Genomic DNA, 57,506 nt, shown 5'->3' on the forward strand with positions numbered 1-57,506 from the left:
AAGACACCATGTTTTATATCAAGCTAGATGTACCATCGTGGTTGCCTGTACATACGTCGGCACGTCAAAACACTGTGGCATCTTATGAGAAGTTAATGTGGCTGTACACGCATTTCAAGCACTAGGTACTTCCATAGCTGGGCACCGTTAATCAAATAGTTAACTTCGTTAATCGTTAAACCGTTAATAAAAAAATTAACTTCGTTAAACGTTAAAACGTTACATTTCGCAAGATTTAACGCAAGTTAACGTTAATCGTTAATCCGTTAACACATGATAATAAAACAAAAAAAATAATTGTATGCAAGGTTCAAATAATTTCGAAAGCTTGTATCGCGCATGGAATTTATTCTTCTTTTATGTTTGCGCTACAAGCTTTCGAAATTATTTGAACCTTGCATAAGTACCTATCTACAATTATTTTTTTTGTTTTAGTACAACTGCATTTCGGAATAAAAGCTTGTTTTTAAAAAGTTTTATAATAGGCTAGATGACAAAATTTCAATTATTTGTCCGTCAGACAGATAATTAGAAAATATTAGACTCATATTTTTTACTAGCGGCCGCCCGCGACTTCGTACGCGTGGATCTCGTTTTACCCCCCCTTCATCTATCTTACGCGGTTCAGATTTTTTCATACAAATGTTTTTTCCCGCTAACTCCCGTTCCCGTGGGAATTTTGCAATATCCTGTTGTAACTAAGCTTTAAGTTTACTAAGGTCCCGGAAAGCCAAATTTCAAGCGTCTATCTTACGCGGTTTAGATTTTTCATACAAATGTTTTTTCCCGCTAACTCCCGTTCCCATGGGAATTTTGCAATATCCTGTTGTAACTAAGCTTTAAGTTTACTAAGGTACCTGCATGCCAAAATTCAAGCGTCTAACTTAAGCGGTTTAGATTTTTCATACAAATGTTTTTTCCCGCTAACTCCCGTTCCCGTAGGAATTTTACAATATCCTGTTGTAACTAAGCTTTAAGTTTACTGAGGTACCTGCATGCCAAATTTCAAGCGTCTAACTTAAGCGGTTTAGATTTTTCATACAAAAGGATTTTCCCGCTGATTCCCGTTCCCGTGGGAATTCCTAAGTATCCTATAACCTGCCCAGGAGTATGAAGAATAATTGTACCAAGTTTCGTTAAAATCCGTCGAATAGTTTTTGTTTCTATAGGGAACATACAGACAGACAGACAGACAGACAAAAATTTTATTGATTGCATTTTTGGCATCAGTATCGATCACTAATCACCCCCTGATAGTTATTTTGAAAATATATTTTATGTACAGAATTGACCTCTCTACAGATTTATTATAAGTATACATATTATAGATTTTCTTTCATAATTAATTAATAACAGTGCTACATCGAGTTGAAATGCCGCGATTAGGGTTGCCAGGTCCAAAATCACATAAGCCGGACTTTGTGCTTCATTTGGCCGGACATTTTACCCTAAAAGCCGGACATGTGACGGGGGGGGTGCAATTATTGTCAGCTCATGAGTGAGTACTATCACTATCGGTTGCTAACCAACATCCTGATGTGTGCGCTTCATATGATTCTGTGGCTCGACTTTCACCTGGCGCGGGAATCAAATAAAAAGCTGGACAAGGCAATATTTGGCCGGACAAGTCCCTAAAAAAGCCAAACATGTCCGGCTAAAGCCGGACGCCTGGCAACCCTAGGCGCGATACGTCACGCTTGAGTAGAATTTTTACTCAAAAGTGACGTCACGCGACATTTCAACTCGATATAATACTGTAATTAATGGATTATGGAAAAAATTAAAAAAATGTGAGTCTAATATTTTCTAATTTATCTGTCTGACGGACTAAATAGAATTTTGATTTAATTACCCAGTCATCATCCCTATTATTATAATTTTATTTTACACTTTTTAGTAGTATCTCAATCTCAGAGACTTGGTTCAATTACAATCATCAGCTCAATCGGTTGAGGAAAACTGGTCTTAAATTCAATTGCAAGAGTTGTCCCACACATACTAACAAGTGTCGTTAGTGATCTGGTCACAAAAACTGTTGTTTTGGGTTCTGGAAGTTCTGGAAGCCCGAACGTAGGTACTTGTTAGAACGTAACGAATCTTTTTAGTAAATAGTAGGTACTGGATTAACGATTAACGGACTTAGGATAATTTAACGGAAGTTAACGAGTCCGTTAACATTTTTTAAAGTTAACTTAAAAGTTAATCCGTTAATAGAAATGTTAACTTCGTTAATTAACGATTAACGGATTAACGAGTTAATGCCCAGCTATGGGTACTTCTAATATTTCTCCGTTCACATTCCCTGAACTTTTGACATCCCCTCCATCTTTGCCCATTGTCCAAATATTTCATCTCCAGTGTATGAGCGAATTGACGTTGATACATTTGATTCCAGTGGAAGTTGGCAAGGTTGCTTAAAGAAACCCAGGTGAAGTTGAAAAATGGTGGGAATTATTTTTTAACTGTTCTTTTGAAACCGAAAAGTTTTTTAAATACGAATGAGTTAAGATTTCTGTTTCTATTTTTTTAAATGAATTTAAAGATTTAAAAAGAAGTGTTTAGATAACATAAACACAGTCTCAATCAATGGTGCAAAGAGGTGGACCACCGATTGAGTGAAGGTGCAGGAAGCACCTGGATGCAGCAGGTCTGGTCGTTGTTTTAATCCTTGGGAGAGGAGGCCTTCGTCCACATAATCTTTTGGTAGAAACAATAACAATACGACGTTCACTTTGGAGTACCCATTTTACTCGTATCTTTTCAATTGCATGCTCCTTTATAAATGTGCATCGCTAATTTATGCTTCTAATTAGGGTTTATGAGTGGTCGAATGAATTCGCGAGCGATACAAGCGCATTCCCTCTGACTGCGTGATTACGCGCGGTAAATCCGCAACGTTTTAGAGCCACAGTACACATGCTTTTCTTTTTTCGATTCGGCGATTAATCGCATTTTAGAAACTGAATGCAGGGACCACACATTCTACACCGCACACTTTAAAAACGCCAAACTCAGCGATTGAGTCGCTTTTCGGAAGCTCGACGCGGCAACAGCTGGCTTACTATGAGTTTACATTAGGTATGCTCGCTAGCGACTGCTTAAAAAAATGACATTAAATGTATGGCGGATTGTACAGCGTCCCTAGCGGGTACTTTCAAGGACTAAAATCTTCATATAATTTTTTGATGTACTCGCTATCGAGCACACTTAACGTTAACTCATAAGAGTGTAGTCGCTAAAACGCGCGATTCCAACACCGCATCCGAATGTATGAAGTCGCGAAATCGCGGCTCTGCATTGATATAGTCGCAAAATTGCCGATCGTCAATGCTAAAAGTAGCATGTCTGGTGTGGCCGTTAGTTAAATTTTGGACGAAGCGTTGCTTATAATCTTGTTATAATAATATGTCTGGTTTATGTATACAGTGTGCTTACCATGAGTTTACGTTAGGTGAGCTCGCTAGCGACTGCGTAAAAAAATGACATTTAAATGTATGACATATTGTGCAGCGCCCCTAGCGGCTACTTTGAAGAAATAAAATCTTCATAGAATTTTTTGACGTATTCGCTAGCGAGCTCACCTAACGTAAACTCATGGTAAGCACACAGGATGTTTCTTTGATAGGTACTCAAGCGTAAAGGTTTATTTTACCAGTTTTCTTGGGACAAGATCAAAATCTTTATCGGAGACTAAGTTACTTTGAGCTGAGCCATCAGTGTAATTAAGGTCATCAACAAGTAGGTAATAATTATATCAGTGGTGGAAACTTAAAATATTGCGTAAATATAAACATCATCATTAATGGAGCAAACCTCCAAAGCGCAATTTTAAAACTCGCTACAACCACTCATGCTCGAGCACTAATAAATTAGACGTCGAGCAGCTTGAAGCATCGCTGTAAACTGCAGACTACCATAACTTTGATCAGGATGTTGTAGTTACCGCAAATTTTAAAAAATTGTGCTTATTTACTTGTTTAATTAGGACAACCAACAAGACAGACACAAATAAGCAAAGGGGTTTACAGTCTTAGGACTAGGTGCTATCTTAATTACAGGCTGCCACGGCATGCAAAAGTTGGAAGTACAGCTGATTTTGACATAATTTCTATTTTTATTCAAAATTATACGGGCTTACTCGTATGTCCGTTGTATTTTATAGGTCTTAAATACCTAAATAAAGTTTAAGGACGGATATTTGCTATTCTTTTACTAAATACCACTAGACGTATTTATTTTCTATAGTACCTACCTACCTATTTCTATGGTGTTCGAGGCGCGTGGAAAACGTAAAACGTTGCGAATTAATCACAAAAATTCCCGCTTGCCAAGCAATTTTTGCAGCAATTTGATGGTCACCGATCAAACATAAACGAGAACAATCATTTAAGGAAAATAGAATTGATGGCGTCCGGGAAATTGAGGATAAACGGCCATTATCTGAGAAAAAAATATGAAAAATAAATGTTTGGCGATTATTTAATTTTACCATAAATACATTCAACAATTGACAATAAAGAAGCCAAGCTCTTTACCAACTTTATTGAATTGTGGTAACTGTATGCAGTTATTTTGCTTATATTTATAGACCGCATTACTACAAAAATGCGTACAATTTCATATTTTGTGCTCATGACAAATGGCAATGCCAGATTTTGTATGGAAGGTGGCGTCTTTTTTTTTTCGCGCGGCCATCGACCAAACCATGTTAAACTGTGGTTAAACTCAGTCTGAACTGAGTTACGAGCATTAGAAGTTTGATGATTTTCATACTAGATTTGCTTTTTGCGCGCAAGTTTTGTAAGAAATTGCAACAAAATATTGCTCTATTTTTTATTGCGCTGATTCTGCTGCAAACTGATGTCTGGAGCCTTTAATGGATGGTATTGTTTGTTTACACATACAATTACCACTATTTNTTGCTCTATTTTTTATTGCGCTGATTCTGCTGCAAACTGATGTCTGGAGCCTTTAATGGATGGTATTGTTTGTTTACACATACAATTACCACTATTTTGTTGCAATTTCTTACAAAACTTGCGCGCAAAAAGCAAATCTAGTATGTAAAATCATCAAACTTCTAATGCTCGTAACTCAGTTCAGACTAAGTTTAGACGTACTCTATACATGTCATAGTAAGTTTGGTTTATTACACTATTTTGCAATCAAAAAACAAGGTTTGGTCGATGGCCGCGGGAAAAAAAAAAGACGCCAATTTCCGGCATTGTCTTTTTTATATAGTTAAGTATTCCATATTGAGTTTGTGGAGGAACACAATATGTGGTCGCGATCCTCATCAGCGAGGGACCGAGGAAGAAGAAGAAGAATCCGTAATTTGTATCAGCGTCAAATAATTTGTGACACAGCCAAAAAGTTCACAACACGTCTACAACATGCTACAATTGGAATAAAGTTGTGTAGGCAAATAAAGTCTGCCATTAGCTTTTTAAAATTTGTATTTTATTCCTAAGTATTATGTAGATCTCATTATCTTGACGAACCACACTAACAAGTCGCATTATGCTTTCAGTACGCACCAACACGCCCGAACTGAAGCGGGAATTGCGCGGATTTCGCGCGTATTTGTGACGGCGCAGCGCCACAAATTGAATTGTCGTGGGGGGTGAGGAGGGGGATGTGTCCACTCGCGTGCTTTCGACAGCCACCATCGCTTTTGATTCCTCACTAATTTGTAATGCCATAGCTCACGGATTTACAGTAGGCTGCATTAAGACTAATACGAATTCTCAGAAAATTGGCGACTTATTCAATTGACAATTCTGATGACTAAATTTTATTAACACAAATTTAGACGGATGCGTTGCATTAACATTTTGCTTTTGATTTATAAGATACACGTTAGTCATTATGGGCTCACGTCAGCTAGTATAGGTAAAAGGGAAAAGTAGAACTCACACTACGCCTTATAATCGAAAAAACGGACGTGTGCATCCCCTATCCCATGCCTTTTCATGAATGCTTTATGCTCTGTGAGCTCCATGCTGCCCAAAGAAAGACAAGTGATTAACTGATGACAAGACAAGTGATGTGAACACAATCTTACTTAACACCAGGTGCGATTGCGGTCAAATACCTGCATTGTGTTGCATAAAAAAACAAATGAAATTGCAAGCATTTTTGTAGTAACACAGTGAGTGTTAAAAAAATGCATGAAATAAAACAAAAGAACGGCTTAAAATTCACAAAAGTGACATGTCGATTAACACCTGACAGTGTTAAACCATGTTTAATACTTAACAACGTGAAATAAAGTCTGCCGGCCGATCACGGACGAATAATCGTACATTTCAGATAAATTGTAAAATAAATTGCATACAAGTTGATATTTCAATCATTGCCTCATAATAGTATTCAGGATTTATGTTTCGCTTCCACGGGCAATGTCCAGTGCTACCAAACATATTGACAGTACGTGTTGCGCCTCGATTATTTACAGGTAACATAAATAATCAACAACGAATGAACATAATTTTCTAAAGTCTCTACAATGCTCGTATTTTAACATCGTTCGTTCGTTCGTTCGTTCGTTTCAGCCAAATGACGTCCACTGCTGGACAAAGGCCTCCTACTAGGTGGACCAACGATCTGGTAAAGGTCGCGGGAAGAGACTGGATTTTAACATGCTCAAAAAATATTAATAATTTCTTAATCTTTTTGTATGGAAAAAATCTTGTTCAGATTAGACCTACTAGTATATTAATTCCGCCATAACAATTATCAGATACGAGTAAATCAGATATCATAAAAGAATGACTTACATAATGTGATAATTTAAATATCACATTATGTAAGTGTTTATTGAACTTACATAATGTGATAATTTAAATTGTTCATAAAACCACAGTTTCTCCGTCTATCTATACCATAGATTCTATGGTAATCGGCTACATGACTACTTGGCGCTAATAATAACAGGTTATGGGGTAGGTACACGGTTTCAATAACCGCCCTCGCATTGGCATCAGGTAAATTTGTTTGGGTACCTTATTGGGATAGTCTGATGGGTTTCCCGATTTTAGCCCATGTTCTTCCTGTTCTTTTATGTGTGTATAATTTCTTCCATTAAAAAACTAATATGATTTTATAGACCCAAACACATCGTGAAATTCAAGTTTTTACTTTCGGTTATTGATTTGTGATTCTACGAAAAACTGAGTGGGAAGAATATTATTCATTATAATACGGAATCCACGATTGTTTCACTAATAAGCATAATGCTAAATGACGCTAACAAGCCGAGCTAATTAGCACAAAGTTTTGTGCCATTTTTAGTTACATGAACTCCAAGTTTGCTTTGTCCGTACAATTTTCCGATTCCCGCTGTGTGGGCACAATCTTATAATCCCCGCCTGGAGCGTTTCATACATAATGTAAAACAAGACAGATGGTCCCTTTGATTATTTTGTGTCATTTGCGAAGAACAATACAACTGTTGGCTTGTACACAACTTGTGAAGAACAACACAGCGATTAGGCTTGTAGGTACCTACCTACACTGCTGTTAGCACAGCAGTTACTTCTGCACTCATTGCATACACGTAAAGCTAAAATGTTTGCTATCTGTGGTACTAAACGAATAGATATTTAATACGAAAGGTAACAAGTCACTTTTTTGTGTAGCTGTAATAATTAAAATTGGGTAAATACCAAAATGTGTTCTAGTGTACTTACGTAACTTGCAGAAAGTGAGCAGAATAGACAACGTTATGTTTCGTAAAAATGGTCCGAAAGCTGAAGACGTCAGAAGCACTACGCTTGACACGCTGCCGCGTGTCAGGATTTAATTTCACTGCAATGAAAAATATGTAATGACTTCTGTCTGAGCGCCGTTTTTAACTTGATTTGGGCATTGATTAACGACCTAAAATAGATATCGCCAAACTCTTTCACTAGCAATTCAATATACCTATCCTGTAAAGTGAGTCTACTGCCTTTACCAATAAGCGTCTGTGTTGAAATATCTGATTGTCCATTGCAAAATTAAGTCAAATAAAGAATCTAATCCCGCAGCTTAAGACCAACGCAAATAGTATAGATTGAATTAAATATTTTCTTTGAAGCGACTGTTTTATATTGTAGTTAGGTACTCGTATTCATTTACTGATTCTGAATCGTTTCATTTTGTTTGCTTTCTATTATCTTGGGTTCTTTTGGTTTGATTTACAAGACTAAGGTTCTTGTTTACTCTAGGAAAGTTCCGAAAATTCTGAATTATTATTGTATTATACAGCATCTTTTTGTACTGATTGTTCTGCGTATTTGCCTAGAGCTTGCTCTGATATTGTGTTTTACCTAAATCTTACATAATATTTTCTTTTCCTTTTGTAATTATTTTTTGTTGTCACAGTGATCTGATTTGAAAAAGCATTAAATAATAGTCACTAGATCGGTCTCCAATCAGGTAACTATCTAACACTAACTACAACAGCCTTTGTAACAGAAGCCGCCGGATAATTTGAGTGGTTGCAGTAAATTGGGTTGGAATGACATTAATTTATCCAGCTCAAAGCTGATAGAGATTAGGGATTGTCTGAAGTGGTCTATGAAGACAAATTCAGTTGAATTTCTAAACTGGAATGCATTAGCATCGATCAGTTTTATTTGAACAATATCGAAAGACTAAAACATTTCAGTTGAAAAAAGTGACTGCCAAGGTAAGACAAATCACATTGCTAACTCTCACGGCTCGGCTCTTGGGTTAAAATCATAAGTAGGTAGAAGTGTTGTCCAAATACGCTTAATGGAGGCGACTACGAGTACTTTAATGTGAGTAGGTACTTGAGACCCAGCGTTAGAGAAATTACCTATTACATATCTCGATTTACAATAAAATGATCCCAATATTGTATTCAGTGAGAAAGCGTTCAGTTACAACAAAGATATAAAGAAAATAATCGAGTCACTATAATCATACTAGCGTGGCACTAAACAAAACTCGACTAGGTATGTCATTTTAAACATCTAAAAGCTTTCTTTTCTTCTTTCTGAATTTACAATAACGCAACTAGCACTCCAAATTCGTCAATGTCAATAAACAGCCAGTTGCACAAAGTTCTATATCGTCCAGCGCTTAGGTACCTGAAATCATTTACAGCATGTCAAGTTTTTCCCGAATATTCCGCCTGACATAAAACAACGAGGGATGGTGTTTATTTAATATAACGATCGCCCAACAATTTCCAGTGCGATGGAATTCGAAACACATTTTGTTTCGTATCGTATGACGGTGTCCGGGTAATATACAGGGTGAATAAGCAATCAAATGTCCAAATTTTTAGGAGCGATTCAGAATTTGTAACATAATCTATTTACGTAAAGGAAACTTTTTTTTCATATTTAGTTATGTTTATCTGCTGCGCGCGGTTTCAAAATTGGCACACGTGGATATTACTTCGTTCATAGAATAATACCAGGCCTCCGTCACTCGCCTATGCCGGCCGAGATAATTACCTACAGCGCGCGACAACTTCAAGTTGCAAATCAGTCCGGGCCGCCACGCGCCTGTTTGGACACGCGTATCTATACACGCTCGGTCGATCATAGTCGCAATCAAGGTTTATTGTTCCAACAGCACTGTTATTCTTCTTTAATGAAAAATTGTAATATTTAGGAATAATAATTAACTGTAGTGATTTAAATAATAAATAAAAAAACTACACTTTTTAAATAATAAATTATTTTGAAATACTTATGACAAAAAACTATAGCAAAACAATTATTTTAGCTAATAAAAACATTAACTTTACTTCACCGTGTCTATTTTCCGACACTACACCTTTTAAAACTGTTTGTTTAATTTCGAATTATCGCAACACTGAAGTTTATTAATAGGTACTTTAGAGATGGTACGATTATACAAACTCCACTACATTAAAGTTTTCTAATCGTAAATACAATAAATGCTTCTTAAAATTAAGTTTTTATTTATTTTACTTTGCTCATACAACCCTGACGCTTGAGCGGTGACGTAGATCAATTCTAAACACAAAAAAAATGCGCTCTTGTGAGCGTAGTAGTAAGGTGCGATTTCGAATGCACCATGTGCGTTGGATATTTTGCATTATTATTATTACCGTTAAAATGTCGGCATCTGATCCTACACAAAGGAGTGCAATTTCTGTTGCTACTATTATGTATTCTGTGATAATACGTACACGCAAGTAACTGCAAAGCTTAATAGACATAATGGTGCGCGAAATGGCACCCATAATAATATTATTTATTTATTTTCTTTTTGCGAAAAATACCACGATTACAATTTTTTAAGATAAAGTACCTAGTATTGTTAAATTGTTTTATAGAGCTTATTAAAAAAATTTAATACTGATTCCAAAGTCACCCTATATTATACGTCAGGGTACGACTCGTACGGGTATTATACATAGATGTGGTTTGCTGAATAATTGATGACGTGGCCATGTCTCTAATAACGTTGTATCTCGTTCTCTATGTGGTGGTATAGGGTTTGTTAGCGGGTTTGCTTTGTTAACTAACCCTTGACTATAAAGAAACTAAAAGTAAATTCATGTAATAGGTATGTCGTCATCATTATCATCATCATCATTTACCTAAGTCATTTATGCCCGTTTTCACCATCAATCCCCAATTTTTAAGTGACCCTATGAAAACAAAATTCCTGTTATGTGTTACCATAGGGGTCACTTAAGAATTAGGGATTGATGGTGAAAACGGGCATTAGTCTCCAATGCAAGAGCAGGAACTTCTCAAATTCGCCAGAGTGTGAGGCAGTTGCTAGAAAGTAGCAACAAAAAATATTAAAAAATATAAGCAAAAAATTAAAGTCTCTTATGGTTATATTAACATCTATAAGGACGTGTGGGATCTCCATTAAATTAATCCCATATTTTGACGTCCCGTTAAACTCAGGGGAAACAAAAGCCAATCATGAAACTCGATACAGGCATTTATAAGCCTATAGTTATGTTATGATAGGCAATAATTTACACACAAACATACAATGTTAATTCACTTACCGCACCAAGACAGCACTATCGTTATTTGCGCATCCATCGCCGTGCGTATAGATTGATTAATTGCGTCCGTCCGCAACGCGCGTTTGATTGCCGCAAACATTTGTCGCTAATGGGAGAATCGGTTATTCCTCTTGTCGGGACACGTTGTAGCCAGACTGTCGCATTTGCATGAGTGAAGATGGCAGCGTTGTAACCGAGGAGACTAGGGTTTTAATCGTACAGACAAAAATACACTTTGGCATCTTAAATATTACTAGCGGCCGCCCGCGACTTCGTACGCGTGGATCCCGTTTTACCCCCTTAGGGGTGGAGTTTCGTAAGATCCTTTCTTAGCGTATGCCTACTTCATGACATCTGCCTGCATGCCAAATTAAAATTTCAGCCCGATCCGTCCAGTGGTTTAGGCTAGAGATGAAACGGATATCCGGCAACTATCCGGTAGGCCGGATATCCGGCCTTAATTTACTATCCGGCCGGATACCGGATAGTAACTCACTATCCGGCCGGATACCGGATATTTAAAAAAAAACGGATATTTAATAAAATGAAATACATTAATCTTTGAGGTAAATATCAATAAAATGGCTTACAATAATGACGGCTTTTATTTAAAGTCCAAAAAGTTACAAAAAAGCCATATTAAGGCCATTCAAAACTAATTTATTTTTCTGGGCTATTCACTCTAATGACGAATACATAGATAAATAGTAAATATCTGTTAATATCGAAATATTGCCAAATAAAAAAGGCGATTTTTTTTCACTGATGGTCTGATGACATGATGCAACTACACTGGTCATCACAAAGATCGACCCTCCCGCGACAAGCACTTTCAAACGTATGCATCCCCACTTCCCACCAATATTGGCACCATTTAAAAGCCTTGTTCTAAACTTCATTTCATTAAAGGAAAGGATTTTACCCCAAAAATGTGTCTGTAGAAGAATCCAGAGTCACTTCTTAAAAAAATAGGTAGTTACGCTTGAGCCGACTTTTATGGCTATAAAACTGTTAAGTTGTGATTAATCGCTATCCATCTGTTAAAGAGGACACGTGAGATCATTATTTGGTTTTATAACTATAAAAATTGGTCTAATTGATCCCAGAGGTGAGCCCAAAGTGAGGTCTTTTTTCAAGTCACATTTATTGTATATCACGTTTATGTTAATCGTTTATTAAGAAATTAAATGTGTTTTTCTTTAAGGATATTTATTGGGCTTTCAAATAACACCAATATTGTTGGGGCACCATGACTGTGTCAGTAGAAACGAGTTTTCCTGTAAAACGTAGGTGGGCCAATTTTTGTGATGACCAGTATAGTTAAATTTTCGCTATTCAATCACACACTTTTTCATTTTCATTTTCATTTCATTTTAACTCACGATTGCAGCCGAAATTGAATTGATCTGCCCCCTAAACAAGTGGCAAAATCTGACATTCTATTCGGACGGATTCGATTTTTCAAAAGTGTGACTAGTCTATTCTACTAATAGACCCACTGATCGCGTTCGAAGCACCTGTGCGGCGCTATACTCGTCACGACATGCAACGAGACAATGGGCCAACTATCCGGCCGCCGGATATCCGGCTATCCGGCCTAGCAGCTGGCCGGATATCCGATATCCGGTATCCGGCCAAACAACTATCCGTTTCATCTCTAGTTTAGGCTGTGCGTTGATAGATCACTATGTCAGTCAGTCAGTCTTTCATCAGACCTTCTCATTGGATTTGTCTCATATTTGGAGAATGTACTATATATCATGAGTAGAGCCTTATTTTAAAAGGATGCCAACGATTTTTCAAAGTCACCCTGTAGTTGCCATGGTTGCTATTTTGCAACAAAAACGTGTCTGATATGCTGTCTTCTAAAATTTTGTCTACGCCGTCATGTTAATCGCATTTAATGAGACATTGACACTATTTTGTCCCATGACGTCTACCTACAACGAGTTCTTGTTGGGACACGTTGTAGCCAGACTGTCCCATAATAGCATGCGTGAAGATGGCAGTGTTGTAACTGTACCTCTAGCATGAACAACTTTCGTCTTCGAATCGTTTGCATATTCGACAAAATTCGATACTCAACCTTCGAATTAAACGATAACATGACAATTTTGATTGTCACGAAACGATTCGAAGTTGAAAGTTTTTCGTGCTAGAGGTACTGTACCACGGGAAAGGTTACGGGAAAAGTTTGAAATTGATGACTTACCTTTTGAAGAGAACTATCATAATAACTTACCATCAACTTTATAGGTATCGCGTTTTACTTTTACCCATTACACTCACATTTGATTCTCCTTTATTCAGCTAATATCTCCATTAAAGTAGCTAACATTTCGTCCATCTCCATTAAAATTTCAGATGCGAGTCACTTTTAGCCTTAAGGTAGAGATCTAGCTCAAAACGTATCACTGCCCACGGCTATTCGGGTGGCCCAGTGACCTAGGCACAGTCGACAGTACATCAAACTATACTTTTTTGTAGCAAAATGGACTTTATTAACAACAGAATAAGATGCCACAGTGTTTATCTTGATGTGCTTTGGTATCAAGTGACAACTCGGCTTAAATCGAGATGAGGGTACAAGTAGGTAACTGACCTTCATAACTCGCAGGTCATTGTATCCACAAAAAAGGTAACAATTTTTCCAGTCCATTCAGCGCAATATGAAATCGTGTATTCCTGGAATTGGGAAACATAAATTTTCAGTATGGAATTCAGCGATAAAATCTCGAACAATTTTGTATGTCGTTACACACATTCAGATACGTATATTGTCAGTATTAAATGAAGCAATACTTTTGGTATATTAATACACCTCTGCCTGTAGTGAAATTATTCAGTTCTTTATTGTAATAGTAGGTTTCGTTTTCTGTGAATTGTATGTACGTTACTTCAATTCAGACAGAAATAAAAGCCTATCTACACAACAAGAACTATGGCGTAGGTACTAAGTACTCGTTTTAATTTAAATAAACTTAATTACCTAAAGTTAGTTAAGCAGTTGTAAGACTTTTTGATTAATTGATTTCACCTTTAACTAGGTCACAAAATATAGAACAATCCATTTCAATTATTCTATTAGATTGTCTTTAGTTTCACCCTGACATTATCCATTTGCAAAATCTTAGGTAAAAACCTTCGAAAACATTTTTCTGGTTACTTACCTAATCTGTTTCTAAAGAACATATACATATTTCATGTACTTACTTGTTTTAAAATAATTACCTACCTGGCAGACCCAAACTAAACGCTCGGGGCTAACGCTTCCCAACCTTCCCGGTCGAGTTAACTGCTGCACACCTGGAGGCCGTGACGTCATATCGACGCTCTGGTACTGACAGGGCGAACGCATGCTTTTCTCTCTAGAGTTTTCTTGCCTTGTCTCCTAAATAGTTTTATATCTGGCACTTAGCCAGAAGGATATCTTAGACTTGTCATGCTCACTAAAATGTCTCTGGGGTAGTGGCGTGTGAGGCGGGTCGTTACATTCCCTATAATATGGTCGAGTGAAGCGATGGCTGGTTCACACGTCATGTCTGTGAACAGGCGCTGCCTTCGGGGACTGGTCAAGGAATGATATACCTGACATAAAATATATGTATCAAAACGCAACAATTAACCTAGAAATTAGCACGGCACTAAAGAAATATATTCAAAACTGCCACGCGGTCTTGTGCTAGATGGGCGTCTTAAAGGCCACCTTCTATCAACGGGAGCGCGTGGTAAGTAACTTGCTTCTGAATGTATGTAACTTCCTACTTTTTTATATTTTTTCATATTTTTAAACCGGCAGACAGTGGTGACTGAGTTTGTTGCGGCGCTTCTTCTCAGCACTTGCCAAATGTTTGTCTCGAAGCGCTGGTAGGGCAAAAAAAGAATGAGACATGTATAGGCTCCTTAAGAGCATTTGACGATTTGCAAGAACTAATTTAATTAGTCTAAACAAATAAAGATAATTTTGATTTTGATTTTGATTTTTAACGCGGGGAGGTGTAAGGGGAGTGGAAGGGAGAGTCGCATTCCAGCGAGGTGCGCAGTTAGCTCAATCGGGTTAACTTAAAATACTCTATGCAGTCATGATCATGATGGTTTCATTTACCACGATGAGTTCTACATCAGAGAGTTGAACTGAACCTTCTACTCCAAAGATCTTGGAATCGATTTGAATCAAGATTCAAAGTGGTTAAAAATTAAAATCACTGTGTAGAAAAGTCATTTTTTTATCCACAGCGAGGAAGCTCTTGGCCTGTATCTCACTTGATCGTAAGTCAAGTCAGATCAGGCCGAAAGTGGAAGCGAGCTTCACCCGGAATCCTCAATCACGGAGGAACTGGCTATCTTACCTCTAACTGCCGGAAAACAACAATACTGTTAACATTGTTGTTATGGCGACAGACTTAAGTAAGATGGTGGCAGCTAGCCAGGCGGACTTAGAACAAGCCCTACCACCAACCAAACCGAACAGAAAAATCTGCCCCCACTTGGAATCGAACCCGGGACCTCTGCGTCAGATTGAAAATAATGATTAATAATGTGAGTAACACGAAATTCAAAAAAAACACTCTTTATTCAATCGAATCTACAAGAGTTAATTCAGTCAAGTTAAAAAATTGACTTCTATAAAAATGCTCTATAATTGAAATTCTTTTCAAATGCTTTACCTTGGCCTGGACTATTTCGACCTTCCAGACTATTCTAAAGAAGCCAGATAAAGTGCGCAATGGCTGATGTAATCCGAGTGATTTTTTAAAATTCGAAAGAGATCCTCTGTGATAAATGAACTAGATAATTCGCTGCGCTTCAGTATTATACCAACTTCTTTCTACCTCTTGTAGTTTTTCTTGTACATTATTTTATCTATTAGGTATACTTTTACTTACTTATAAAGTAGTTTGTTTGTTGTTAATTAGATGCGCTAATCCTATAAACAACTGGTCTGAATTGAAAAAATATGTTTTTTTTTTGTAAGTAAGTGCTATTGGAATGCACTTGCAATTGGAGCTAGTGGAGTACTCCAATTGCAAGGCAATGATTGATATTAGAACTGTATGATTGTTTAAGTTTTGTTAAAATCTTTTAGACTGCTAACAATGTATGATACGTAGACTTTAAAGCTTTTTGTTGTGTCTTCTTTACTGGTAATTTCTTCGAGATTATAGGGGTTTATTCTTAACAAGCGGGAAGTGGTTTCGTGTGCGAATCTTTGTGTGGTGAATCTAGGGCACTGAGTAAGTAATTCCCAGGTTTGCGGGGTTTGGTCGTCGCAGGGACAGCGGTCATCTGCGACGATATGGAAACGGTTTAGGTATGCCTTGTGGTAACCATATGTTTGTGTTGGATATGTCGCAGGCAAATTGTATGATTCCGCATTTTACAAACGGCGTCGTCATTTTACAAACGCTCGCTGTTCTGTGAAATGCCGAAGGCAAATTGGCGACTCGTTCAATTGATAAAATTTCGACTATGATTGTTGCAATAGGGTGACCATCATAAAACACATGTTGGATAAATCGGACCTTATTTCAGTAATTCAAATTCTATTCAAATAGGAAAAATTCGATCTTTAATTTGGTATTGAATTTTGTCTCGACTACCATGTCCACAGTCCCTATGAATATCTAACAATATTTATTTATTTGATCACCAACAAGGTTACATTTTAGCGTTCACATATCATAATAGTCTTTCATAGGTATGTCTTCCGTTGGGCTCTCAGGGCTGTCTTTTTTTTTTTCAGAATAAGATAGACCACATCGCCAAAACTCATTACATCATATTTTTTATACCATAAAATATTCCGCAGCAGTCCTCCGAGCGCCAGATTCCATTGTCACCTTAGCGTTTTTTACATGCCTGATAACCTCAAAAACTTTTTCATTTGTCCACGGCTTTTCACTGCTCCTATTTGTGAATCGTAAAATAAATGTCTTTAAAACAATAGATTTTTGTGAAAAGTCCTTTGAATACGTAGAATTTGCACTGTTTTCAATATTTTTCTGAATCACAACATCACTACTCGACGCCATTTTTCTTGTTTTGATTGGCAGCGCCTCGCGTGGTAAGAAAAAGAAATAAATACTTCAATTTGCCGCGGCATTTTGTAAACGGCGATTGAATTGGCTATTAAATTTTGTGGCATATTATAAAGTGCCAAGGCAATTTACATTTTGCCTTCGGCATTTTATAGAACAGCGAGCGTTTGTGAACTGACGACGCCGTTTGTAAAATGCGGAATCATACAATTTGCCTGCGACAGATACATATTAAGGACCAAGGATACGAGTATACCATCACGCTATGACCAATAGGAGCGGAGCATTCATGAAAATTATGCAAAAACAGGATAAAATTAAATATTCATTGGAAAGTGTAATTTTATTTAATAAACTAATTATAAATGTAATAAACTATTGAATAGGTAATGAGATTATCTACTTAAATTAATCGGATCATTACGTTTATTTAATTTAAATGATTCAAATTTTAATTTTAATGTTATTCATAGGACCACGGTTTTAAACCGCTACTACATATTTATTATTTCCAAAATTATTTCTTCATTTGATTCATAACTGCAAAGCCTTTGTACGTCCAGTTCATTACCTGTAAGAATAATTGTTGATTATTATTTTGTTAACGAACCACATAAAATCATATTTAAACACAATAATTATTATAATAAATTGGTCTCGTTCTTTTGTCATTACTTTGGGGTAGTTAGTATTCAAAACATACAGATATCTACATAAAATTAAATTGTAACTTTACCTTTTCTTCTAACGTTATTAAGTACTAACTAACGTAATTAAACTTTGTTCTTTAAAAGTTTGTTGCAAAGTTATTTATCTCTGTTTCTGCGAACCATTAATTGAAATATTCTTATAATAATTATATTACATTATTATTTGATTTTAATATTACTAAAAAATTAAAAGGGGTTTACAAAGGTAATAAGGAAATTGTATAAGAGATTTATAGAGAGATAAGTAAGAGGTTTTCATAATTTTAATGAATTTTAGTCAAATTAGACCCCACTTAACCATCTCATTTCTCTAACAAAATACAATTTGAACGAATTAGTGGTAATTCGTTTAAGCCTCATACAGACAAAAGCCTGAGAGACTGCTTACAGTTCGAGGATGCCACACAGTAGGGGATTGTTACAGAATACACACAGCATGATACGGGACTATTCCCACCTCTCGTTGCCACCGCTGCAACTCCTGTGTAGCCAGGATATACAGCTTGAGTGTCAATAAAAGCCCACCGCCGCGGCGCCGTTCGACTATTGTGGTGAGCCCACTCGTTACACAAGCATATTTAGCTTACTACGAGGGGCTAAAGGAAGAAAAATCTTAAAAAAAATATACTTTGACACTAAGATCTGACTACTTCCCCCATCACGTCTTCAAGTGTGCCTAAAACTTCGTATATTGAAACAAGAGTGAGTCCACTGCTACTCCTCCTATTACGTCGCTCTTCTAATTCACTCTGGAGATAATAAAATTAGCCACTGTCATTTTATTTTGCTTAGACCACTCCACAGCATTATCTCCGTTTCATCTAAATGTTTTAATTTGTCTTTGCGTCTCGGGACCGGTTTGTTTGTTTTGAATAAAACAAGTTTCAAAATTTCGGTCTTCAGAAATTGAATAATTATGTTATTTATACACATTTTCGAGTAAGAAGTCAGCTAAATAGAAACATGAACGTAGGTATGATGTAAATTTTAATTAATATACTGTTAATTTAAACATCTTTGCAAGGTTAGAAGTTTTAATTATTTTATTTTAATAACACTTGTATCAGGCAAGTATAGAAATGTTTATTCACGACACGTATAGGTAAAATTAAACAATATACGAAACTAAGTTATTGGGCCAAATTAGAGGTGTACTTATTACGTCACGACGCGTGGAAACCATACGATAGAAAAACTTAATTAAATATTATTTCTGACTCTATTTGTCACAATCTATCTATACTACGAGTATATACTATTATAAGGCTGAAGAATTTGTATGTTTGCTTGAATGCGCTAACCTCAGGAAAACATATTTTTAGTTGAATAGCCCATTTATCGGGGAAGGCTTTAAGCTATATGTAGTATAACATATAGCCAATAGAGGCGGAGCAGTAAAGAAAAATTATGCACAAATGGAAAGAAATATTTAAACGCTTACAATGTCACGGGAACAAGTTGGCGATAAAAAAGAAGAAGCCTATAGTAGCTTAAAGACTAAAAAAAACAAGTATTTCATTTTCTAAAGATCCACGCTGTTTTGCGTCTCAAATAACTTGCTTACAATGTGGCGCTTTCTCGCCGTTATTAGACGAGCTCTGAGAAATGGCGACTAAAGTGTTATTAATATTAAACTCGACGCCACTAGCGAGCAGGCTGGTGTCAGCGCTTAATTGGCTAGGATTAATCTGTACAGCGACTCCCGAGGCTGAAGATCAACTTGGATGATCAAGCTGAATGCTGGTATTAGTGCTAGAAGTTACGCATGCCGCGTCTGTTTCTAGTTACATTGTTTTATGTTGACTTGTTGCTGGGGAGGCTAGTGTCAACTTGATTGGCGTTCAAAAGTTTAGAAACACTATTTCGTTGTTGTATTCCGGTTCAATAAACGTTTTCGAACTTTTAACAACTAAACCGCGGAAGCCAAGAAAAAACAAGAATCTATGTAGGTAGGTAATTAATGTTTGAAGTTGGTTTGTCGTTGATATGCCGGATATCGCTATTTTTTCGTCTTCAACTGTTTTTATGCTGCTCCCATTGGTGAAAGATTTACTTCTTGTTTTTTTTTGTGAAAATACTCAATACTTATTTAAACGTAACCTACTGAAAGATGAAAGGGAAAGAGAAAGACGTTGGTACCTATTCATACTGAAAAATGTTACTGTACAACAAAGAAAAAACTGGCTCATGGCCTTATTTTGGAGAATATATTAGGTATATATAGAATATGAAAGTCTCATAATATAATTCGGCTGTCTATTGACTGTCTCAGTGTAGGGGAACCTGTTGTACTTGGGCCAGTTTTTCGAATTTTGATTTTTTGAAAAATAATGGTGATAGTTAAACTTGTCTAGTGCAGTTATATTTAAAGATCATTTAATTAACTACATAATTCATTCATAAAATTGTGTATAATTTAAAAAATTGGACATACTAGCTGTTAGAAAAAAAAAGGGAAAACTGTCCTAGGTACAACAAACCAGGTGTACCTTGGACCGTGTACGTTGTACCTATTTAAATTTAAATAAATGCTTATATTCGCTTCAATTTGTTAATTTTCTGTTAAATTATTATTTGAAATACCAATTATTACAGTTATTAGCAACAATATCTAAGTAAAAGTATTTTTTTAAAAAGATCCTCATCCATATTTTTTGTACTAATTATTTTTCACAATTTTTTGGCAACAAATCACTTAAGTTTAAGCCGGCTCTCCAGTCCATGTTCAGCCTTACACAATCAACTAAAATATGACAATATTCAACATTTTTTCTAGAAAATTTTGTTGAATGTTGATATAAATAAATGCTTATATTCGCTTCAATTTGTTAATTTTCTGTTAAATTATTATTTGAAATACCAATTATTACAGTTATTAGCAACAATATCTAAGTAAAAGTATTTTTTTAAAAAGATCCTCATCCATATTTTTTGTACTAATTATTTTTCACAATTTTTTGGCAACAAATCACTTAAGTTTAAGCCGGCTCTCCAGTCCATGTTCAGCCTTACACAATCAACTAAAATATGACAATATTCAACATTTTTTCTAGAAAATTTTGTTGAATGTTGATATGTTATGTCGTGTAGGACAAAATAGGCGCTGTTGCAATCTAGTTTTTTTTATTTCTTATCATTTAACATAAATTCTAGCAAAATATCCATTAAAACCGCTTTATCAACAAAAATAATCTTAAAAAAGTCATATGAAGATACATTAAACGTAAATTTAAAAAACATTAGAAATTAAAAAAATACCTATCAAAAACAGACTTTAAATTGCTATTTTGAGGTCTTCGGGGCATTGTATCTATAACAGTATGATATGTTTTTTTTATTACAATAAAATTCTCATTAAAACGTATGAAAATCAGTGACCAAGGTACATCGCTAGTTGGGTGGTCAAGGTACAACATTGCGACTACTTCACTTAATAAGCACACTATACCCACTTCCATTTGAGCTTAGGATCTGAAACTCATATCGTCCAGTAGCTAGATATATAAAGATTATGTTCTAACTATAACCGTTTTGTCAAACATGCAACATTTTTCATAAATGGACATGAAGTAAACCTCCAAAAACTCACTGCGTCAGTGTAAAATATTAAATTACCATTTTTTCTTGTACTTGCACGGCGTCGGCGAATCTTAGCTAACTACACGTTAATGTTGACAAATAACGTATGTAATACCCTAGACAACTTTTCATAAAACCGCATAATTTAAAAAATATATACAATTGTTTTAGGTACAACTCTGTCCAAGGTTCAACAGGTTCCCCTACATTAGGTACGCTCGAGATCCAATATTTCATAATTAATTTATGACACAAATAAGCCAAATCAGCAATACTGCGAACTATTTGAATAAGATAAATGTAAATTGTGTTAGCGTTATCATGATTGATGCTAATCCACGTTTGATTTATATCAATTTGTACGAGAATTAATTATGATTGTAACTTGAGTACCTACCTGGAAATGTGAATTTTAGATAGTTTCTAATTATTTTAGATAGTACCCGTGGTTTCGCTCGCGTGGCTTGGAAATTTACAACATTTATTGCGCTTGAGAAAGCGCAGCGTAGGACGTCCATCCACAAGGTGGACCGACGACCTCATAAAGGTAGCAGGAAGGCGTTGGATGCGGGCCGCTAGCAATCGGTGATTATGGAAATCATTGAAGAAGGTTTATGGTCTTCTGGCTGAAATGATGATGATGATGATGGCATGAGAAAGTACCCAAACAAAATTAAGTTTCCTTTAAAATGTATTTTTAGATTTCTTTAAAGTTAATCCTAGGTCCTTCTTCTCAGGTCGAACTAATGTATTTCTACAGCAAAATTCATCAAAATGTGTTCAGTGGTGTAAGTGGGAACACGTAACAGACATACAGGGCTATTTGCATTTATAATATCTTATAAATGCAAATAGCCCTGTATCTTATCTATCTTTATAATAGTAATTTATGCAGCATGCCTTTATTCGGTTTTCCCCGCGGCGATTTTGATTTTGTGATATTATCTACATATTCCCCGAACAAATTAACTAATTTGTTGAATATTTGTGGTTATTTACAATGATTTGTTTCAACAACATATCGAAAATTACCTGAGCTTCGAATTGTAATGTTATTAAGTATATAGGCACATAAATGAGTAGAACACTTTGGTGTAAACAACCCAATGCAAACTGTTAATTTAATGTTAATTTTGATAATACTATTATCTACTCGTACGTATCTAACGTAGGGGAGACCGGGTACAATAGTACCACGGGTCAATAGTACCATCGGCGATATTTCTTCATACAAGCGACGTTAGATTGTGTGCATAGCGTCAGAATATGCGCTTTTTGTGTTTCCATCCGCTCACCAGTCGGCGGCGCTTGTGCTGAGAAACGAAGGTGTACAGGAAGGATTTTTGTTTTTTGCCCAGCCGCAGTAAGTTTTTATGTCAAATATATGAGCCCATAAGTTGCCTAATATGCTATTTGTTACCAAAGTATTGTTGTCAATAGTTTATCCAGGCTCTAAACTTTGTATTGACAGCGAATTATTGGCATTCACTGTGAAAATGACTGAATTTTAGGTGAAGTTCTCTTGACTACCTACTTCGAACAATTGTACCAGTCTCTATGGGGTCAATTGTAGCGGTACAATCAACCCCGTGGTACAATTAACCCCTGGAACCTTGTTTTATACATACTAAATAATATTTTAAATTGGTTTTAAAGTACCTATACTTATAATAAGATAAGTTATTATAAAACATTCACGTGGTTATTTTACATTTTTACAATTATATTTTTACAATTACAGGCATACCTACCTACTGAAAATATAGTCTAGGCTCATTCATAGTTGCATGCATTAAGCATTAATTAGATACATACTTAATGTGTTTTATTAAATAAGTAGATAAAAAGGTGATATAAGTACCTAAATGCCTACTTAAAATGTTTTAATATAGGTTTCTAAAACCCTTCTGAATATGTACATTTTAGCTTAATTCAGTAAGTAACTAAGTATTTGAACATTTTGTTTTAGATGCCTCGGCGTAGAGTCAAAAGTACGGATCGCGGATCAACGGATCTATTCCTTTATGAACAGGCTTATGAAAAAATCTTAAAAGGTCGAAGCAGTAGTAGGTATAAATAATCAGGGTCAATTGTACCAGGGGTCAATTGTACCCTCATACAAAAATAGATTTTTCAGTTTTGATATTTCTATCATTGTTATTATGCTTATTGTTGTTTCAGAAGCAATATCCGAGCCAAATAGATGGCATATTATGTAGAAACAGTTAGTTTATTCGTTTTTATGGAAGAAAAGTTATTGTGTTGTTTTTAAACTTAAGTGTTGATTTTTCATACTTGTTCCTAAATATTTTCGATCTCAATTAATAAAGACTGATGATTGTAGGAGATTAAGAGAACAGAATACCAATAAAGGTGATGATTAGATAAACATAACTACTTTTATTGCCTCATATATTATTGGTACAATTGACCCGTTGTAGGGGTCAATTGTAACATGAGACATCGTACAGTTCAAATTCATTTTTCATTAAGTATTCGAAATAATAGTTCAACTCTGCATGCTTAAATTTGTAGCTTAAGAGTCTAGTTTTTACAGCATCCTAACAGAATAAGTTACATTTCATTAGATTTCTCAATATTGAACAATTTCCAAAAAATGGTACTATTGTCCCCGGTCTACCCTACGAGTAGATAAACGTACCTAGTTTTAGATAGCCATAACAAAACCCATCTGAAAATACGTCATAATATTATTATATCGCAACTAATTTTAACTAAAAATATCTGCACTATACAATTCACGTCCTTGACGAAGGTAACAACACTTCATACTCGTATGTCATGTAAAGCATTCTTTCGAATTAGATGTTACTTCGTGAAAAAGTACAATGTATTTTATTGCAATAAATAAATAAATATTGCTTGCTTTTTCATAGAAGTTCACATTGCACAAGTTTGTTATACGTCATTATTGTAAAAGTTTTTTTGGAATGTCGTAGTTTTCATATAGGGTTGCCAGTATTTGTCTTATTTTCCCCGAACCCTGCTCTAATTTCTGGGAATGGCGGTGTCATTCCTTGGAAATGATGCCAAGTACACAATCGAGGACAAGAAACATGATGAATGGTCTCAAAGCTATCTCGAACCGACCGCCTTTGTTGAGGCATCTTATAATATTATGGAAATGTCCTTTGTCGCGATAACTTCAGGACTAGTTCTGCAGTTTAGTTTTTTTCTATCTTGAAATTGGAATTGAACAATGAGAGTGATATTAAGATGGATACGAAATCCGTTTAGTCCTCTAACTAGAATGCCGAATGCAGATGAAAACTTTCAATATCCACCTTAAAATAACGCATATTTAGGAAGGTTTACATAGGTCTAGGTTGGGCAGCGTTTTGCGATTAACTCATAATAAAATTACGTTTTGTATGTAAACATGTCTTGTGATAGTGCATCACATCGTTAGCCAAAATATATTTATCTGCGCAATGATGTTTTCAGAACTCATTGTATATTTAGCTCCACTGTTCAAATAGCATGATGATAAACCTAAGGCACAGAATATATCGTTGGTTCGATTCTTGGTCAAATGGAGTATTTGGCATTGACTTGTACTTATCTGGGTTAAATAATACCTTTGTCATGGCATACTGTAACGTCTCCAAGCATAATTTCTGATACTTGGATGTATTTTCCTTACGTTCTTCCAACTCCTCTTTGTTCTTCTGATTAATTTCGTTGCGGGTCAAATGACAATCTAACTTTTCCCCGGGACAAACTTGATCTTTACTGGTTGGGTTTTTATTGGCGGTCAAGCTGTAGATCCTGGCTACACAGGAGTTGCAGCGATCGGAACGAGAGGTATAGTCCCTTAATTTCCTTAACTTGGGGCGTTGTTTACCGTGGTAAATGTCTGCATTGAAACAGGAACGATTTTGGCTGCAGTTAGGACGATGGGTTGCTGAGCTTTAGCTATGAATATCACCAGGTTTCGCTTCATCTTTATGGGCAGGTCAACCCACGGCCCAGCGAACACTATTGTTGGAATCTTTAAGCTCTGTAACAAAAGGGAAACGCATATCATAATCAGACGTTCAGCTCGCGTTTATTTTTGCTCAAAATTTGGTTTCGAACTATTGTCTCCATTTACTACATGCCCGCTCTTCCCGTGGATTTTGTAAAAGGCAACCAAGTGACAAACTAATACCAAGAATTCCGAACCCACCTGGATATTGTCGGAAGGATAGGCCAAATCTAAATTTGCCAGATAAAGACCCAAAAATGAAATACTGACTTTCTAAAAAGAAAGACCCAGAACTATTGGGTGCCTTTATTTATCGAGCCCACTCCAGTGTGAGTGACGTCCATTCCAACAAACAACTAGTGGTGACTGAGTTTGTTTTGGCGTTTCTTCTCAGCACTTGCCATATGTTTGTCTCGAAGCGCTGGTAGGGCCCAAAAGATAAGGAGACATGTAAAATGCCCCCCATAAGGGCTACCTTTTTTATTTACTATATTTTGACGTTCATAAGTGCCACTTGTGGTTTAAATTGAATAAATATTTTTATTTTGATTTTGATTTTGACTTTTAATGGGAATTCTTGTAATGGCAAATTAAGCGAATTTGAAATTGGATCAGTTCCTAGGAAGATTAGCTGGAAAATATCAATTCATTTATGTATTACGCACAACCCACACAATCAGAATAATAATTACTTTGATTTAAAATTGTAAAAAAAATTTAATTTACTTTTTGGGAATATAATTACTTACCACAGTCTAAAAGAAGACTGTATCATTTTGGCTACTTCATAACACGTCCGAGCATGTGAAACTTGCGCCTTTACAACTAAAATATTCACAAATCCCTCACCTTGTGTGTAATACTGTTCCCAAAATAGCATTCGACAAAAAGGTTCCCTATGATGATGGATAAATACACCAGAACCCAAACCACCTCGGTTATATTATGTCTGGGCAACTCGATCTGCAATCAAAACAAAATTATGTGAGAAAACCTTATTTTGGACGGCTCAGAGGAAGAATATACATAATTTGTAGTGGATTAATGGTGTAAGGGGCACGGAAAATGTCCGCTTCTGTTATCCGGTTGTGTGCTCAGAAAATTTTGTTATGGGATATAACATACGGTTAGGACAACAAAAAAAAATTTGGTCACTTGTCCAACACAAGAAAAAAGACCCTTCGTTTGCGCAGCGCCGTAGGCTCGAAACAGAAGGAATTGAATTATATTTTGCAATAGAAATCAGTTACTTGTAGTGCATACGTGGGATCTCCTTTGAAATTAGAACTGTGCTGTAAATACATATTTGCAAGGAACAGTTTAGCTTATGATTTTGCATAGTTACTGAAATGATTTGAACGGCAGTTGTCCCGATGATGCAAGCGCTTACAAACAGATTCAATGACATCTGCCCGCTAAAAGTCGCTTGCATCGACTTTGTGAATCTGAAATGCAGAAAACACCTTTTTATTTAAGCTAACTAGTACCTACTTAAGAGTACAGAACTCAGACTTTTTAGTCGAAAGAACCTTTAACGCCTTGACCCCTAAGCTCCATGAATATTGTGTACAAACCTACAACATAAATACAATTAAATGTTGTTTATAAATCACTTCATCATAATGTAGGTACTCGTACCTACACGTGCGAGTGGAATGTTACGTTTTCCTTGTATAAATATTTACGATAGCATATCAAGCTAAATACACCCTCTTATCTCGTTGTAATAGAGGCTATTTTTCAACAAACATTTATAGCTGATGTGCCTAAATCAGTGTTCATCAGGAGTTACCATCCATGCGAATGGACATCAGTTAACAAAATAAATCAAAGCTGAATGTGCAGCCTGTGAAAAATCCAATTAATTACAGCGAAATATTCTAAGTACAATATAGGTCTTATTGCCGAGGGCGCACAAACATTTTCGCAAAACCGTTGAATTCGAAAAGTTTCACGCGAAATTCAATTGGGTAAATAAGCGACGTTCCTGCGAGCTAATGAGCGCTCTTTGTCAGGAAAAAATCATTCCTTTCCTTGGGAAAGTCAGCTTATTTTTAATGAAGTTAACACCTGAAAAAAGAAATGCTGAGACCAAAATATTTAAGTTATTGAACGGCGTTCTAGAATTGTGATGTGCTTTTGTTTTATTTTTTGTTATGCTCGAACTCCTCGATGAGAGTGTATTTTGTTTTGACAGTCTTTCTTTTGTCACCTTGATGCTGCTCGATGGATCGACGACTACAAGGAAACAAATGGCAGACTGGATGGAAAATGCAAGCATTCGTGCTCTAGCAACTGATAGTATGGATATTTAAAATGTCTGCACTGCTCATCTGGAAACCATTTCACAGCTTTGCTGCGCATCTTAGCAACGTTCAGCTCACAATATCGTTTCGGAGCTACACTACGTATCCTTTCGCCACACATTTTTTTGCGAATCTTTTGAGAAAAGTCAAAATATATTATAGATAGATCACCAAGCCTCCATCTTTAGGCATAATAAGAATTAGGAAAAAGCACTTAATAATTATAAAATAACGGTAAAAGCAGAGCAGTAAACGAGCGACTGGATTACAGTCACTAAATTCTTTAAATCACTAAACTCATCTTACATTTCACAAAGTCTAAAACTGAAACCAATTAAATATCCGTAACTCAATACCTTAAAATAGCAGAATGATGAAGTACGCAGCCCTTAAATATTATTTCGTAGGCATCGCTCTCGTCACAGCTCCTTTCCGCCTTGGTGATTTTAATGAGCTCTTTCATATTTTCTAATTTGTTGATTAAAACGTCCAATTGGCTATCTGGAAACGGGAATAAATCCACGGACATAAAAACGGGCCATTTGGCTTATTAATTCCCATTTACCTTGATAGATGAACCGGGAACCGGGATACGAAATAAGCGTGATTTTTACTTAAAATGATGGAGGAAGATTAACGACAGTGAAATCAGGAAAAAGTTAGATATTTATAACGAAACAATTATAACTAATGACACTTGAATACGTAAGAGCAAAACAGGAGAATGATGTTAAGCAATAGGCACCTAATAGGTCAGTACGAGTATTTATTTGTTTATTTATTTATAAATAAATAACTGGAAGAAAAGGACGACATCATAGTATGATCAATATACATACTTGCACAGCACATAAATGACCACGGATATACGTTTAAGGCGACGTAAGTTGTGATCATTGTCGGTTTGTACAAAATCTGAAATATAATAAATTACCGTAACATGTTATTTTCTTGTAATAAGAGCAATTTTGCAATATAAATGATGTAAAGCTGTTAAGCTGTCAACTCTAAAGTAGAGTTGTAACAGAGGAGACTTAACTGTCAGCTAGCTCGCAAAAGTGCGCATTTGGTAGCTCGACACTTGAACTAAAAACGCGCACTGTTACGAGCTCGCTAGTAGTTAATAAGTTCCAAAAATCGACAATGTCACAAGTGTCACAACTCTCCTCGGTCTATGTGTATTCTGCAACATGCACTGTTACATAAAAAAACCTGACCTGATATGCACAAACGTAATCAAAGTAAGCCGGATCATTTACATCAATGAATATAAAATCCATCTTCAGGGGTATAGTTTCAAAGTTTTTGAGTGATGGCACTACAACGACGTGAACTGAAAAAATAATAAGATGTGTGTAACATTAGCCACGTACATAGATTAAAATTGCGTAGTGCAAGAAATAAAATATAATTTTCAGGCTGTATTACCATAAAAAATTCAATCCCAAGATTTTTGGTCATTTTGATAGGTTGAATGTCAATACTTAATTTTATTATATCTGATATACAGTGTGAGTCACGTTAAAGTGTACATATGAAAATAGATGAAACTAGACCTATTTTTATCGACAAAAAAGAGGTCAAAAAATTTTTGACATTTTTTTTAATTTTTTTATAGAATTTTTTTCTCTTCCAATTACTTATTGTAAAGAAAACGTAATAACTTTTAAACTAAGCAGTATATCTTGATAAAATAAAAACAGTAATAATGCTAAATAACAGGCGATACTAAAAAAATACATACAATACACAAAAAATGCCAACAAGTAATAAAAAATGATACTTTTTGAAAAAATCTGCTTAAAAATTCGTGTTTTTTTGGTTATTTGATAAATTTCTCCAAAAAATGCCCCTATAACAGGTAGTTTTTATTGTTGTGTATTATTCTCTATCGTATTACCTTTGTAAAACCAAAAATTGCATGTCTCTATCCCTATCACAACATTTGCTATGATAGTTTGAACAAAGGCCTACCACAACATTATTCTCCTCTACAGGTAGGGACAATTTTAATTTTAACTAAAATGCTTATTTTACTTCGAAATCTTTTGTTTTTACTTGAAATCTAACTTGTCTTTATCAAAATTACAAATCTAGAGCCATTTTCACTTTCGTTGTTAACGAAGCGTTGAATGGCGCGCCCGGAGAGGCTTAGTTCAAACGATCATAGCAAATGTTGTGATAGGGATATCATAGCAAATGTTGTGATAGGGATAGAGACATGCAATTTTTGGTTTTACAAAGGTAATACGATAGAGAATAATACACAACAATAAAAACTACCTGTTATAGGGGCATTTTTTGGAGAAATTTATCAAATAACCAAAAAAACACGAATTTTTAAGCAGATTTTTTTCAAAATGTATCATTTTTTATTACTTGTTGGCATTTTTTGTGTATTGTTTGTATTTTTTTAGTATCGCCTGTTATTTAGCATTATTACTGTTTTTATTTTATCAGGATATACTGCTTAGTTTATAAGTTATTACGTTTTCTTTACAATAAGTAATTGGAAGAGAAAAAATTCTATAAAAAAATAAAAAAAATGTCAAAAATTTTTTGACCTCTTTTTTGTCGATAAAAATAGGTCTAGTTTCATCTATATTCATATGTACACTTTAACGTGACTCACACAGTCGTGAAATAGGTCTTTAATTAAACTTCTTGTGAAGTTTTAATACGGTTAAAATTTTCACGCTGCCCTTATATTAGGCAACCATTTTTAGCCCTGAAAACCCATCGAACTTCCTCCCTCGAATAATCTTCGCAAAGATATTTTGTTATTAAGTCACGCCCCCCTCAGCTTTTTAATTTAACTGGCGAAATGAACACGGGTAAAGTCAACAATAGACTTTACAACTTACCCAAAACGTCGAGGGCAGACCCGAGCAACAATCCACAGAAGAGGCGCCGCGAAAGTTTTACACCTTTCTCCAAAATCCTTTGAGTTTCGAAACAATTCAGTTGCTCGCTAATGAGCTGATCTGACAGTTCAGTAAGAACATCGCGGCGTAAGCGCAAGTCGAGCAGTTTGAACGAGCACAGCATTTCTGTTAGGACCAGGTTTATGCTGAAATTAAAATTGTTAAGTGTATCGACGTATCGGAAAACACGTCGTAAGACGTCCACCCACAAGGTGGACCGACGACATCATAAAGGTAGCAGGGAAGCGCTGGACGCAGGCCGCTATTGGGGGAGGCCTGTGTTCAGCAGTGGACGTACTATAGCTGAAATAATGATGATGATTATGAAGTGTTTCGACATTGCGAATCTGTATACCACTCGGCTTTGAGTAAGTATTACTACTTACATCGTTTCATCCACGAAGACGCGCTCCACCAATTTTTGGTCGAGGGAAGCCCGGGGTGCGGGGAGTTTGATCCGAGCAATCCGAGCTTCATTAGTGTAGTGTGACTGTGCACTCATGGATAATTAAGAATCAAACGAACTTACCTGTGATGTTTGATATCTAATTATACGAGTGTCTTGACCGAAGATGATTACGTTTTACATGCAGCAGTACCTGGGATGATGCCGTCCTTATCACACTTTTAGAGAATATTTATTTTAAAATATAAGTTTTAAATATAATAAAGTACGTGTTTTGACTCCTCAGCACCGTAGTACATTCCGCGGTCCGCCATATTTCTTGTCATTATTTTAGAGCAAATTTTTTCGATCGGTTAAGGGTAATTATTCTCGGGTGAGGTGGGACTGTAATCATCTTCGGTCAAGACACTCGTATAATTAGATATCAAACATCACAGGTAAGTTCGTTTGATTCTTAATTATACTTCGTATCTCTCCCGAAGATGATTACGTTTTACATGCAGATGTTTAGAGCATCGAAAAAATTACAACCGTAGAAACTATTAACTTGTTCAAGGTATTTTAGTATATAAACAAAACATTGTTTACTTTCGTAATAATTAATGATGGTTTTGAAACGAACAGTTAACAAAATCACAATCACACAAAAAGTTAAATTAAGTAAGTTTCTAGTCTAGTATCCACACACGATTAAGTCGGGACACAAAGTATTACCACGGAGGGTAGTTAAAAATATTCATTTTTAATACAAAAAATAGAAATTATTCACATTATTTCATAACAATTTCAAAATACACGATTCACAACTTACCAGAATGTTTTAAATATGTATGTATGTATGTCTGCAAATCTGCAGTGACTGCACGATGGAGACAACGATGTTTTTTTTTCTGATTCATCATCATCAGATAAAACTATAATTTGTCGCTGTCTATGTACATACCTACGAGGTTTCTTAACAAACTTTTCACCATATCACTATTATCACCATTACTTGATCGTTTCCTTTTACCCATTTTCACGCTAAGTTATTTTTCTTGAAAAAGTTCGTGTGAGTCGGACGAACACCAACACAAGTAATGACAAGAAATATGGCGGACCGCGGAATGTACTACGGTGCTGAGGAGTCAAAACACGTACTTTATTATATTTAAAACTTATATTTTAAAATAAATATTCTCTAAAAGTGTGATAAGGACGGCATCATCCCAGGTACTGCTGCATGTAAAACGTAATCATCTTCGGGAGAGATACGAAGTATAATTTAGCGTGTACCGATAACATTCAAACATTAGCGGAAGAATGGTGAGGCGCGTCTTCGTGGATGTAACGATCTACAAGTATAACTGCTTGCTTGGCGACTAGTTTATTCAGAATTATAATAACTAGCTGCCCCGGTGAACTTCGTACTATGTTCATCAGAAATAATGTAGGGTAATGTAGGGTACGTCGGCCGTTTGGTGTAGTGGTTCAGAACGGACTACTATGCCGAGAGGTCCCGGGTTCGATTCCCGGCCGGGCAGAAATTGATATGATGAATTTTAATTTCTGTGACGGGTCTGGGTGCGACTATGTATAATATTTATGTATTTAAAAAAAAAGTATATAAGTAGTAATATCCGTTAAGATAGCACCCATAACACAAGCATTAAGTTGCTTACTTTGGGGCTAGCTGGCGCTGTGTGAAATTGTCCAAAGATTTATTATTATTTATTATTACTAATGTTGAAATATTTTTTCAAATCGGTCCAGTATTTTCGACGAAGTCTATTCAATAGGTACAAACAAATTATCGATTTCTCGTAAAAAATGTTAAAAGTTGTTCCATAAAGACTTCTTATTATCACTTCTTATTATTCTGATATACTTTATTGGTATTTATTTAGTCTACCTTGTACCCATAATATAAAAGAAAATACCTACTGTGAAATACTAAATTTACTACTTCGTAGAAATATCTTAAATCCTAATCCTATTATAGTCAATAGTATTAATTACCAAGAGTATTAGGCTTTTCATTTGAAAGATATTGTATAAGTTATGAACCTAAGTACTATTTAATAATATTGTATTGTATTTCATTTTAAACGTAATTTGTACTTACGTCGCAGCAATTTCTTGAATTTCAGCTTTTCCAGATGCGAGCAATCGAACGATGTATATCAATTGAGTTAATGTGGGAATCACAAACACAAATATCCCCAAAAAAACGCGAATAGTTACAGCAAGCCAGAATTTGATGGACTTTTTTGAATAAGGAATGTAAAACCACAGTTGTAAGAACTTTATAGCAGACACTGGTAAAGAAATATGGCGGTATAGATCTACTTTGACGGGAGAATCCAATGACTTCATTTTTGAAAGTGATAGAAAATATAGTTTTTTTTTGTCATACTTAGCGTGTAATTATGTAAATTTGACTTAATGAACCTACTTAATGGATATTTAGTGGAAATTAAAAGGCAATCTTCCAATCAAATCTGAATTAACATACTTGACATATCAGTTTAATTAAAGTTACCTACATTATAGAAGGATCCACCTTCAGTATAGTTTGGTTTACGACAAGGTTTAAATTTGAATCGAGAACTGAGTTTTGTTTGAATATACTAGAATAATTTATTATATTCTAGACGTCCACTATCGCAATTTTTCTTAAACAGTTTGTATGACTACAAAAAAGTTTTTAACATTTCACGAAAACAATACCGGTAACAACCATTTATTTACCCCGTAAATCACTTCTCACTTCGACTGCTCCGATACAAAATCAATTTCTTTATTTCCCATCGATACGTTACTAGTTGCATCGTCAAGACATATCGATAAATCAATATTGTTATTATAATGAGCTTTTGGTACCAATGTTTTTTTCTGCTGAGCATAGCAATTCTTTTCATCACTTTCGCCCTTTTCTATTCACAAGCATTTTAGATGTTCATACAGATCGAAGATGCGCTACACTTATTCGTTGTTTACCTCCTTAAAATTTAAAATAGTGGTTGCTCAATGTTTATTTACATAAAAATTTTAGAGTTTATCACTGCCTAATGACTGAACTGGACTTAAAATATAAAAATCTGTTTGATATAGTTTAGTCCATCTTACAATTAACAATGCAGTCGAATACTTTAAAGTGCCACAAGTATAATGGGTTAGTATTGTACTTCAAATTGATACCTTAATTTCTATTTTGAATGTTTTCATTAATGAAAAGTATTTTCATCGATATAATTCTATCAAAAGTTACCCCTCAAATTCTCGATACGCTATCGACAATGGCAACCGAGCGACACTATCGATAAACAGATGACAAATTCCTCTTATTGGGTTCAGTTTCGGTTCCATTTCTCTATTCTATAAACGTTCCGTTCGGATATTATCGACAGAAATTAATTATTTTTACGGTGCGATGAACTTTGATTGGTCAGGTTTCATTGTTTGTTATTATTGTTCCACAACAAACTTACATCGAATACGGGGACTTTTGATTTCAAACATTGAATTTGAAAGAAAGAAAAAAATTTCATTTAGTACCAAGTAATAAACAATTTGAAACTTGTGGATTTGTGGAATGATAAAAATATGACAAAAATTGGTTCAAGCTTTGATTAACTTGTACGTGCTTGCACGCTGATTGAGCTGAATGATGATAGGTTTTGGCTCTTCTCTGTCATACGCAAGGTTTCATTTGCGTATATTTTCCGCATATTGCGTCATATTAATTGCACAATTGATACCGTTTCCACGATCGACCAAATCGATTGATATCTATGAAGTTTCTTGGAACGGAGTATTGCCAAGTAGCGCTTGAAATTACTTAGCAAGTCACTCGGAATACAAGCTAAGCGTAAGTTTAGAGTGGGAACGACAAAGTACCTATAATGGATCCTATTGACGCAGAGTATAGTGGGCCCTGTTAAGGTATACGTATAGGCATTCACGCAGAAGTAGTTGAGAAAAATAGCCGGGCAATGGAATGCTTTTCTTCGGAACTTTTAAATCACTTTTTTTCTCTACTTTAAGTAAGTACTTGTTGTGCTGCTTTTGGGATCTTGCAGATTATACTGATAAAATGTCCCGTCAGACCAGAAGACGTAGGTTGGGTAGGCTTCTCACTAAGTGGACCAATTCTCTGGTGAAGGTCGCTGGAAGGACCTGGGGAACGCAAGACTGGCCGTTGTGGAAATCTTTGGGAGAGGCATTTGTCTTCCAGTGGACGTCATTTGGCTATGACAATGACCTATAAGGTCATCCATGCGCGAGCGTCTTTTGTCTCAAACGAGCCTAAAAGTTTTAATAAGTTCATTTAATGGCAAGTCATCTTACACAACAAAATAAGCCCAAATAAGGACGTTCACGCTCATTTGGTTCTTGAAGCGTGAAATGTAGCGCCTACTCCTCGCGTGCTAGTCACCAAAACAACCGTAAAACGCAAATAACCGCTAATATGATTATGATGGGCGTGTTTTATAAGCTGTAAATAAGTCAGAACCGTGTAATTCTTTAAATGGACAGTAAGTACTGAAAATGGCATTACTTAACTTCAACTTTCATAGAAGATTACAATATATTCATGCAATTTGTTTATATTATTTTAAACTTATACTCGTACATAGTAGGTACATAATCATGCATTACGCTATCGCTTTTTGTATATAGGACCATAGTGCCTCGAAAACCGAATCTTTTCTAAATCCGTTCTAAAATTAGCCTTACCAGCAATCTGGTGAAATCACTTAAAAGTATGAAATCATCCGAGATCAATATCTGGAGATTTTCATTGCTTCGATAATATAAGCTTTTAAAAGTTCTCCAATAAAAAGTTGGCCGCAGCCGTTGAATGCAGGCGGCCATGAATCATTATCTGAACAGCCATGGGAATTTCCTATTTATTTATGTTTTCAGTATACATCTTCAAGGCTGAAGTCATAATAGTGTACTAACAAGTAAAACGAATAATATTTGAATGAACAATCTTTATTGTATATTCGTATAATAATGAACACATTGGAAATAATAATAATTATGTACATACTTACATTCCTTATTATATACTTATTGACTTATGGCATTAAGCTCGCCTTTTTGTACTGAACATTGTTGTGTGTGCAATAAAGTCTTTAAATAAATAAATAAATTCCTTCTCAATTTTGCAAATCGGTTACCTATGTGAATTTAACCTACAAAAACAATACCTACTGAACGTCTCGAATATCTTAGGTTAGTAATAGGTATTTTAAACGAAATTAAATCTTTAGCTTACAATAATCTCACGATCAACATTCAGTTAATACTTGAAAACGTGTTAAATTTCCCTTCTATGGTCTGAGGTTAAATCACCCAACTTACGCGTTAAAAACATCCCTTTCTAACACAGCCCTTCACCGATTGAGCAAGCCAATAATTATTCCAAGCTGGAAAACAAAGGGGAACGTTACAGTTTGCGATGAGGTCGCATCCCGTGGGACTATATGGAATAACTGGGGATCGGGCGCCGCGCCAAAACCGATCGCAGCGTTCCTCTTTATTTAGGGGCTAATGTGGACTGCACCGAGCCGCTTGTTCCCAACGAGTCACACCGAAACGAGTAACACTGGGAAAAAAACCGAACCAGTCACACTGTTTCTAGTTCATTCATTTAATACCTATAATATAAGACATTCAAAATGTTAAAAATACATTATAAATCAAAATACAAACCGATCGCAGCGTTCCTCTTTATATAGGGGCTAATGTGGACTGCACCGAGCCGCTTGTTCCCAACGAGTCACACCGAAACGAGTAACACTGGAAAAAACCCAACCAGTCACACTGTTTCTAGTTCATACATTTAATACCTATAATATAAGACATTCAAAATGTTAAAAATACATTTCGATGGGTGCCTGGAACAAAGCCGCAATCGACAAAACACAATTTTACAGGAGAAGAGATTTAGTGTCAATTTTGAATAATTCTAAACTACGAGGCGTATCAAAACGGTTTGTATATCAAACGATGCGTTATTTTTTCTGGAGTAACATTGAATGTGCATAAGGTTATAGTGCTTAGAATATACTTTAAAAAAGGTAGAAATACATATTGCCGCTTCATACATTGAAAGTCGGTTCCGTAAGAGTCCATTGTGGTTTTATTCCGGTAAAAAGTGTGCAATTAATCAAACAGCAATAGTGTATTGCAGCCTCGGGCGCTGATCTGAAGGATACAGTAATAGCCGTTTGCTTGTAGAAGAGTTAAATAAAAGTTTTAACATTGTATATGGCACGATTATTCCGGTCAACAAATTTTAAATGATGAATGGGAATAACGATTCAATATCCATAGTGCTTTTGGTAAATCAGGCAGTTTCAAAGATAAAATTCTGAAAAAAATTCAAAAGGTGTATAGGGACCCGCAGTTTACTAAAATCACTTAATCGGAAAACTGCTGCTATGGCTATTGCGGCTTTGTTCCAGGCACCCATCGATTTGAAATCAAAATACAAACCGATCGCAGACTTTTTCTTTATTTAGGGGCTAATTTGGACTGCACCGAGCCGCTTGTTCCCAACGAGTCACACCGAAATGAGTAACACTGGAAAATAACCCAACCAGTCACACTGTTTCTAGTTCATACATTTAATACCTATAATATAAGACATTCAAAATGTTAAAAATACATTTTAAATCAAAATACAAACCGATCGCAGACTTTTTCTTTATTTAGGGGCTAATTTGGACTGCACCGAGCCGCTTGTTCCCAACGAGTCACACCGAAATGAGTAACACTGGAAAATAACCCAACCAGTCACACTGTTTCTAGTTCATACATTTAATACCTATAATATAAGACATTCAAAATGTTAAAAATACATTTTAAATCAAAATACAAACCGATCGCAGCGTTCCTCTTTATTTAGGGGCTAATGTGGACTACACCGAGCCGCTTGTTCCCAACGAGTCACACCGAAACGAGTAACACTGGGAAAAAAACCGAACCAGTCACACTGTTTCTAGTTCATTCATTTAATACCTATAATATAAGACATTCAAAATGTTAAAAAATACATTATAAATCAAAATACAAACCGATCGCAGCGTTCCTCTTTATTTAGGGGCTAATGTGGACTGCACCGAGCCGCCTGTTCCCAACGAGTCACACCGAAACGAGTAACACTGGAAAAAAAACCAACCAGTCACACTGTTTCTAGTTCATACATTTAATACCTACCGACGGCACACTAACAAATACCTTTAAATGTGTACAAACAATAAACCATGTATAAATAGCAATAGTTAATACCAATAAATCAGATATCAACCGTCTGTCGTTGTGTCTCATTTCCCCCCGCTGCGGCCAAGACACCCTTAGCCGTCGCTATGATCAGTCCGGTGAGTCTGCCGGGCTGGCAGCGGGTCCCCGCCGCCTACCTGCCGTCCTAACGCTGCTGCCCTGGGCGACCTGGGCACAGCTTCCTTCTTATCACACCTTATTATGTCTAAGTATTTATTGTTAGGCAGGGCTAGGGCTCTAGGGACTTAGTGTCTTAGGGAATAGGGACTCTAGGCTCACTAGGGAGTTAGTTCCCTTCCTGACCGCATATCCCGGGCACGGGAGCGGTGCCTTCCAACCACTGCCTCCCGCCCGTACAAGGAATAATGTAAAAAATACATAATAAATCAAAATACTTCAGTAATCTAAAGCTTAATCTAAGAAAAGGCAGTGGTGGTAGTGTGACCGACGAGTACAACGGTGTGACTTGATGGGTTTTTTTCCCAACGGGTAACACTGTTACTCGTTTCGGTGTGACTCGTTGGAACAAGTGCACCGAGCTGGCAGTATTTTTCTATTCACCCAACACCCGCGCCTAGCATTACCTTTTAGGAATCTACTCACACCGATAAGCGAAATTGAAGTGCATTTTTCTAGCTTTGTGAGGGGTCTACTATTTGTTCTGATAAAATAGATATAGGTCTTACAATTTCATACTGGCTCTATTTGGTATATTGTGATTACAGTTTTTCACTGATTCACAAACTTATTTTTTCAGGCATGCACGCTTACATAGTCAGGTGGTTAATAGAAATCTGTACTTGTCATTCTAATAGGTTTTGTTCACAGATTACAGAAACTAAAGGGAGATGTGACAAGGTGGCGGAGCCGGTGTCGCAGCAGAAACAGAACACATTGCTCGTAAAAGCAATGATGACAGCAGCGACGTCATAATGTAAACAGTTTACATTGCTTGCGTAGTACTAAAGATTATTCGAACGTTGAGTACTGATACCGCAGTGGATAATGAGCACATATTTTGATTACTTTGTGTGTGTGAATTTCTTATGCGACACTGAGTTTTGAAATCGGCGCATTAATTGGCATCTCTTTATATCTGTATGGTTTTGTTTTACAGATACTTTCCATGACAACAGAGAAAGACTGAGTTGCCCACCCAGTTTCAATCAGTATAACGTCGAATCACAAATTAAGCATCTTTCTTTTACAAATATTCAAATAACAAATAATATTATATTTTGCTAAAATCCTTCACAAAAATAAAATAAAACTATTCAAGTAACAAATAGTATTTATTTGCTGAAACCCTTCACGGATATGTGCACACAAAAATACCCGCTACCCCATTCACACTACTCGATTGCACACCGATTTACAGCTTCGTTACGCATCTTCGCACCGCTCAACTTCCTCGTTAGCTATGGGAAAACTTCGAGTCACACCGTCTCACACCATCGCTACGTCTCTACCCTACGGCATATTAGGTATTTCTTCGCGGCACACTTCTTTTCTGTAAAAAGCACATAAAGGTGCTTGCCAAAAAGCCAAAACTTAAGGCTACTTTTTGATCTAGAAATTGCTTATTTTTATAGACTATCTTTTATCTTTTATCGTTACATAAGAAAATGTTTTGTATTTTTAGATCAAACACAACATAATAAGTTAGAATTTACCGTAATATCGAAATATCTTACGTCAATCATACTCTCTTCGGTAATATCATTCCGAAGTTCTCGGAAGTGGTCAAGGAAATGTGAAAACATCGCTACAACTTTTGGAAAAGTATGCCGTGCACGTACACAAATCTACTGTCAATAAAGAATCACCGACCCATGTCATAATATCACACAAAAGCGTAAGGATAAGTAAATAAAATTGAATAATTTACGAGTAGGTTTTACCACGAAATGTCACAGTCGGTGAGATATCAAATTATAAGAGGTTTTGTGCACATGCGCGAAACGAATCGCCGGCCGCGGGGCCAGTCTGCTCGACGCTCGTGGCGTTTCCGAACGAGCCTGCGCCATGCGCCGATTCAAATTTCGAAACTCAAAACACGTTTCGAACGTACCGCGGTTTTAAAATTTAAACTAAGAACGCATTCGGACAAACTTGTGCCGGTAAAAAATTTAAACAAAAGAAAACTTTAGAGAAAGTCGTGTAATCTGTGACCGTGGTCGGATATCGTGAACAATTTAATTACAGGTTTTATTGAGATTTATCACTTCGTTAAGTTGTTTTCTGCTTATTGGTGTGGTGTAACGGCATTTTTTTTTCGTTTTGGATTTGGTGGGCGATTTTCAGCACTTAATTGGTAAGTATTTAAATACTATTTCAGTTATTATAGCTTTACTATTTTGAAAAGAGTTTCGGAAGCTCAGAATTAGTACTTTTCTAAGAAAATATAGCAAGATTATTATTTAAGATCCCATTTAACAACGGAAATTTTTACCTTCTTCGTTATTTTCACGCCCGTTTTTTGCTCAAATCAACGACCTTTTGAGATAGGAATCCCCGTAACTGGATTTTTTCGGTAGACTTAAGCGATGAAAAATATCGTCACCAAATTGAGCGTTCGAAAGCCGATTTGCGAGCTATTGTGCCAGAAGGGCCGGCTTTATTTATAACTGATTCGGAAAGGTATTTAACCATGGAATTTAAATATCACATAAGTAGGTATACATCTTTACTTACTTCCATACCACTTCATTATGTTGTTTCGGACATTTACGGTAACTTAGCTAATTTACTTTTTTCCTTTTGGGTTTACGCACCTTTTTGGAGAGTTCGTTAATTATGAAGTATTGTTTACACGTTTTTTGATATTTTATTCCCTAAATGAGATTTAATAAAGGTCAGCCTTGGCCTGATTTGGAAGCCAACCCATTCGCGGCACGCTTACGAGTGATGGACCGATGTAAAGATTTATTAAAAGATTAGATTTTTCCTTATTGAAATTATTAAATTAAAAAAGCTGATTGTTCTTAAATATTTTTTCGAAGCTATCTTTTTCTTAAATATTTCAATTAGGATTATATCCCAAATTATCAAATGAGAAAAAATCAACACTAGAAAAGCTTTAAGAAAAGCCACACGAAATTTCTTATATCAAAGTTAGTGGTGAGAGCTTTCCCAAACTTTAGCACGGACAATTTCAGGGAACCATGAACAATTAAAAAAACATTTTTCAAAGTATTCCGTGATTTTCTTGTAATCGTATATTACTTAACTTGAAAGAAGTAGATATGTATGTATAAAGGAAAATATACAAAAACTTACGTGTTTCGGTATTGTTTTATGTAATTGGTGTAAATATACAAAATCCAAAAATTACAGGGCTGAATATACCCTGAGATTTGTTTGTAATACGAAACTTACACACAAACGAGTGTGTATCAACTTGATTCTGATTTTTAATGCTAGACTAAGTCTGCGTTTGCTCTCAATCATCACATCTTCTGATGATAATAATTGAAGACGAGGACTAAGATGAAGCACACTTACTTATTCAGTAAATACTTACATTTTTAGATAATCCTGGCGAATTATAATAAGTGTTCTTACTAAAATCCTATAGGAACTGCGATAAAAAGCACAGCACAAGAGTATAACTTACACTTGACCGCTTTTGCAAGTTGACAGAGCTGTAAGTTATAAGCCTTACAGAGCTCACAGACGAGCGACATTATGCCGGCGACTGCTTGCGATAATGGTAGGCGACGGTCAGCAACTGTAGGCGACTGTAGGCGACAGTCTCCGACTCGCGCCTTTCGCAGTCATGACATGTTGACACTCTGGCTTATACGTTAGTGACTTCTTCTTTTGTTGATGGTGATGAACTTGTGCTTTTTCGCCACTGTTCCGCCAATGTCATGCCCGTCTTCGAGAGTCGCGATGCATCACGCCTTTCGCTGACATGACATGTTGACACTCGTGACTTATACGTTAGTGACTGCGCGTCTGAGAGTCGCGATGCATCATTGACTGTAAGCGACCATCGGATGTATTCGCGATGAGTACGCGACGGTCGCCTAATTTGAATATTTGTCCTGAGTTGCACCAGCTTATTTTAACCGTAACAATAACAATAACCGGTGCTTTTTGTATGGAGTTTAACAGATTTTTGACGTTTGTCAAGACGTGACGTTAAAGTAAGATGGTGCAACTCAGCCTTAAGTCGCCAGAAATCGCCAGTATACTGTCGCTCGCCTGTGAGCTCCCTTGAGATAAAACCGCGTAGTGGATCCTGAATATCTCGGCTAGCGTTTTTTGTCAGAACGCTGTTGTCAGATTAAGGCCAGCGTATCGCGACGGCTTTGTACTTAAGTGCGCAATGTTTTGCTTTACAAGTAGTACTTAGCCGGTAATCCCAAGTTTAGTTCCATGAAGGGGTAGTGGAATTTCCTCGTTGTAGTTTTAGAGATTTGCATTGATTTCATTTGTAGTGCAAAGTAGCAAGAAGATGTTTCGTTCGTTCGGTCGTTTCAGCCAAATGACGTCCGGACGTCCACTGCTGTACAAAGGCCTCATCAAGGATTTCCATAACGACCGATTCTAAGTACACTGCCCGCATCCAGGCACTTTCCGCGACCTTCACCAGATCATCGGTCCATCTAGTATTAGGTATTAGTACCATACATGGTATTTTTGATATTGATGCATGATTGTTTATGTTTTGATTTATGTCACTGTCCCTCGGTGTTTTTTGGTAAATTAATGTTACTAATATTCCTGTCACACCTATGTAATTTAAAATGTAATTCACACAATATCAAGCATTAGAGACAAGCTAAACATAAGCTTAACTTCTGTTTTATTTTTATCAAAAACGGCAACGAAACTCCTTACAACACTTTTTTATTTGTTATAACTTTCAAAGGCTAACCGCGCGCACTTGAAAAATACACCGTAGTAGTATTAACTGCCATTAGCGTTACAATTTTCTTTATTTAATGAAAAACTGCATAAATATCAAGCTAAAAGACTGTTATTTTCTTAACCTAAACGGGAAGGCTCTTAGCCTTGTAAACATTATACAGGTAAATGACTTATTTACCCCACCTTACATTACGGTCATTACCACCTCACCATCCCAATGTGACGTCAGTTCTTAATTACTCACATCAATCACATACCTACATAGGTATAATACGAGAACTCATTGAAGAACATTGACACTTCTGAATATATTTAGTCCGTGTCAATGCACCGAGGGTAGTATGTATGTATATCTTATATCTTTTGTTGTGTTGAGGTTGTTTGCCTTTCCAGAGATCCATTTTTCCTTATTTGCGTAAGTTCTCTATTTCCATGCAAATTCTCGGTTTTTTTCATATACAACTCTGTCGCCGTTTATTTTCATTAGACGCTTACTTATGTGTTAAGAATGATTAGAAGAAATATAAACTTGTACATAGAAGAGAATCAAATTCATACTTGAAATTTGATTAAACTATTTAAATAAAACTATTTGATTTTGATTTTGTCCATCATCATCATCAACAGCCCTTTACAGTCCACTGCTGGACTATGAGCCTCCTCCACTATAGTGGAGGGTTTTGCCATAATCTCCACGCTAGGCAGGCGGGTTGGAGATCGCAGTTTAAAAGATTGATGTTTTTCAGAGAGCGCTGCTGCCCATTCTCTGTTTGATGTGTAGTCCCTAAGTCGCCTCTTACGACACCCGCGGGAAGAGTAGGGGTTGGTGACAAATGTATTCTACTCTGCCGTCACCACACGGCTTATGATTTTGTCCACTTTCATATAATTTGAATAGGATACCGACAAAAAACTGCTCTCCTAAATCATTAAACGTTATGCAATAACCGATTGAGTCTCAGACGGCATTAATTAATGTCATAACAATTGATTATCTATTGTGTCTAGATTCGCGGAGCTTGAAGGAATTAATAATTTGAATTTCTACTATGACAGATTATAAATTCAATTTCTAAAATCTTGAAACGCAAAAGGGGCTGGCACTATTCTACGCATAGATTCTTTAATATGTTTCAAATTACTTTTGAGCCACCACAATATGCGCTGATTCTTTTACATATGTCAGAAGAGCAGCTGGAATTAGAATATAATCTAAACTTCATAAGTAATTCATCTTGTTAGATGAAGTCCACTTACATTCCATAAAATGACATTTTGGCCAATGGAATTAGAGCTTCATTGCCTTACAATAAGGCTCAAATTGATTGAGAGATGTTCTCTCATTGTACATACAACTTTCATAAAGTTCAAGTTTTGCAAGTTTCTGTAAACAACAAGTTACTTAGATAACTTTGCCTGACAAATTAATATTTAACTACAATTAGATTTTCGTGATCCATGACAGCATGACGAGGATTTTACCACACAAAGGTACAACATTATAGAAATTGACATTATTAATGTAACTTGGAACTTTATTATTTTTAACTAGCGGCCGCCCGCGACTTCGTACGCGTGGACCCCGTTTTACACCCATAAGGGATAAAGTTTCGAGTTTTTTAGGGTCTTCCCAGAAATTATTCCAATTTTTCTCGCCGTAAAAACCATAATTGGACTTCAACAAATATTTTTAAAAAATGGTAAAATTGGTCCAGGCGTTGTTGAGTTATGCGCTTACACATTACACATACACATTTTGCGATTATAGAGATGATAATATGCCTACAATACGTATAGTAATTACTACAGATTTGACTATTTAAAGTTACATAATCATTTTTCGTTCCTGAAACGCATAACACCGTAACAGAAAGTAATGGGAAAGACATCCATATGAACGAATATAATAGAAAAGAGGCAAAAAGAATTAAAGGAAAGGTTTACTTTTATTCCGTTGAATGGAAACGCGTGGAAACTGCCAGAATTCTTATTGCAAAAATAGATTTGAGTACAGTCGACACACTTTTGTTGCAAAATCACACTTATTACGACTGTAAAAGAGCCACAGTGTTAAGCTTGTGCCATGCGTAAGTCGTCATGGTGAAAGCAATGACGTTATAAATCCGCGGGAAGTTTAAAAATCCCGTAATGGGATTCAGTGGAAGCGAAATGTTTCCCGGTTGCCTACGCTGCTTACCGGGACTTAGCTTAGATTCGGAGCACAATCCGCTCTGATTGCACAAACGCCTTTTCCCGAAGCGTAAAATTTTTAACTGCCGCTCACTCCGCGACCAGAAGTGCGATTCGAAAAAATAGGACTTCGCCTTCGCGAAGTTTTATGGGCGCGAAGTAATCGAGACCGGCTTGATAGTTTGTAAGTGAAGTATTGTGAAAATAGACAGCGTCAACCACGAAATGAGCTCGAATTTGAGATTCTAATAGTCTCTATTGAAAAATATTTCACTAACGAGTCAGTTCTGCGTACTATGTGCCCTGCCGATTGCCACTTCAGCTTGCTAATCCGTCGGGCTATGTCAGCGACTTTGGTTCGTTTACGGATCTCCTCATTTCTGATTCGATCTCGCAAAGAAACACCAAGCATAGCCCTCTCCATAGCACGCTGTGCAACTTTGAGCTGGGACGAACGATGGGGCAGAAAGGTTCTGGAATGGAGGCCGCGTACCGGAAAACGCAGCGTGGGACGTCCACTTACAAGGTGGACCGACGACATCGTAAAGGTAGCAGGGAAGCGCTGGACGCAGGCCGCTACCAATCGATCAACATGGAAAGCATTGGGGGAGGCCTATGTTCAGCAGTGGACGTCCTATGGCTGAGATGATGATGATGATGATGATGATGAACGAGTCTGATGCTTGATTTTCTTTTTATTTCTCTTTGTTGGGATATTTCGTTTCCAGATTTCCCGTTTTCTCATTCATGGTTCAAAATAAACAAACACATATTTTGCCTGTTATTTTAGGTAGACTTTTTAGTCGGTACCGAAATCATCCAACATTTTTTTTTTAACAAAATTCTCCAATATTTTTAAAATATAATGATGGGATTTTGCTCGCGGTTGTCAACATAGCTTTAATTAATTTACAACAAAGTTTCGTAATCGCTCCTGTCATACACATTGCAGTGGAAAGTGGATTAAACTTCTAAATCCTATTTTCTGTTGATTAATTTTGTTGCAAGTCCAAAGACAGTTTAACCACGGGGCTAATCCTTCACTATTAGAGTTTTAAAGTTGGTTAGGCGGTAGTTTCTGGCAACGTAAGAGTTGCAATCGTAAGAAAGAATTGGGAGTTGTTTTAGTATGTTTATAAAATTAAAAATCATTTTCAAAATAACTCTAGTTAGCAATATAATTAAGTAGTAAAGTGTCTTTTTATTCCTGTATTAATATAAGTAAGTAATATGTATACAATGACCAGTATCATTTTTTTTGTTTAGAACTGTACTGAAAATATTCCCACCTTTTTTCCATCTGTTTGAATCTATCACTCAAAAACATACCTACCCAATGCCTGAGTAAAGGTACTTTTATCCAAAATAAATACACAATCCCAAAGGGTTGAGCAATAGCATGTTTTGTATGCATGCAGAAGGAAACTCAGGAACTTACGAATCTGAATATTATTTTCCTTATCGAATACTTAAATAAGTATTCCAACTGACAGGCTACCCTATGTAAATACGGTTAACTTTAGTAAATACGGTTGTGGTGAAGTTCTGAATCAAGTCACAATAAGTAGGTACCTACTATGTATATTTTACCAAACAACGTCCCATTGAACATTAAATTAATTTTTAGTTACAGCAGCATACGCTTACTACCTAAATCTTCAATACCGTAAAAAAGAGCGATATCAAAAAAGTTTTTTTAAAATATTTTAATGCATGAAAGGTGCAAAATTAGTCCAAAAAAGTACAGCCAGCGTCAAATAGTTCATGTGATCCAAAGTAGCCAAAAAGTTCGCACACGTGTTTGTTACTAATTGGCATAAGGTTGTGTTGTCAACTTTTTGGCCAATTTGAACAAAACTACAAATTACTGGGAGATTCTTAACAAACTTTTCATAATTTCACGTTGACATATACATAATTACTTTATATAAACCTACTAAGGCTGGGTTGCACCATCTTACTTTACCTTTGACAAACGTCAAAAATCTGTCAAACTCCATACAAAATGCACCGGTTATCGTCATAGTTACCGTTAAAGTTAGGTGGTGCAACTGAGTGTAAGGCCCAGTTTTTTGATTCTTAGTTAAAATAACTAATTGTCAAATTTTGCTACTAATGGTTAAATATTAACAAAATGTAAACAAATAGTTAAAAAATGTACTAAAAGTCAAGCTAACCATTGTTCGAAAAAAATTTTTTTCTGTTATTTAACCACTTGTCATTTGACATCTGTCAAATTTGACCATTGGTTATTTTAACTACGAATCAAAAAACCGGGCCTAAGTGTTTATATTACGATATCGTAGCTCGAATTATCCTTTCACGAGAAACATGATTAATTGAAATTAATGGAGGCTGGTGCGGCGCGACTTAGGACCTCTGTGGGAACGGCATAATGTGAAAAATTGCACCACTTAATGTACCATGAAGACTGGATAAGTTGCTACGTGATAAGTGATAAGATAACTTATCTTCCTCGTTACAGTCGTGAATAATAAGTAGTGGTTTGATAATAAGAAACATACCAACCGAATCGAGAATATCCTCATTTTTGAAGTCGGTAAAAAGTATTATTAAGTCTCTGGGAAGAAACTGACTTGTTATTAAATAATAATATTGTTTTAAACTTTCATGGTCACTAACATAATAAATAATTATTATTGACGGGATTGCTACCGCAAGTTTCCTCAGTTACTCCGTGACCATGGCGCTCATCAGTGCCGAAATATCGGACACTCAAAATTAAGGTACATGGTAGCAATCTCTTCAATAACACTTAATTATTATGTTAAATACCTATTTAACCTCTGAACCCCTCTTCAGGGGTTCAATTTCTAGACAATACATAAGGTTATTGTTACTGACATAAACCTAAGATTGATATTGTGAGCTTTGAGACACGGCCCATTTAGGATTTAGTTTAGATTAGCTCTTAATACTGTATCGTGGTTCGAATTAGTCAACAACACTACAGTAATTGATATTACATCAAACTATACATTTTTATTCCTAACTAGCGACACGCCCTGGCTTCGCACAGGTGCTAAGTACACTTATAAACCTACCTCTTGAATCACTCTACCTATTAAAAAACTGCATTTAAATCCTTTGCGTAGTTTGAAAGATCTAAGCATACCTAGGGACAAACAGACAGGAAAGCGACATTGTTTTATAAGTACTATGTAGTGAATCACATCAATGATTATTACAGGAGATACAGTGCTATCTTGATGTGTCATCGTCTAATGATGTCTGGTATAAAAATATCGATCCATAAGAATTTTCTTTCGCATATATTGTATTGTATATACCGAAGGTCATAAAACAGTTTAACGTCATTATGTAAATCGGGCGTTAAGTACAACACCAAGTTGTATCGACTCGTAATCGTAATACGTAACGAGCGAATTGTTCGCAACAAATACGTACGAAGTTCGATACAAAGGTGAACTTTTCCAATATTTTTCCGTATCATGAAGGAGGAAACTTCGTGCATAATACGCGATTCGATGAAATCGAAAACGTAATACTTTGGTGACATACGTTTCTGTTTCTATAACTCTTTACTTTGAAGGTATAATGTATTTTCGTATTGTTAATGTATTTATATTTCCACCTACTGATTTCAGTCTTCGATTAATTCTATAACAGACTTGCAACAACATGAAAGTTTAGCTCAAACATGAAAGCCTTTCATTGAAAGGTCACATAAAACTAAATAAAAACTAAAAAATAGTCATTCTAAATAATCTATAGATCTAATATTTACACATAAAATAACTTAAGCTGGGTTGCACCATCTTACTTTAACTTTAACAAACGTCAAAAATCTATCAAACTCCATACAAAATGCACCGGTTATCGTCATAGTTACCATTAAAGTTAGGTGGTGCAACTCAGCCTTAGTCTTGCCAAGTAAATACCCGAAATAAGCACAAACAGTCATATTTAAATAAGTCGAAAGCCCAAATCTGTTTTATCTCATCCACCAAATCGCAAATAGTCACGTCAGAGTACACTCGCCAATAAAAGCGGTAGCTCGGAAAACCCCGCAGCGGTAGCTCGCGAAAACTCGCAATGGTAGCTCGCGAAAACCCGTTGCTGAATCAGGGTAGCTCGCGAAAACCCGCTGCTGAATCAGCGGTGCACAAGTTACTGGCAGCTGAAAACACCGATTTCCCGCGCCCATGATTGCACAAACGCGCCCTCAAAGAGTCAGATTCCTTAACGCCTTTTGAGCACATACCAAATTATTAGTGCTCGAATGGTGTTGTGTAGCTTTAAATTTACATGTTCAATAAAAGACAGCATGCAATACAGCTAACTCAGTTAAAAGTTTACAGAACTTAACACATAGAGAACCCGGTCCTATTATTTGAATGAGTTCTGTGATTCTGTGATCGCGACTGTCTCTCACTCTCTCTGCGCTAATCACATTTAAACGAAACCTCATATGACTTGAATGATAAATCAATAACTGGTAAAAACACGTCTGACAGCATCGAGGTGTATACCCATAGAATGTCGCACTGCTACGTGCTGCTACGGTCACCAGCTACAGGACCTAATAAAGTCACCTAATTTTGCACGACAAGCGACAAGTGACAAGAGATTTGTCTACTAGTGAAAACAAGGCTTCATACAACACAGCTCCACGTATGTCACTGCTAATTAGGTCCAATTTAGCCTCTAGTTAGGTGATTTGTCAGTAAAATCTGACCTTTATGTCCGTAACCTTTCAACGGAACTGAATGCATTTGATATAACATTAAGGTCTTCTTTATTGTGATGCTACGATGCATAACGAACAATTTTATTATCAAAAGACCGTACCTACTTACTTACCTACGCTTTGTTCAGTCACTCAAAGTAGATGCCTCAAATTGCTAATTGTATAAAATAAAGCTTAGATTTAAACCCCAACAGAATTAGATGGTCGAGAGACCACGTGACTCAGTCATGCGAAGATCAAAGCATTTTTAACAGATGAACCCACACGCCAGCTCTCCTAAATGAACGAGCTTATTTCACGTTGAAATACCAATTGAGATTCAAGAAAGCAAGTAATTTCTATCTAAATTAAAAATAGCTTTCACAAACGGTTTCTAAAGGCTATCCATGCATCGTCTATTCAAAGATCAAAGGTTTCACCCTAAACCCCTTCGCAACCCTTCTAGAGGTAAATGACCAAACTATAGTGAAAATGATAAAAAAAAGGTTGTGCGTATTAATAGCCAATTAAAAGTTTCCACTTTTAGCTGAATAATTTTTACATCACGTTGAGCTTTAGGAGTAAATACCAAATTATGAACAAAAATTCACAACAGTTTTAATTAAAATGTTTTAAAATTACTGATATCTCATACTTCTGTTGCAATACATAAACAGTATAGAGAAAAATATAACCGTATAAATCCCCATAAAAGTGTCATGTTTATATGTTGCGCATACAAATACTCATTTCATGTTGTTTTCCTCCTCTTTTTTGTCATAATAGGCAAATATAATGTGAACAACCGGATATACACAAATAGTACCTACATAATATCGACTCCGCGGACGATGACCGCTTTTTCTAATAATATGTTTCTATCACCCATTTCACTATCGAAATCATTGAAAAAGTTCCTTTAAATTACTTAAGTAAGTATATTGTTCGCCTAGTGTCGATACTTACATATTTTTTTAACTAACTTTCAGTTGTAACTTGTATGTGTTTTTTTAAAATCAAAAAATTAAGACAAGGAATTATAAAAAACATTTCTAGGCAGGGTTTCGGAATTCTTGACATTTTCAAAGTCCCAGGACTTTGAGATTCGAGACGTCCCGGACCCAAATCCTACTTTCTAGTGTACACCAAAATTCTCGTGTAGACATGAACCCACTGAAAACTGTTGCTTGCCTCAATTTTCCGACTAGGCTAGCTTTGTATATGTCCTAGATGCTCACGAGAGCATACAGAATGAAAAATTCATTGCCGTTTTAGGCTGTATTCCACTGCAATGCCCCTGAGTCATGCTCGATCGTAGCCACATCTTAAAATACAGTATACAATTTCGCAGCATCGTCAAGAGAAACGCTAACTTGTAGTAGAAGAATAGTATAGTAGAAGAATAGTAAACGATAAGTGATCTCACGCGATTATTTCTAAACTATACAAGATATCGAAAAACTGGTTACTGATCCTGAAAGTGCTTTATGAGCTCTTTCCAACGGTATAAGTAATAGGTTACAGAATTAACTGGATCTATCAGAAAATTCAATGTTTTCAGTCTCCATACTAAATGTATGCCAGCCACACAATCTTAGAAGTGTTATTTTTTTTCTTAAATAATAAACACTTAAATTGAACTCGTAAATTGCATTCTTATTTAAAATTATTCATGGAAAATATTGGTTTTAGGCTTTACTTGCTATAATATTATCAAGACATTAGTGCCATGACTATGGCAGTACTAAATGTATGGAGGCTGGAAACATTGAATTGTCGGAAAGATCCAGTTTATTTTGTAACTTATTTATTGGTACCGTTTGATAGAGCTTGTGAATCACTTTCAGGATCAGGAACCAGTTTTTGGATATCTTGTATAGTTTTTAGTAGGTATTATGTGGTTTTACTAAGTGTATGGAAGCTGGAAACATTGAATTTTCGGATGGATCCAGTTTATTTTGTAACCTATTATTGATACCGTTGGATAGAGCTCGTGAAGCACTTTCAGGATCAGTAACCAATTTTTGGATATCTTGTATACATAGTTTAGGAATAATAGAGTGAGATCACTTATCGTTTCCACCCTGTATACGGGCTTGGAGCAGCGCTTTGAGATCCCATCGCTCGTTTCTACCACTGCAATTCCTATAGAGGATCCAGGATCGACAGTTTGGCTCTTGTAAAATACCGTTTTTATGCCCAGGTTAAGAGAGACGAAAACTAACTTCCTAGTGAGCGTTAAAACTCTTAACCAAAAAGAACTAAGGCTGAGTTGCACCACCTAACTTTGGCGATAGCCTGTGTTTTTTGTATGGAGTTTGACAGATTTTTGACGTTTGTCAAAGTTAAAATAAGATGGTGCAACCCAGCCTTTGTCTCTAGAGAGCTCAACCCATAGATCTTTTGCCTCTGATAAATTAGAAGATCGTCCTCCTGTAATGGAGACTTCCTCCTGTAATGGAGACTGATGATCTGATAAATAATAATGAAGATGACATAGATATAAATATTAAGTGTGTGATATGTAAGAAAGATTACCAACACAATGTGAATGGCACATAGAAGCCATCTATTTCTCTTCAATAAAGTAAACACTAAACATGCTGCCTTCGATGACAACGTACAAAATTGAGTTCATTAATTATAGTGCTGAACATAGTAACCTAATTGTTCATGCTATCAGCACGACCTGGTTCAGATAATTACTGAATTGAGGCATGAATGGAAATTGTACTAAACCAATATTAACAGCAAAAAGCTGAATAAAAGTAAGACAGTTTGTCAGTGGTTTGTCCTGGTCTTTTGCATTTAAAAGTTTGATTTCTGTAAGAAAAATGTGAGCAATTAGATCGTATACCCTGTATGAATGTTAAAGTATAATATCTGTCTTTGAAGACTCGTAGTAGCGACTGTGATTTGTTTTGGACTATATAATAAAGTGATATGACATTTGGAACAATTTATTCCTTTCCACAATAATTATTAAAATCGGTAATTGTTTGTTGAGTGGTTGTCAGACTTGAAATTAACACGTCTGTCGATACTGTTAAACCTAATTATGTATTTTATAAATAAAGGGTGTACATTGTAAGCCACAAAACGTTTTGAGTCACACTGTCACTCGCGTGCCGGCTGCATTGTAGGGCAACCAAAATTGTAGTGACGAGTGACAGTTCACAGTTGGCACGTGTCGCACGTCACTCCAATGCGGGCAAATATCAGCGTGTACCAGCTCCAAATATGCTCTAGGACATAAATCAAGGAATTACTATAGTTTCCAGCATAGAGCGTTGTCGTAACGTGGTTTTAGCCAAACACCCGCCAGGCATGGAGATTTTCGTCTAACTACAAAGCCAGAAGTGGTAACGTGAACGAATCCTGGGAAAAATTTTACTCTGATTATATTTCTAAATATACCCACAGTCAGCTTGGGACTACATAAAGCGTTAGTTAGAATAATTTATAAACTGTTGAATACTTTAGAACGTTCGTGGAAAGTCTTTTTCCGCGCGTATTTGTTTCCCTTAATAAAGTTATACAAAGAATTGATGCTATAATTTTCGTCATTACTAGCATAGCCATAAACATGACATAGGAGTTGCAGTGTTGGAAACGATAGGTGAGAATAGTACTGGTGCAATGGCCAGAATGCTTTTTTTAGAGCTATTAAATTTTGAACATTTATCAAAATGTGCCCAGAAATTTTGCAAGTTAAGTTCACAAACATTTAAATTAGTATAACTAGGTATAGTCATTTGATGTAGGTATATTTAGCACTACGCATTGCGTTCTGGAATCATTTCACAGTCGGCTTTGACTACCACCCTAAGCCTACACGCAACTGTAGGCTAAAGCTAGTGACTTACTTGGTCATTTCATTGTAACGTGACAAGTACGTACTGTGGTACAACCAAGAGTTGTCACTAGCACTTGTTTCAATCGAGTAGTCATTGAGTTTCTAAGGTCGGTCTATTACAAAAAAATTTTTGAAACCCGATTCAGTCTCAGTCTTAGATACTTTTCTGAGATTAGTCTAAATATTGAAATTAAACCAATCAAAAGTTTAGATCTTATCAAATTGAATCGAGTTTTGAATTTCGTTACGTAATACACCCATGCTTCCCAATACGGGGCACAGACGAACGAATGCTCGCCACGACCTAAGGTAACACGCTCGCCTCGAATGTTACGTTACGGCAAAATGCTCAAGTCAGTCACCGGCTTTACGTTGCGCGTCTATCAACCCATTTCAGTTTTACGGCGCTCCCGATACCGCGTCACAACGTGATTATAGAAGGCGAGAATGCGCACGGGAAACCAAATTCTCCCTAATGTTTGCGAGTACTCCGCTCCTGGCGCGAATATACTGCTATTACGGTAAAGAGTAAATAGGTTATGAAGCGGCAAAGCGGTTCTATCAACACTCATTCTTAATACGAATACGACATCTATATTTATTAAAGTGAAAGGTCACTGATTGTCTGACTCACTCACTCATCACGAAAACTCAGAAACTACAAGTGCTAGGAGTCTCAAATTTTTCATGGGGGTTCCTTTTAGAACGTAGGTGCTCACTAAGAAAGGATTTTACGAAACTCCTAAGAGAGTAAAACGGGATCCACGCGTACGAAGTCGCGGGCGGCCGCTAGCAATGAATGATTTTAACACTTTAATGTTGGTTCAGTTTCCCGAACCAGTAAAATAGCGAATTATAGGATCTAGGACTCGAAGATAATCCATTTGGAACGGACTTAAGAGCCAAATTGCTAACTCGATGTTATTTACTCAATTGCAGGTCTAATCGAAATGAACCCACAACAAACCAAGCGAGAACCCACTGAGTTCACTTTGATGTTTCCCTTCAAACTGGCTCGAATCGGATAAAAGCTCAATTATAGTAATTGATTTAACGTTACGTCGCGTGCTTTCAATTTGTTTTGGATTTCATGAGAATTTCGGGTAATGGATTAGAAATACAAAAAATAATTACAAGTAATACCTCTCCACTTCCGCGGATTATGAAGAAGTTGCGTTTATTTTTATAGACGATTCCCGCTAAATGTACAGATGTAACTTCCATCGTTATCGTGAAAGGAAAATGGAAATAAGTTGCTCTAACTTCGGTTAACGATGAATAAATAGAGCTGGAAGTTGATCCGGTGTAGCATTTTCCCTTCTCTTTTATGGTTTGTTTATCGTTCCTTTTCAACTCGATGCCTAGAGATGTTGAGAATGCTAAACGATGGTATTAACAGTGTTAACAGACAGCATTGTTATCACAAGCGCAATGAGGTTTGCCACAAAGAAAAAAATTAAAAATGTATGTTGGTTGGAAACATATTTATGGGAAATTCTTCTAACTATGCTTGTTGTGCTTGCAATGAATACCTTTAAAACAAGAAAGGCTAATTTATAAATACTTTTTATACTATCTATACCTTTCCACTGTGCAATCTGTAAAGCAAATATCTTCTTTTTATTTAAGAAGCAAATAAAAATTAAAATAACTTTACCTTAACTTTTCAACTGAAAGTTACCCGTCATCGTCAGCTTTAGGAAAGTTGCCAAAAAAGATCAAAAGCTGCACCTAAAGATCTCTTTGAACAATATTCACGGCTGAAAATCTATAATCAACCAACGTTCCAAAGTATTTTATGTATACTGGTCAGTAAACATATACAATATACCTTTATGTGATCTCAGTGCCTACTTTTTTACTAAAATGGCGACCTACTGAATATAATAAATATTATATGAAACATGATTTTTCACTTGAAAAATCGACTCGCTCTTATGGGACATCATTCGCTTGCGGGCGACTGCTTTTAAACTGAAATATCACGTTTGAGATTTATCGTTTATTTTGACCCTAAATGTAAGCATTCCGAATTATAAGGTAATGATCTTGATATTGACAAAATTAGCTCTATGTAATTACCCTTTAATTTTATTTTTTAAGCATTTGTTTGATCGTTAACTATCTAAAACGTGTTCACTAGAGTAGACTAAATATTTAATTTTCTAGAAGCCCGACTTTGCATCGAATTAAGTGGGAAAATATTTACCTCCCGTCAAACGTCTCTCATATGTCGGATTCAGAGCATAATATTATATCAGCAAAAATGGAACTGACACACGTAGTCTCTATGTAAGTACGTGTACAGTCATCAGCACAGTTTATTTTTGTTGGAAAGTCGTACTTATTACAACTAAATAAGGCTACAGTGTTTAGCATGGTGCCGTCGTCTGTACATGTCATGATGTTTGATAATATCGATATTGTCGATATTCCGCTCGACTGACGATTGGCTGACGTAATTTTTACGTAAACAAACGAATATTATCTCGTATACCTTTATAATGTAAGCTTATTTATTTACATGTATCTTATTTTTGTCTACTTGTATTTGTACTTAGCTCGTTTTTGTTACCATGTTATATCTATCTAAGCATCTGTGGCTATTTTATTTTAAGTCAAGAATATAAAGAGTCAGAAGTATAGTAGTTTTATAGTTATTTCATTTACATTTAACTTTGAACCTTAATCGTTTTAAAATATATTCTAGTTTGTTTACCCAGGCAAATTCAAGTTACACTCTAATACTCTTAATAGCGTCATCAAGCTACAAAAATTCTAAACATGAATAATAAAATGAAATTCAAGCTTTTACTTATTTCTAAGGTATCCTTACCTTTACTGAAAAACATGAAAGTTTACCTATAAACATTGCAAACAAGCCTGAATTCGCAAACATTTTCCAAATTTTACTTTGAATGGCTTCGAAGGTTAGGAAGAATCTTTTATCGCACATTTTATAACTTTGCAAATACGTAATTTTCTTTTGAAATCTTTATTATTAGCTTTTCATTTGATACCTTTTACAAATTCACAATAATATGACTTTTTAAGGTTGTCATTCAACATGTGCACCGAACTATTAAATAAACATTGTTACATAACCACATCAAAACAAGCATTACATTCAAAGACATTAAATGCATTTTATTTTCAGTTGATTGCGTTGAATAATCTCTTTTCGAGAAAATATTTCCCACTTTAAGGAAAATCTGGGTAGAATTTTCCCACCTGCCATATTTACCGCCTTTTATGATTGCCATGGAATTTTTCCTCCGTGATTTGACTCAAATTTCGTTTAGGTTGGCACTCCTTAACGGTAAACAGATAAACATGATGTAATGAATACGTAATAAACGCTGTGAAATCTTGTATTTTGTGTAAGTGGCGGTATATTTCGAAGCTGTATTTTTCGAGTTGGACTAAGTTGACAGTTGAATTAATTTTACTTGATAATACAGTCAGCGTCAAATAGTTCGTGTCACCCAAAGTGGCCAAAAAATTGACAACACAACCTTATTCCAAGTAACAAGGACGTGTTGCGAACTTTTTGACTACTTTGGGTGTCCCGAACTATTTGACCCTGACTGTACAAGTAGGACGCTTAACTGAGCACCTTCTTTCAGTAGTG

General features: G+C 35.9%; 1 protein-coding gene across 1 annotated transcript; it reads right to left on the minus strand.

The window, feature by feature from the left end:
• Nucleotides 1–17,553: 17,553 nt before the first annotated feature.
• On the minus strand, nt 17,554–33,320 carry LOC114365317 (odorant receptor 22b). Its single transcript, XM_028321848.1, has 9 exons — nt 33,070–33,320; nt 30,500–30,705; nt 28,853–28,968; nt 28,475–28,550; nt 27,992–28,136; nt 26,675–26,774; nt 26,179–26,292; nt 25,207–25,362; nt 17,554–17,623 (listed from the first exon to the last, which is right to left on the minus strand). Exons 1-9 carry the CDS (start codon nt 33,318–33,320, stop codon nt 17,570–17,572), a joined length of 1,218 nt encoding a protein of 405 aa, XP_028177649.1. The 3' UTR covers nt 17,554–17,569.
• Between the last annotated feature and the right edge of the window lie 24,186 nt (nt 33,321–57,506).

The sequence above is a fragment of the Ostrinia furnacalis genome, unplaced genomic scaffold (assembly GCF_004193835.3).
Source record: "Ostrinia furnacalis isolate ACB-3 unplaced genomic scaffold, ASM419383v2 OfSCF7582, whole genome shotgun sequence".
In the NCBI taxonomy this organism is placed as follows: Eukaryota; Metazoa; Arthropoda; class Insecta; order Lepidoptera; family Crambidae; genus Ostrinia; species Ostrinia furnacalis.

Coding starts and splice junctions, on each gene's coding strand:
- LOC114365317 (XM_028321848.1), bottom strand. CDS start 33,320: ATGAAGTCATTGGATTCTCCCGTCAAAGTAGATCTATACCGCCATATT. Junction 30,706..33,069: donor ATTCAAGAAATTGCTGCGAC/GTAAGTACAAAT, acceptor TTTTAATTTCAG/CATAAACCTGGTCCTAACAG. Junction 26,775..27,991: donor CATCATTCTGCTATTTTAAG/GTATTGAGTTAC, acceptor TCTGCATTTCAG/ATTCACAAAGTCGATGCAAG.